Source organism: Natrix helvetica, assembly GCF_964273705.1.
Source record: "Natrix helvetica genome assembly, chromosome: 1".
Taxonomy (NCBI): Eukaryota; Metazoa; Chordata; class Lepidosauria; order Squamata; family Natricidae; genus Natrix; species Natrix helvetica.
Window position 1 is genome coordinate 154632044 of NC_138548.1, and position 67382 is coordinate 154699425.

Here is a 67382-nt window from a genome sequence, read left to right on the forward strand (position 1 = left end):
CATATAGAATTTGCAACATTTAACTATAATGTGGTGGTTGAAGCTTTAAATAAATGATCATCTATAATGTGACTAATAATAGAAGAACAACTTTCACAGTAAGCATGTTCTATTTAATTACTCTTATTTGATTAATAAAAATCAATGTGCATGTGTGCATATATACACACAAATACACATTACACATATATACATGTGTGTGTGTGCGCGCACGCACACGCACACACATATTGCACCGCCTATTCTACAAAGTTATGTGAAAAATGCCTTGATAGTTTGGTCTCAGTTTCTCACTTGCTTACTTCCTTAGGAATGCAGAAAAGCCAAACCTCTGGCTGGCTTAGCCCAATCATATCAACTCTGATTGGCAGTATCTCCTTTTGATTCTTTATATCGGCAATGTCAAGGGTGTGTGCTTGCATTTCTCCCCCCCCCCCCCTCTGGTCATAAAATTCTATGGCTTCTTTAAGGGGGATTTTTAATACCACCAGTGGGGAGGGGGTCATTTTTCTTTAGGGGCTTCCTGAACAAAAGATGGAAACACTGCCAGATATTTTGTGTGTGTCCCCCCCTCCACCAGGTTGCTACAAAGTCAGACAGGCACTGTTGCTAGCTGAAAATAAAAAGTTAAAAAGATTATCAAGTGAAGGTAATTAACATGAAGACACAGCCTGTGGAAATCTTCTGAGCAAAGCCTACAATCAACCAGGGGTGGGTTGCTTGGGGTTTGCAGGGGTTCAGGAGAACCCCTAGCTAAGATTCTGTGCAGTTTGGAGAACCCCCAAATCCCACCCCTGGCTGGGCCTGCCCAACCCTCCCCTCCCAGGAGTCCCCACGCAGCCCGTTTTGGATGCAGATAAGTGCAGGGCACACACGGAGGCTCGAGGAGGGTGAAAAACAGGCCTAACAGAAGTTTGGGAAAGCCGGAAACGAGCATGTTTTTGGCCTCCAGGGGGCCTACTGAGCCTGGGGAGGCCGTTTTTGCCCTCCCAGAGGCTCAAGGAAAGCCTCCAGAGCCCGGGAAGGGCAAAAAAAAACCCAATGGTGCAGGAGGCCGACTAGGCCACGTCCACCATAGCCACGCCCACTCATCAGCCAGGCAGAGAACCCCTTGCTAAACATTTTGAAGCCCACCCCTGTAGTCAACCATATCTTCCAGGGATCTCCAGGCTCAATCTCTAAAGAGTTCTTATGGCTCACTTCTCAGTTCTTGAAGTGAATTGAAAAGCCGGTCATTTCAAATATCTTTTTTTTAAATAAGCCAGCGATCAATATATTTTAATAAAGATTCAATACATTTAATATCCTCAGAGTTTACTTCGGAGAGTAAATAACCTTGTGTTTACCAGCTACACCCTTTCAGAGATAACTTTCCAGAATGCAGTGGGCTCCACCAGAAATAGATCAAGAAATCTATTTTCAACCTTTCTACTTTAAAAAAAAAAAACCAGGGGGATGAAGAAACAGTGTTTACCAAAAAGGAAGCTGTTTTTATATAAGAGTGAAGTTAGACGGAAGGTGTGATAAAATCAGCTCACAAGTTGCCCACTTTTGGTCTAGTTTATCAAATTCATGTATACCACCAGCACAAAAAAAGAACAGGGCTCTGCGATGGTGATAAACTTTCACTGATGTTCACTTCTCATATGTAATCCAGGAGCTTCTGCTGCCAGGACAGAAAGTATCATGTCAACACTGTGGAGCATGTTCATGGATTATTATGCCCATAAAATAAATAAATCATTTTCCCTTTACGAGCCAAAACAAGACACACATCACCCAGCAACCAAAAGTTAATTCTGATGAAATGTGAAGAACCAATGAAGCTACATTCTAGTATTCTTGGATTTGGGCTTTGCAGTACTATTCTGAGTATCATGTGAGGTAGAGCAAAATCAAAAACAATACAAAAACCAAAGACATACAGTAAATGCATTTCCCTGTTCCATTTTTACAACGCGTGTAAATTTAAGCTTTGGAATTTTGTCCACAGTGTTGAGAAATTGTCTTCTTAATACGAAGTGCTGTCAGTCGAGCTGCCCCATTGGTGAACCAGCACTCACGCATGATTCGGCCCATAAGTCTGAGCGCCTTAAAAAAGGACAAACCAAGAATTAAAAAAAAAAATTCCCACTGCAATGTTTTTGGTATGCTATAAATATTGCCAGGGCTCAAGAAAACAATTCAAAAATATTGATCAATGTATATTTATTATTCACATATTCTGGCTTAGAGCGTAATTTTCATTCTGCTGATGGAATGACCATACTAGTCTCATCCTTCCCTCAGCAATCTCCTGTGTACGCAAAAAATTATTCTGGTGAGAGCTGGGATGTATTCTAGTCAAACTCACAGCGTCACTTTGTTGTCACGTGACATATAGTGACTCCCCACCCTTCACTAAAATGGGGTGGGCATGACCAGCGCGTGATTGATGCATCCGGCCCATGGGCCCGCAAGTTTGACAACTCTGCTCTAGAACAACATGCAAAAAAGTCTTCCTGAGAAAGGAGGAAAACCAATGAAAAATAAGAAACATTTATTTATTCAAAAGAATGTAACTTTCATTCCTCCACCTATATCTTTGGATCCATGTCAAGATTCATACATTAAAAAATAAATAGCAGCTTCGCAAGTAGATAAGCTGACGATTAAATGATATAGTGATGGTCATCTACTTGGATGGCTTTAAAAGGACAAATTCATGGAAACACTGTATGCGTTGATACAATTTGTAATTCTTTTTTACTCAAGCTTTTACTCAAGGACGTACCAACCATATCTCTAATTGGCTTTGTAATATCAGTTGCTGAAGGACATGAACAGAAAAGGGCTATGGCCATCATCTCCTGCTTGGAGGCAATTGGTGGCACTCCATCTTTGCTAGGAGCATCCTCCTAGAGAAGTCCCAAGTGCTGAGAGGTGTTCTTTAGCCACATCTGGGGCTCTACAGATTGCCCACCCCTATTTTCCACAACTGGTGTGGGAACAAATGCTGAATCGAGACTTCAATCTGATCCAGTGCTGCTGTCTTTATATTTGTACACACATTCCATACAGAACATCAAAAGGGCTGTCTGAAAGTTTCCCTCAGCCAATATTCCCAGAAATATGGGTAATGTAGAAATGGGGTTACCAGTCTGGCAAAAGGAGGGTATGTCCTTCTTTTTGTCCTCGTGTCCTCTGCCCGGTTCCTTTTATCCTTCTGTTCTCCTCTATCTATCTTAAATTCAAATATTGTCCAGCTTTTTGAGTATCTATCAAGATGTATCTTCTGGATCACCTTCTCTCTGCAGTGCGGCACTTCCCTAATAAGTGCTACCAACAAGTTAATAAATTCTGATGACCTTAATTGTGACCTTAATTGGTTAATTAATACTCTCCTGGAGCTTTCACAGCTGCCTGAAATTGGCAAGACTGTAATCAGTTACACACTGCCTAACCACACTAGCATACTGTCTTCCTTGAAACACCAGCCTTTCTGATGTTGAGGAGAAAAATTCATATACATGTAGGCATAAGTCCCCTTTTTTTTTTGAAGTTTTTCAGTTTTAGTTTCTTAAGGAAAGTTAAAAAGATAGTGTGTCCTCCTATCTCCTCTATTTGTCCTTCTTTCCAATTGTCAGTGTCCACCAATTGCCTGTTCAGCTGCCTGGTGCTTCTAGATCTGGGGTGTTAAACTCGCATCATCACGGCATTATCATGTGGCATATCATGACTTTTCCCCCTTCGCTAAACTGGATGTGGGCGTGGCCAGCGCATGATGCATCTGACCTGGAGGGCATGAGTTTGACAGTCCTGCTCTAGATAGGTTTGCACTTTCTTATCCTAGGATGAAATTTAGGAAGGTGAGCACCCAAATTTAGGAATAAGGCACCCAAATTTAAACCCTGCTTTACACTCTGTCTCTTTTCTGCCGTTAGAGAATATCGAAAATGTACATCTTTTTACATGAAGGTGATGAAGTTACCTCACAGCTTTGCCACTGATTTGGAATATTTGGTCTCAGCTTTTGTTCACAGACTGCCTTTCTCATTTCTTCTATTGAAGGATCAGAAGATACAGCATCGTAATAAGGTAACTGGTACTCCTCCACAATTCCTAAGAAAGTAATGAGGTACAAATAGATTAGTGTCACTTCAAATGTTGTAGGAAACAGGTTTTAGAAATTTTATAACTGTAATAGTCACTAACTTCCTAACACAACTTTCTGTTGCAGACTTGTCCTAACTTGGTGTGTCCAAATATGGTGGGAGTAGAACTTCCTGAATTCGTCAGGGAATTCTGAAATACTGCTGAACACATCTGGAGACACTTGCTTGGGAGAGAATGATTTCTCTATCAACATCTGTTTTTCTTTCAAAACATTATTCAGTACCAAAATACTAACTTTTTGTAGAGATAAACACAATGCAAGCTATAAAACAGAACGTCCCAAAGGTGCTTTTTCAGGCTGCAACTGGATTTTCTTGTTTTTTTTTTCTTTTGAAGACGTTTCGCTTCTCATCCAAGAAGCTTCTTTAGGGGAATCCTTCCATTCTCCACCCACCTGTCACAGCTGAAGAAGCTTCTTGGATGAGAAGTGAAACATTTTCAAAAGAAAAAACAAGAAAGTCCAGTTGCCTCCTGAAAAAAACACTTTTGAGACACCCATGACCTATGATGACTGAGAATCACTACAAACTTTTATAAAACAGAATCTTTAGAGCCATAAGGCTCAAATTAAAAATAACTGGGTACCATTTCGTTTAAATCTGTAGCATTGACAAGATCCTGAATTTAACAGATATTTTCTCTACCAATCCTTCTTATGTAAAAAAAGAAGAAGCTGATGATTAATCAAAGTTTGATATGGTCTGAGAAAAGAAGGATGGGGTACATTTGAATACAACAGTAATAACAGGCTATACTTATAGGTAATATAACATGAAATGGCAAATCTTTTACAGGACTCTATATCTAACCCAACAATGTTATAATTTAATGTTTGGGTGACAGAAAAAGATTCTCACTTTGACTTTGATGGTAGAAATATTTTTAAGAACAAAAAAAAACCCAGAATTTTATACATGTACATTTTAGAATGGTGTTTCTAAATGTAATCCAGTTCATTTTGTTTCTTTTTGTCAGTAATGATTCCTGCAACCACCTAGACTAGCCCCTGCAATTTTCTCAGCAAGATTTTTGGAAGTGGTTTGTTATTACTTTTTTCTGAGAAAATGATTGGCCCAAGATAACACAGCTAGGGGTTTGGGGTGGGGTTGTTGGTTTTTTTTTGCAGTGTACAATTTCAATAAGCATTTCTTATTAAAAGCTTGATGATGTTCAAATATACAGAGAAAAGCTATTTATATAGCTACATACACACTGTATTCTTGTGAATGCTTCAATGATTATGTCCTAAAGGTGCTTTTCCCAAAGGCGACTGGACTTTTTTGGTTTTTCCTTTGAAAAAGTTTCACTTCTTATCCAAGAAGCTTCCTCAGTTCTAAAAAGAAGCTTTTTGAATGTGAAGCAAAACATTTTCAAAGAGGAAAAAAAACCCAAGAAAGTCCAGTTGGAAAAACACCTTTAGGACAACCATGGCCTGGATGATTAAGAATCTCCATAGACAAAAGTTCATAAGTTTCAAAAAGTGTCCACTCCTATTGTCCAAATTCAGAGAAGTAATAGCAATATAAAAGATTATTTCCCTTTAGTATTCAAATCAGTGTTGCCAGAATTTACTTCTCTTTGATTTGAAATCACCTGGAACTGTTATGAATAGGAGTTGCCTTGCTTTCATGAAAATTGAAAACATTTACCTTGAAATAAGTTTTTGATTCTATTTCTATCTCAGTTAATTGAATGTTCATTTTGGCATTTATCCTGTTTACGCTTTTTGATTTGGTTAATATATCAATGATAAATTTTTAAAAACATGTATATAACTCTTTTTATTTTAAAAGCTCTTTAAAACAGGTAGTATATTTTTGTATAATTAAATGTAGTACATCAAGTCCAAGGTGAATCAAAAATTCGGTAAGAAGCAAAAGCTTTGGTTCATTGTAAGTAGCCTTAATAACGGACAAGGGTCATACCTCCATCAAAGCATCTTCTGGATATCTCCCAATACACCAGCCCAAGAGAGTAAATATCTGCACGCTTGAAAGACTCAAAGTTATTTATGTTCATTGTGTCATCAAGTATTTCTGGAGCCATGTACCTTTCAAACACAGAGGCAGTGAAATTCAGAGATTTGTTGATGAAAGGGAAATTGCAAGCAATCATTGCAAGCTAATGAGAATTTAATTAGTATTTCCAATATACAGCAGCATGATTAAATGAAACATAATTCAAATGGACAATACAAGTGATATTTTTGAGTAAGCGAACGTATTTGAGAGGAAAAAATCAGAGTATTATTCATATTTTCCCCCAAATCCCTCTTTAGCAGTTTCCTTATAATCAATTTGAATCAAGCACATAGGAAAGGAACAAATAGTTCCCAAAAGCAACATTGATCATCAATTTACCATAATGCAAAACAAAATATGCACTCCCACATTAGATGCAGATCAACTTGAGACATGTTCAATTTACTTGATTGTCTACATAAAAAGGTTTCAATAAGTTCAATTACTTTCAAATGGACATAGGAAGAATGATTCATTCACCTATTTGTCTCTCTGAAGCTACAATTTGCTTTGATAGGATATACCCAGCAATGAGCAATGTTCTTTCTATAATAAATTAGTGTTCTGTTTTTGCTCCTGAGGTCTGGGGAAAAATAAATCCTATGCAACTCCTCACAATCGTGACTTTTATTTAAGAAAATGCCTTATTTTATTTCAAAAGGTTATAGAGTTTACCAAGACAAAACAATTAGGCTGAGTCATACAAAAATAGTTTCTGAAAGATCACAAGGAGAAGTTATCAGTATTTTGATTCTTTCTTGCCCAGACATATAGGGCTACAGATCATATGATAATTAAAAATGCTCAACAACAAAGTTGAAAAGCAAAATTAGAGAATGATTTACGAGACTACACAAATCTGGGGATCTATCACTAAAATGAAGAGGGGCAATTTGCAAGAGATCATTTGTCCAACACTGTTTCAGTTTTGTGCTCATATCACAATTTTATAAAAACTTTACTTTTTTGATTGATTTACCTCTTGGTTCCTACTCTCGGATTCTGTGGTATGTCAATTGTGTTTAATACCGAGTCATGCTTCACAGCTAGCCCCAAGTCAGCAATAGCACAGCTTTCGTTCCTTTTGACTAGAATATTTTTAGATTTCAAGTCTCTGTGTGAAATAGCTGGTTTTCCTTTGAAGCACAAAATGTACATGGTAACAAGTTCAAATGTTAGATACAATTGGTTTACATCACATAAAATACATATTACATTAGCATTCAGGTCTTAGGATAAATACAATATGTCAACACTAATAAGAGGAATGAAACAAAATATTATTTCTACTTGAGAAAGCAAGATTCCTGATTGAGTGGCTACTTCTATTTATGTTCAAGTGAAAACAGACAGAAATCTCAGCAGCCTTTGCTGCTTATCCTGAAATGGTTAGGACCCTTGCAACGAAATTAGCATATGCAGGCCCAGAATGGATTCTTCAAGCACAGTAACAATATTTTGCACACAAGAGCAACTAGGAGAGGTGAAAAGAGCAGAAAAAGCTGGTTTTTTTCTTTTAAGTGCTGCTTAAAAGTGATTCTTGAGCAGGAGTCATTATTCCAAGAGAAGCCCAGATTACACACCACGTCAAGGTCAAGAAGAACAACGATGGATGCAGACCCAATCACACATCCTCTCTTGGGCAGCCTTGAGAGACATGGGTCTAACTATAGCCAAACTAACAGTTACAAGAACCCTGTTCACTTCCTCAGGGGTTCAAACTCCTGCCAGATAACCATGCAAAACTCGGACCCCGTAACTTCTATTAGATCTGCATCAAAGTTGGAGTTAAATGTAGAACGAATCTGAGCAATTTTACCCACCAGATGCTCAGCATGTCTGGCAGTGATCCTAGACCCCAGAATTACTCACTCCTAAGAGGATCTGAGCAGTGATGGTTGGGCCAAACCAGTAGTGATATGGCGGCCTGGGTCACTGGGGGCCTGCCAAGCCCCCAAACTGGTTCCCTTGTTGCCACCATCACCACCGCCATCTTGTTTTTTAGTTCTGTGCATGCACAGAACAATTTTAATTGAACTGCACATGCGCACGCATGAGTGAACCAGCAGTAAAGCTGGGCAGAAACCACCCCTGGATCCGAGTTAGCCAAAATAGGGTGACTGGTCAGCTATCAGTGGATGCAACATATGTCTTTTGATGCTGGAAGATGTGGTACAGCAAGTGAACAGACCACCACAAATCCAAGTATTACAATAGTAATGGGGTGGGTGGGGGAGCCCAATTCTAACTCTGCTTTGGCTTCAGCCAAAATGTCAGGAAAAATGCTGGCTCAGATGTTAAAATGCACAGACTTCATGCAGTTGGGCAGAAATGGTACAGCAGGTGGAGAGGCCTGTCCTCTCAATTACATCTACTCCAGGGGTGGGTTCCTGCCAGTTCTAACCCTTCTATAGAAGAGGTTCCACAAATCTACCGTGCCATTTAGAACCGGTTCCAGCTCCCTCCCCCCGCCCATCCGTACCATGCTTGCCCTGCCCGTCGCTCTTTGATTGGTTGGCTCACCAATCACCCTGCCTGCCTCTAAGAGTCCTATCTAAACCTTAAAGTCTTAAAGCTGTCAAGTTTGAACATCCCTGGGGTTCTTTTTCTAAAGGGTTAGGGGTGCAAGGGTCTTGTAACTTGACAGCTTTAAGACTTGCGTGCTTCAAATGCCAGAGTTTCTGAGCCAACATTTTGGTTGCTAAGCAAGAACGTTGTTAAGTGAGTTTCACCACATTTTACAAGTTGGCCATGCCCACCCAGTCATATGACTGCCAAGCCACTCCCATTTGGTCACATGGCTGGCAAGCCACTCCCGCCTGGTCACATGGCCAGCAAGCCACTCCCACAAAGCAGGCTACACCTACAGAAGAGGTTCTAAAAAATTTTGAAACCCACCACTGATCTACTCCATGGGATTCCCCACATATATTGTCTGCATCTAGATTTCACTGGAACCTCAGAAAGCTAAGTGTTGTAGGGTTGGGACTAATCACTGTTTTAATAATGACAGGAAACCAGTGGACTTTAGAGGAGGAAAGCAAAAGTCTTCTATCCTGAAAACAGGCAATCTCTCAATGGAAATACACATGATGTCCCCAAGAACCAAGTTCAAGGTGAAAGAGACTTTACTCTCACAATTGTTTATGCAATACTTATACATATATCCAAGTGTTAATTCAAGTAGTGCAAAAGGAAAATGGGATATGGAAAAAGCAAGATAGCAATAGCACTTAGACTTATATACCACTTCACAGTGCTTTACAGCTCTCTCTAAATGGTTTACAGAGTCAGCATATTTTCCCCAACAATCTAGGACCTCATTTTACCGACCTCGAAAGGTGGTATCAACCTTGAGCTGTTGAGACCCGAACTGCCAAACTGCTAGCAGCTGGTGATCAGCAGAAGCACCCTGCAGTACTGCATTCTAACCACTGTTCCGTCCAGTGGTGGGATTCACATTTTTTACTATCAGTTCTGTGGGTGTGGCTTGGGGGATGTGGCATGGCTTGTTGGGCATGGCAGGGGAAGGATATTGTAAATCTCCATTCCCTCCCTACTCCAGGGAAAGGTTATTGCAAAATCCTCATTTCCTCTTGATCAGCTGGGACTTGGGAGGCCGAGAATAGATGAGGGTGGGGACAGTCAGAGGTGGTATTTACCAGTACTCTGAAATGCTCAAAATTTCCGCTAGTGGCTCTCCAGAACAGGTCAGAACCTGCTGAATACTACCTCTTGATGAATACCATGCAGCTCTTAAGATCTTCATGATTACATGGAGTTTTAATAATTAGTCACATACCAATCCCAGATTGTAAGACAGAGAGAGGAGGAGGAGCAAATAATACTCAATCTAATGGAGAAGGCAAGTTCTTGCTTCTCCTAAAGTTGCCAGGTATTATAGCGCTGCTGGAAAAGGAGGATGATTATTATTATTCCTGGTTCAACTGATATGTGGATGTCAATTAAGTTGAGTTAAGCTTGGTTGCCCCATTAAACATATCCCTCTAACTTCTCTTCAAGTTATTCCTAAGTCTTATGACTTCAACACAAAGAAAACTGCACTGAGAAGGGTTATACCTTGGGTTCCAACGATTTCCATGTGCAGATGTGCTAGACCACTGGCAATTGAAAAGGTCAGCTTAATCATTTCATTAGCTGTCACGGTGTTGCTGTTTAAGTAGTCAAACAAAGAGCCTTGCTCATAATATTCAGTTACAAGCCACAGTTGAGTCCAGGTCCCATTGTCTACGGAGAGAGATTATAAACAATTTTTAAAAAGCATATACTGTACGTAGGTTTAATCATTCCAAGATTCATGAGATTTGCAAAACCTGTTGATTTTTGGTAGGAAAGGTTTGGCAATACTAACATGGCTATATAAAACATACTAGAATGGAATTTCACAAATTAAAGTGTCAATCCTCAATGCTGTGGAGTAAGTCTCCTTGAATGCAGAGGCTGGTTTCCAAATACACAGGCCAGAGGATATTTGCTCCTTGGTCAAAATAAATAAACCACAGGAGGTGATTTATTGAAAGAAACCTCTGGAATTCATCCTACCATAGGACTATATCTTAAGAGCACTTTGTTGTCCTCAAATTATGGCATTTGTGTAAAAAAAAAAAACCCCACAAAACAAATATAAGATAACAAGTAGTCTTTGACATGCAACCACGTCCAACTTTATTTAAATTTAACTGAGAATGGGTACTTTGACCTTGATTAAATTCTTTGCCTCTTTTCTGAACCAATAAGCAATGTCCTTCACTATCCGCCCACTGAACATTTGCCATAATACTTCTATTTTCTACATAAGTTATGGCTCCACTAACTTCTGCACATATCTACATTCCCTTCACACTATTTCTTTGAGTAGGCAACACTATGCAGCATGCAGAAAAAAGACTAAGAAGCAGTCATCCGAAGACATTAAAGGTGAGCGATAAGAAAAAGAAACACAGCTCTGTTTACCATTTACTACACTATTCATTATACTTCTCCCTATCTTTCTATCCTTGTTCCAGCAGGTCCATATACCCTTTCACACATTTTATTCTTAACCGATTTATGGGTTAACCCCCACCCCACCCCCGTAGCAATAATTCTCTTGAGCAGATTAAAAGTGAACAGAATAATGTCATGCACAGGAAATAATTTAAATAAAGTTATGCAAAAGCTGCTATTGAGTGAGGACTTAAAATATTCCCAAAGCTACATTGATAGCATCTCTGATTCCTGGAAAAGGAATGAATACCCCCTGCCTGGGATGAGATTGGAGCCAAGTGGAGCTTTTGAGTTGGGTTTTGCACAGATCGGGTTTCCCCCTTGCAGACGGCCAATTTCTCCTTGTCATTTTTATTTCAGTTCGTTTATAATGTTTCGTGTTGAATGCAGAAACTTAGGTCTATAGAAGCCAAAGCTATGCTAGGCTATATCTTCATATTTGTTTGTATGTTCATTTATTAAAATTGCATATTATTTTCTGTTATTATTGGCATCAAATACAATTTATATATTTTTTATTTTATTCATTCGATATATAACCCTCACACTTTACCTTTACTTTTTGTTTTTTCTGTTGACATAGATATGGAGATAGCTAATAAAATGAAAAACCAGAGTACAGATGGTACAAAGATAAATAAAAATTAATCCTGCTGTTCATTAAGAATTAAAAGCATGATGAAAGACAAACTATTCTGGTATGTGCATCATAGGAATTTCCTGGGGGCGGGTGGGGGGATAGGCCAGGTTGTAGTACATATCTTGCTGTTGGGTTCTCCCTAGCTTTGGGAGATGACTCATGGCGGCTTACAGGAATATAAATACCTCATATATAAAATAATAACACTAATAAAAGAGAATAATCACATAATAAAATAGAATAATATAATATAATAACCTTCCACCCCAATCATTGCATTGAATATCAACTAGCATTGGCTGCAAGTTCTAGGGAGTCCTATGTGAAGCGCATTGCAACAGTCACAATCAGGCTGTAACCAAGACATGGATAACTGTCACCAAATCCAAGCAATTCAAGAAGAGTTGCTGAAACCAGCCAACATTTTTCTTGTCGTGACTGCCACTTACAAACCTTGGGATGTTCCATCTGAGGAATAATTTCAGTTTGTGAATCTAGCCTTTGAAAGAGAGTGTAACCAAGGTGGGTTTCTACCGATTCGCACCAGTTTGGGTAGTGGTAATTTGGCCTTGGTCGCAGAACTGGCAGCGACCCAGGCTGGCCACGCCCCCAAACCGGTTCCCTGGTTGTTGCTGCCGTTGCTGGCATGTTATTTAGTAGTCTTTCACGTTCTTCGTGCGTGCGCAGCAAACCGGTACCAGCGAAGCATGCACGAAGCGAACCGGTACCAACGCTGTTAGGAACCCACCACTGGGGTGTAACCCTGTACAAAAACTGGAATTCAGTTTTATAATTGCATCTTTGCCTTACCTAAATTTAATTTCAGCTACCTCCACCCGCCACCCCCCCCCCCCGCTTCAATCTATCACCACGCTTATACAACACTCAAAGATTTCTAGCAGCAGCTTCCCTGAAGCTGCATGATCAGGAACAACAGAGCTTGATATCATCAGCTTAATAATGACGCCTTACTCTAAAACTCAGAATGATTTCCCCCGTCAATTTCATTAGGATTGATGGGGGGAATTGAACAGCACATAAATCAAAATGAAAAACTGGTAGATATTGCAGATCAATGGCCTAGATGTCAAACAGTAGTTTCCTAGCACCACTTTTGGTCAAAACCTGACAGAAGGGCTATAACTATTGTGAAACAGCGCCCCCTAAGGTCCAACCTTGGCAAAGAATTCAGAGAAAATATCATTGAGGCGCACAGGAGAAAGAGGAAGGTTGTAATACAGTACCTACCCACTCCTTGCAGCCAGTTTCTAGTATGCCATTCATCAATGGCCAGAAATGTAATTGAAATGGGTCCAGGTCATAAGTATCACGGCTTCTCAGTTTGTTTTTCAGAAATAGAATGTTTGTGATTTGTTATAACTGTCCAGAGAGATGGGGGGGAAGAGAGCTTCTTCAACAGAAGCCAAAGTTTCCTCTTTTAAGCAGAGTGAAATCCATCCTGCTACCAGGGAAATACTTAGAATACAATAGAATAGCACAGTTGGAAGGGACCTTAGAGGTCTTCTAGTCCAACCCCCTGCCTAGGCAGGAAACTCTACACCATTTCAGACAAATGTTTATCCAACATCTTCTTAAAAACTTCCAGTGTTGGAGCATTCACAACTTCTGGAGGAAAGTTGTTCCACTGATTAATTGTTCTAACTTAATGTTGTCCTTATCCTTTAATATCTGCAAGCTGGAAGAGTTCAAACTAAGAGGCCCAATTAAATGTCATTCTTATGACCTTCCCCAACGCTAAAGCCCAGGTCACGATACAAATGATTTTATCTGTAAATATTTATAGAAAATGCTCTTAGCTAGCCACTGACTATTCTAACTCTCCTTCTCTGTCATCTTGACAAAGAGAACATCTCACAGCATGGGAAAAAAAGTAGTGACCACTTCTATGTAGACACAACAGCTTTAGAGCAATTATTTTTTTGTCTCTACTATGGTGAGTTAAACTTCAGACAGGTCTTAATCTTTGTTTAATCTGTTTCAGAGGTTGTCCTACCTGTTTCATCAACTCCTTAGAAATCGAAGGGAATGAAAAGGAATAGGATACTTAGAGGCTGTAACACAAACACACACAAACATCATATGCACATACACACACTGGTATACACACAGTATATACTGTATATATTTCATATATACTGTATGTGCATGTGCTTCCCAAAGGCCACTGATCATCTTTGCTGTCCATGGGGAGTCGATATGGGAGTATGCTTACTCACAGCACAGCTACAGAATATATCTTTCCTCTATTTTCCAGATCCAAAGCATGATAAACTAAGCCAGTGATTTCGAACCTAAGACCCACATAGCAAAGGTGACATGACCCAGTACTTTGGGTGACACACCAGTATTCACCAGCGCCCAACAACAACTATTTCCAATAGCAAGCCTCATTCTTGTGTGATTTGCAGAAGGCTGGGGTGTGTACTTTTGTGCAGCCTCCAAAAAAGATTGCACAAGACTGGGACATGTTTTCACAGTTTTCAGAGGCTACAGAGACAACAGAAGAGAATTCTCTAAAGTTTGCCACTGCTGAGCTAAGCTTTTCAAAACAGAAGCCTCTGTTCTTCCCCTCTTTCCACAAACCTTAAAAAAAAAAGAATAGAAAAAGAATTCCACTGGTCTAATCCAAACGCAAGACAAATATTGTAAAATTGTTTGGAAGTACGATACCCTTGTTATCAGCAGCGATAAAACCCAAGACATTTTCATGTCTCAGCATGATTGTCTGGTAGATTTCTGCTTCACGAAACCAAGACCTTTCATCTCTGGAGGAAAAGATCTTTACAGCAACATCCTCTCCGCACCATTTTCCACGCCAGACTTCGCCAAATCGGCCTTTTCCAACAATTTCTTGAAGAACAATAGTCCTTGCAATTGTCCTTTGGACGAGGAGTGGTAAACCTAATGAGAAAAATATACAATTAAAGTTTTTAATTATTTTTTTTTTAAAAAAACACCACCAGTCTTCTTTAAAAGGCTTCATGTTATGCTAACACAATCTCATCTCATTCAAATCAGCAACAAGACTGAGTGTTTTTCTACCACAAGCCCTTAAACAAACTCAAAAGCGGGAGGCTTTTCCAGCATGGACAATTGAAGGCACAAGTACATACCCAGAGTGTGACTGTCAGGAGGGGTGCTTTTTCCCATACATTGTAATCATGCCGTTATAGGAACTCACCATCACTGCAACGTACGTAAATCTCAATTTCCAAATAGGACTCCTCTGTATTCCTGAAGGGCAACCCACATTAAATATTTTCCAAACTTTTTTCCCCCTCACTTCATACCTACTGTAATAATGGCATAGTCGGCTGCTGTTGTGTCTCGCCCAGCAACAAATCTATTTTGGCTTTCTACAGCAGCCGTGGAAATCTGTGATCCTCTAGTTGTTGCTGAGTTACAACGCACAGCAACTACAGCCAGCACAGGGATAAACTAACTGCTCATCAGACTGAAAAATGGAATCAGGAAGTGGTTTTTGAAACCTTTGTTTTCCATTTGGGATAGAAATATACTGGACAGTGCAGCAGTGATGGGTCCCTACCATGGGTGAAATCCAGCAGGTTCTGACAGGTTCTGGAGAACCAGGAGCGGAAACTTTGAGTAGTTCAGAGAACCGGCAAATGCCACCTCTGGCTGGGAATGGGGTGGGAATGGAGATTTTGAAGTATCCTTCCCCTGCCACTCCCACCAAGCCACACCACGCCCACCAAGCCACGCCCACAGAACTGGTAGTAAAAAAAATTGCATTTCACTACTGGCTCCTACTGCTTCAGACCGTTCGGCAGAACCGGTAGCTCTGAATGCAAGGCGAGAGAGAACCCGCTCTCTGTTTGCATGAAGGTGGGCCCGTCCGCCCACCCGCCCCCAGGTCATAGTGACCTTTATTGCTGCTTCCGAAGCCCAGCTGATCAGTGGTGGCAGATTGAATTGCCGCTCCTCAGCTGTTTGCAATGCGGAAGTTCCCTTTTTGCTAAATTGTGCACGTGTGAGCGGCGCGCATCTGTCATATGTGTCCGAAGTGGACCGGTTGTTCAGCCAGTAGGAACCCACCCCTGGAGTAGAGGATGGGCTTCTTGGCATATGCATATGCCGGCAGGTGGCAAGGCATTTCACTGAAAAAGTAAAATGCTTATTACGTTACCTTAGATGCAGAGTATAGGTTTGTTTATTAATTAAATTTGTATGCTGCTCATCTTGCTATCCAGAGCATTTAGCCCACCTATCAGTGAATGCTAACAGATACCCTGGTTCCCTGAAAATAAGACCTCCCAGGATAATAAGCCCAACTGGGCTTTTGAGTGCATGTGCTAAAATAAGCCCTCCCCCCAAAATAAGCCCTCACCGAAAATATTGCAACACAGCAGCCACCAAGAGGTGACCATGCTCACTGCCTCCTGCACCTCATAAATAATAACATCTCCCCAAAAATAAGGCCAAGCGCTTATTTCAGGGGTCAAAAGAAAATAAGACCCTGACTTATTTTCAGGGAAACACAGTACATGAACAAAGGAAGGTCTTATTTTTTCCTAAACTGCATCTTTTAGAAATGGAAACATGGCAGAGGCAAACAGACAGATAGACAGGTAATACTAAGGTTTGTTTGACTAACAATAGGCCAAATGAGATTTAGATACAAGGATAGCATGAGAAGTACCTAATCCAACTCTGGCCCTTTGTCCCAGTGATCAAAATAGGCTGTTAGGGGTCAAGAGTGATGCCCTCACCTCAAAGGTATTATAGCCAATGATTGTCTGAAGCACGTTCCATGTGCTGCCTAATGATACCAACTAAGAGTGGCACAACCCTCAATAAGTTCTCTTTAGTAGAGTAGCTGTTTTTCAAGGCAGTCCTTAGATGATTCAGCTTAGAAGAAATGAGAGTTCAGTCACTGACGTCAATTCACATAAAGCACAGTTTTAAGCAAGAGCTCCATCTAAATCTATACTTATTTCAGAACAAAAGTTACTGGCACAAAATATCCAGGAATTGTCATCATGAGTCTGACTTTTGAAGCCAAAAAGATGTCTGGAAGCACTGCAGAAATGTCCGTTATTGTAGACTGATAATGAAGAACCTATTCCATGCTTGGCTCATGGTCAAATGTTACTTGGAATGCCAAAAATGATTTCCCCCTGGCAAATTTCTCTTCTTTCAACAGATATATGCAGAATATTCAGAAGGCAGCTAAAATTTCTAATCCAACTAGTGGCTTTGCTAGATGACAGGACAGACAGTATGATAGATCAGCAACTTTTGGGCACCAGGGACTGGTTGCATGAAAAAAATGTTTTCCATGGACCAGGGTGTGGGGTTTAGCATGCTATCTAGATCTTGTGCATGCACAGATGATGCTTTGCTCACCTGTGAGGCCCAGTTCCTAACAGGCTATGGATGGGGGTTGGGGACCCGTGACAGATAATAGGATAGACAGGAAGATGATAGGACAGACAGAAATTGGGGCACTGTCAGAAATTTTACCACTAGAAAATGTCTATTGTTCCGCAATAATAATGTGTGAAGATTGAAAACAAATAAAATGGCCTGCTACTACAAATCAGATCCAATGAGAAGAGCAGATCAGAAAGAATGCACTAGTTTTGGAAAGTACAACATTCAGAATCAGAGCTAAATGAACAGAAGCTAGCAGATCAGTGTCAATTATAATACAAAAGAAAATATTAACAGAAGTAGAACTCAAAGAACTGCAAAGGTCTACCCAGGGCAAAAAAAAATCAAAGTAACTCAGCTGGAGAAGTTGGGGGATGACAGTAGAGGAAGCCACCATCAGCTGTTGAATAGTTTTCATTCACAAATCAGGCACCCTCTCCTCTGCCTTCTCCTCAGAAAAAACAAAGCCCTCTAACCAAAAACAAAAATAGCTGAAATAAAACAAAAAATAGCTGAGTATCTAGAACAACACACACACACACAAAGTTGTCTGTTGAAATTTGTTCCAAAGAAACAGTTAGCACAAGTATTAAAACATGCCAATACTGTAATCTCAAATATAAACACCAGCTCACTACAAGAAACAAAACTGATGTACAGAATAGATGCAGTCATAACTGAAGATCTTGGAAGCAAAGTCGGCAAACAAGGAAAAAGGTCAGTGCACTACCAAAATGGGAGATCAGGTTGGAAAAATAAGATTAGCATGCTAAAATTAAACCCAAGCAAGCCAGAACAAATAAAATCTGATGAACAAGAAGACCCCCCCCCCCCCCAAAAAAAAACCTGATCAAGAAATATCAACTTAGAAATAAGGAAGATCAAAGAAGCACTGGAAGTAACAAAGTAGCAAATAACAGCCATATCCAAGTAGCTCAGTGGGTTTGAAGCTGGAATTGCACTATGGGCAGGCTCTCCAATTTCAGCCAAATCAGAAACATGTTTTACAAATCCTTCAGTGGAAGAGTGCAAGGAAGCAGCCAACGCCTGACCAAGAAAAACAGTGAAGTTCTGGGTGCAGCTATGGGACAACCCAAAGAAATACAACAAGAATGCAGCTTGGATAAAGGAAGTAGATAAGGAGGAAAAGAAGCTGAAATGAAAGATCTTGTAATACCAGCACACATGGTGGAGAAAAGGGTAAGGAAGATCAAGAATTGGTCAGCAGCAGGTGAAGATGAATTGACATCAGTGGTGGGATTCAAATTTTTTTACCACTGGTTCTGTGGATGTGGCTTGGTGGATGTGGCATGGCTTGGTGGACGTGGCATGGCTTGGTGGACGTGGCTTGGTGGATGTGGCATGGCTTGGTGGGCGTGGCTTGGTGAGCGTGGCAGGGGAAGGATGCTGTAAAATCTCCATTCCCTCCCCACTCCAGGGGAAGCTTACTGCAAAATCCCCATTTCCTCCCGATCAGCTGGGACTTGGGAGGCAGAGAATAGATGGGGTGGGGCCAGTCAGAGGTGGTATTTACTGGTTCTACAAACTACTCAAAATTTCTGCTACCGGTTCCCCAGAACTGGTCAGAACTTGCTGAATACCACCTCTGATTGACATAGGTTTTGGCGGAAATATCTGACTAGTCTACATCCACTCATTGCCAAGCAGTTTAACAGCATACTGCAAAGAGGTGAAATTGAAGATAGGCTAACATCTGGCAAAACCTATCTGGGACAGCATCAGGCGACATCAGGCCAATTACCCACTTACCAACAACTTTCAGCTTGCCATTGTGTCTGATGCAGTCCAGCAGCATTGAAAACAATCTTTTTCCACCTGAGCCAAAAAGAAACTGTCCAAACAGTAGAGAATTCTTTAAAACAAACCAAACAATTCCTAACTGACAAGATGATTTTGGAAAACTCAATTGGTGAATAAAAATGCCAAATCCAGTCTAAATATCAGGCTGACCAGGTTACCAACCATAACAACAATAATTAATTAAACTTGTATGCTGTTCCCCCTCCTATCACTCTGGGCAGATAACAATAAACAATAAGTTGGTTGTTGCTTAACATAGATTTAGATTTACACCATCCAGAAAAGATGCTGTCAGAGTACTTTAAAGTATATTCCCAAATGCACAGAACATTTGAAATTTAAAACTGTGGGAAGGGACAGGACAACAGCAAAACAGATTGAAACAAATGGTGTTAAGGTTCAATTCAGTGATAGCAATTAGATACAGTTTAAGTAAATATGTATTTAACACTTTGCCCTTTATGTCATATTGAAGACCACCCTTCAGCAAAGGTGCTCTTTAGACCATACTCCCTATGTTGTGCATGCCTATTTTATATTGATACTTGTACACTGCATTTCATATACCTCTTGAGAAATAGATGTGCCTCATCCAACCAACGAGAGATTTGCTACAAAAGTCCAGACCATATGCAAGAGTCATGCAATATGCATGAGAGTCTGTGCAGCTCATTCTCTGTAGGGCCAAAAGTTCACCCCAAGACAAGCGTTTTCCTACTAATAAAAAAGTAAGATTTTTAACGTACCGCCTCAGTTCCGAGACTTGGCATTTACGGGCAGTTTTGAAAGATAAAAAAAGCATAGTTCTTCATAAAGGGCAACTTTGGCAACATCTTATAAGATGCATCACAAATAAGGGCTTATTCTTAGTTACCATAGCAGCTGGTGCAATGAAAATTCTCCCACTCAGCTCTGGCAAAGTAAAGAAAGAATCTGTGCTCAAGAGACATTTTCACTGGACTATTATACAGCAAGGTACATACAACTGTTTTTTAGAAGGGGAAGAAAGCCTAAAGATTTTAGAACCCTCTTGCTGTGTTTTTTTCTGGAGCTCAACAATTAATTTAGACATAATTTTGCACTAGGCAACTAATCACTTAAGGTTCGGGGTGAAGTTTAATCTTTCAATCTTTATGCATAATAGTGCATCAGAGAAGTGCTTTCTATACTGCCTGTCCCCGTCTCTCCGTTTTAGGGTTTATTCAAAATTTCCCTTTCCTATAGAAGTAGATGGAGATTGAATTTTAAAAAACAAACAAACTACGAACTGAGGGATCTCTTTATTTAAAAGTGCTGTAGAGTCAGTCCAAGAAGAATTAAAGAAAAGAAGCAGCCTCTCTATGAAAATAAAGCTCTTAAAGAAAGTTAGAGTAGAATCTCTCAGCCATCAACTACATTTTGAAAAAGGAAATTAATCCCCTGGTAGATTTTGAGGGGGGGGGGGGGAGAGAAACAATGCTAGCCTAATTTTGTTTGTGGGTAATATTCCTTCTGTTTCCAACTCCTTTGTAGCTGAATATGTAAATCCATGATGGAGTTATTTTTCATCTACTGGATACTGAAATACATGTGTCCTCTATGAACAGATACCCATTCTATTTCACCCTATTTCCCTAGGATGTGGAGCAAAGTTGTGGAATGTGATTGTTTCAATAATTCTTTGAACCTGTGTGTGATCTTGGGGTACTTCTTTCTGACACAAAAAGAATGAACTCCTAGGTCAGTGATGGCGAAACTATGGCACGCGTGCCACAGGTGGCACGCAGAGCCATTTGTCAGGGCATGCGAGGCGCTGCCCTGTCAGCTGTTCACCTTTTAAAAAGCCATTTTTCGCCCTCCCCATGCTCCAGAGGCTTTATAGGAGCCTGGGGAGGGTGAAAAGAGCCTCCCCCGCTCTCCCAGAGGGCCTCCGGAGGCTTCAGGGACCGTCCGGAGGCTTCCCTGAAGCCTTCGGAACGCTTAAAACGACCCTCCAAGCAAACCGGAAGTGAATTCCGGTTTGCTAGGAGGGTCGCTTTAAGCGTTCCGAAGGCTTCAGGGACCGTCCAGAGGCTTCCCTGATGCCTTCGGAGCGCTTAAAACGACCCTCCGAGCAAACCAGAAGTCACTTCCGGTTTGCTCGGAGGGTGGTTTTAAGCATTCCGAAGGCTTCAGGGACCGTCCGGAGGCTTCCCTGATGTCTTTGGAGTCCTTAAAACGACCCTCTGAGCAAACTGGAAGTCACTTCCGGTTTGCTCGGAGGGTGGTTTTAAACATTCCGAAGGCTTCAGGGACCATCCGGAGGCTTCCCTGACGCCTTTGGAGCGCTTAAAACGACCCTCCGAGCAACCCAGAAGTCACTTCCGGTTTGCTCGGAGGATCCTTTTGAGCGCTCCGAAGGCTTCAGGGAAGCCTCCTGAAGGTCCCTGAAGCCTCCGGAGGGCCTCCGGGGGGGCGGGGGAGGCTCTTTTCGCCCTCCCCAGACTCCTATAAAGCCTCTCGAGCCTGGGGAGGGCAAAAAAAGCATGTAAAAATGGGGGTGGTTGCGCGTTGTGCGCGCATGCACACTGGGGGTTGCGCATTGCATTATGGGTGCGGCACGCCCACACACGACCCCCCTGCACTCCCCCCACTTGTGGCACGTGAGCCAAAAAAGGTTCGCCATCGCTGTCCTAGGTTATAATATGATACAGTGTTTCCCTGAAAATAAGACAGGATCTTATTTTCTTTTGTCAGCTGAAATAAGTGCTTGGCCGTATTTTCAGGGCGGTCTTATTATTTTTGAGGTGCAGGGGGCAGGCGAGCGTGGTCACTTCATGGCTGCTGCTGTGTGCAATATTTTGGGGGAGGGCTTATTTCCGTTGGAGGTCTTATTTTAGCCCATACACTCAAAAGCCTGATTGGGCTTATTATCCGGGGTGGTCTTATTTTCAGGGAAACAGTATAGCAGGGGTGTCAAACTTGATTTCAGTGGGGGCTGCATTAGGATTGTGTTTGACGTCAGGGAGCCAGAGTGGCCGTGGCCAGGGTGGGCATGGCCAACTCAACATCACTCATGTCAGGGGGGCCTGTAGTGGACCAAGCACTCTGCCAGCGAAATCAGGCGCCTGAGCTCCATTTCCACTGCAATGGCCTCCTGCATCCCAATGCCAGTGAAAACGGAGTTAGGGAGGGCAGCATGTGGCCCTCCCAAACTCGATTTTCACTGGCAGAGGTACTGTGGGCCAGTCCTTTGTTGTTTCCAGGGCATCCCCATGGGCCAGATCTAAACATCCCAAGGGCTGGATCCAGCCCCAGGCCTTGAGTTTGACACTCCTTTTATATAGTAATTGTCCTCATGCACAAATGTATCACAGCAATCTCCACCTTAAAGGGGGAGAGAAAACTATACACCTAAGAAAACATACCAGATCCAGAACCCGATGTTGTCATGTCAAAAATTAGATCTTTGAGAGATTTTCCTCGGTTCACTAGATTACACTCAGAGAGAGGTTCTTCAATGTTTGGCCTTCTTTTCTTTCTGTGTCTGCAGAGGTGTCCTTGGCACGTGTAGGCTGCCAGCAGTAAAATAATGGACAACACACACACCGGTATGGTTATAACTACAGTCAGCTCCACAGGTCCTAGCTTTGATTTGTTTGAAGGTTCTTGACCTTGAAAACACACACAGAAAAAAAATGAGAATTGCAATTTTTAACCGTCTTAGAAAAGATTTCAGTGCATATTTTGGAAGGATTTACATTATATTTTGCTGTAAAAAAAACCCTGATCTTGGCTCCACTTAATGGAGCTTAAAATAAATAAGACAAAAAAATTATAAGATAAAGCAAATGAAACTAAAATAAGATGGCATATTTTATTCATTCGCTGTTTCTCAGGCTGTTGGCCAAGTAGACCTCTAGTGTTAGGTACAGGATATATTTGGCTTCCAAATAAGTATACGTGAAAGGATGTTAGCTAGAGTGAAGTGGATAAATGAAGCTTTATTTATTTGAGTTTGAAGCTTTACAATAATATGCAGCCATGTCTGCAAGAACAAGAAAAACATCAAGAGCAAGAGCAATTACCCACTGTGGAGGTGGACTCCCCTTCACAGGACATGTTCAAGAAAAGGCTGGAGAGCCATAGGTAATGCATTGCTTCATTAGGATTTCTGTACTACACAGGGTTAGACATTGTGGATTAAATGGCTTTTTAAGCTCTATTGTTATCTACCTCTTCTCAGATTCTTTCCTTGATTGCTGGTATAACCTGACATATTCCAAAAGTGTAGTCTATTTTCATATACTGAATTAACTCCAGGTTCAAATTGTGGGTAGAGAAGACCCATAACAAGGCTCCTCCAATACCCCCTCAAGAGCACAAGAAACCATGTGATGATAGGTTACTGTCACAAAAAAAGAAAGAAAGAAAAAGGGTGAAGGAGATATAAATTTAAGTGAAAAATCAGCCTTACAAGGAAAGAAGGAAAGATTCAATAGGTTCAGGCTACTGGTTAAATATTTGGACGACAGTACGTAACTCGCTAATATCCAGATTGATGAAAGATGCTCATTTTTATTTTTCTCCATAATGCATAATCCCTCAAGTAAGAACACAGCCTTTTTTAGAATAAAAAATTACGATTGAGATTAGGAGAGCTTGCCTTACAATAAAATAAGAATAAATACAGACATGACCAAGAGGGCATAGGCCACCCTGTAGAATACACAATGGTAAATAACACTGCCCTAAATTTAACTAATTACTTAGTCACATGCAGCCAAGCTCTCCGCTTCTGTAAATAAATCCCACGTGGGTGGAATGTCATCACAGATAAGCTTATCACCAAAACCAGGATTGTGGACCTGCTACTGATATACTAAGCCTCTTCGCACATTATTCCCCTAAAGGAGGCCCTAAGTGTTGAGGGTGGCTGTGGAGGAAGTGAGCCCATGCAAAACAGACACCCCTGTCTGCCAGCTCATTGAGCATGCCCTTCCACAAAAGGGAAACAATATAAAGAGAGAACATAACTACAAAAGCTCCGGCATGACATATGGAACATCTTCATAGATAACCAGGAATGACAAAGACAAGCAATCAATTCTTGGAGGCCCACTTAAGATCACTGTTTCCATCTACATTAGACTTATTGGTTCATTTTCTCTTAGTGTTAGTATGCCAAATAATTACAAAATGGACTTAAGAGATATATTAAAACATGAAGGCCATTGGGATATTTATATGAAAAAGATTTTTTTTTACAGAACCTCTAGGGGCATATATTTGGCAGCAAGTAATGAAAGGTGATGCAAATGTAGCAACATGTATTATTTGATCAGAGGTCAGGGCTTAAATACCATAGTACTTATTGTAGTATTTTTTACAGGTTATCCTGTAGATGTTTTGGCATCGTTTCATTCAGAACTACCAAGAACATCTTTTATAAATACAAATGTCAAAAACGCATCCAAACACAGTTGACAATTTCAAAATTTTGTCTCTTTGCATAAAGCTTGTCAAGTTTCAGTTGTTAACTTTTTATTATGGTTCACCATTTTCAAACCAAGTAACCTGAAAATACTGTCCTGGGTTATTTAAAACTTGGTCTTTGGACAGAGTATTTCCTAACTTTGTTGGGGTGTGCAAAACTCCGACAAAACAAAAATTCCCTGTTTTACTTTTCAAATCTGTTCCAGTTTAAACATTTCCATAATGCTCAAAACTTTGTGTCTGAAGGCCCAGCTTTCCAATTGAAATGGGATGTTTCATAATCCAGATTGGTTCAACCTTTTGCAACCCCTAAACATCTGACTCTCCTGCTTATCAGGATAACTTGGAGATTCAGGTCAAGTAGCATCAGGTTTTGGCACTACTGTTATGTCAGAGGAACACAAAACAGTTACTATAATAATAAAGATGCTATCCATAATGTTATACTAGATCAAGGGGTCAAGTCCTAATAGAAAGATTTTGCAGGATGTATACATAGGCTCATCTGCTCTAGAAGAGTTGGACTAGATTATGTAGGTTTGCCTTATGAAATAAACAGAGCTGGTTGGATTAAAAGTAGCTCTTTGGTCCTCTCCATCTCCCCCCCCCCCCAATTCTGAGAAATTACACAGGGTTCTTAAAAGAACCATAGTGTTTGCATCCTTATGAATTCCCCCACAACACTTCCCTGAAATCAATCTAAAATAGTCTGTTGCCGTAATGGTGAACCTATGGCATGGGTGCCCTATCTGTGGGCACATGAGCCGTTGCCCCAGTTCAGCTCCACTGCACATGTGCACAAGCTTCCCACCAGCCACCTGGTCTTCAGATCTCTGCCACGCATGCCTGGGAGTGGGGCACGTATGGGGGCTGCACGCACATTGCATTTTGGGAGTTCGGGTGTGTGCATTTGGGAGTTCGGGTGTGTGCATTCATACATGCACACATGCTTTGGGCACTCTGTCTGGAAAAGGTTAGCCATCATTGGTCTATTTTAGTCTATTGGTCTATTTTAGGGAAGAAAATGGTAAGTGAGCACCTGTCTACCCTAGATGAGTTCAAATCACCACAACCGGACGGATTACACCCCAGGGTTCTGAAGGTGAGATCTCAGAACCACTGAACTATATCTTTCAGAGATCCTGGAGCACCTGGGAACTGCCAGAGGACTGGAAAAAAGCTGATGTGGTTCTCATCTTCAAAAAAGGAAAAAGAATAGATCCAGGAAACTACAGACCTATCAGCCTGACCTCAATACCAGGAAAGATTCTGGAAAAGACAATCAAGCAACGAATTAGCAAACGTCTAGAAGCAAAGAAAGTAATAGCCAAAAGCCAACATGGGTTTGTCAAAAACAGATCATGCCTGACTAATCTTATTGCATTCTTTGACAAAGTGACAAAATTAGTGGACCAGAGGAATGCCGTTGATATAGTTTACTTGGACTTCATTAAGGCATTTGATAAAATAGACCATAACCTACTACTTGACAAAGTAGAAGAATGTGGGTTAGACAGCATCACCACCAGATGGATTCGTAACTGGCTGACCAACCGCACTCAACGTGTAGTCCTCAATGGAAGTGCATCTACATGGAGAGAAGTATGCAGTGGAGTATCCCAAGGCTCTGTTTTAGGCCCAGTACTCTTCAACATCTTCATCAATGATTTGGATGAGGGAATAAATGGGGAACTCATCAAATTTGCAGATGACACCAAGCTGGCAGGAATAGCCAACACTCCAGAAGATAGGCTTAAGATGCAGAAGGATCTTGACCAGTAGGGGGGTTTCAAATTTTTTTAGAACCTCTTCTGTAGGTGTGGCCTGCTTTGTGGGAGTGGCTTGCCAGCCATATGACTGGGTGGGTGTGGCCAACTTGTAAAATGTGGTGAAGCTCATTTAACAATACTCTTGCTAGCAACCAAAATGTTGGCTCAAAAACTCTGGCATTTGAAGCGTGCAAGTCTTAAAGCTGTCAAGTTACAAGACCCTTGCACCCCTAACCCTTTAGAAAAAAAACCAAGGGGTGTTCAAACTTGACAGCTTTAAGGCTTGTGGACTTCAACTCCCAGAATTCCTCCTCCAGTCATGTTGGCTCAGAAACTCTGGTATTGAAGAGTGCAAGTCTTAAAGCTGTCAGGTTACAAGACCCCTGCACCCCTAACCCTTTAGAAAAAATCCACAGGGGTGTTCAAACGTGACAGCTTTAAGACTTGTGGACTTCAACTCCCATAATTCCTCCTCTTGCTCTTCATCTTGATGATGTGCAGACGGGTGGGGGAGGGGACTGGAACCGGTTCTAAACGCTTCTGTAGATTTGTGGAACCTCTTCTTTAGGAGAGGTTAGAACTGGCAGGAACCCACCCCTGATCTTGACAAACTTGAACATTGGGCACTATCTAATAAAATGAAATTCAATGGTGAAAAGAGTAAGGTTCTACATTTAGGCAAGAAAAACGAAATGCACAGGTACAGTATAGGTGGTACCTTGCTCAATAGTAGTAACTGTGAGAAGGATCTTGGAATTCTAGTGGACAACCATTTAAATATGAGCCAGCAGTGTGCAGCAGCTGCCAAAAAAGCCAACACAGTTCTAGGCTGCATCAACAGAGGGATAGAATCAAGATCACATGAAGTGTTAATACCACTTTATAAGGCCTTGGTAAGGCCACACTTGGAATACCGCATTCAGTTCTGGTCGCCACGATGTAAAAAAGATGTGGAGACTCTAGAAAGAGTGCAGAGAAGAGCAACAAAGATGATTAGGGGACTGGAGACTAAAACATATGAAGAACGGTTGCAGGAACTGGGTATGTCTAGTTTAATGAAAAGAAGGACTAGGGGAGACATGATAGCAGTGTTCCAATATCTCAGGGTTTGCCACAAAGAAGAGGGAGTCAAACTATTCTCCAAGGCACCCGAGGGTAGAAAAAGAAGCAATGGCTGGAAACTAATCAAGGAGAGAAGCAACTTAGAACTGAGAAGAAATTTCCTGACAGAACAATTAATCAGTGGAACAGCTTGCCTCCAGAAGTTGTGAATGCCCCAACACTGGAAGTCTTTAAGAAGATGTTGGATAGCCATTTGTCTGGAACAGTATAGGGTTTCCTGCCTAGGCAGGGGGTTGGACTAGAAGACCTCCAAGGTCCCTTCCAACTCTGCTATTGTATTATATTGTATTATATTGTATTATTAGATGCTTCTATTTAAACCACATATTTTGATAATTATTTGCCTCTGTCTATATTTGAATGGCAGTTACTCCATATTAAATACAAGTACATTGTAAGGTTAGGCATTATTTTTCATGTATAATGGAAAGCACTGCAGCTAATTCATTAACACACATTACTGCAGGAGTTAATGCATAACAGTCTAATGTAAATTAAATGAATAAAACATTCAGATGGCAGAAAATATCCGTTAGCAAACAGCAGTAATTAGATGTGATGTTCACTATTGGTGTAGATATAAATGTGGTATACAGTATGTGTATTTAATTTTCATCTATGTGATGTTGAAAGTACATAAATATAGATAAGATCTTCAGAATGCCTCACAAACTATACGAGCCAATGATTATTTAGCATCTCAGAAATCAAAGTCTAATCCAGGGAGTATTTTTCATCCTTGGAGACTAGCCTTCTGGGCATGCATGATCTCAATGGATGAACTCTCTATTTTAATTACTTAATTTATATATACTGTATATCAACCTCCCAATGTAATTAAGATAATAATATTTTCCTACATAGCATACATTATGATATATATACATCTGGGCCAGGGGTGGATTGCTGCTGGTTTTACTACTGGTTCGCAACCCGCACGCAATCCACACCGCATGCACTTTGCTCTTGTTCAATGTAAATTGTTTTTTGCACATGTACAGAACAATTTACAGTGAACTGCACATGCGCAGTCACTAAAAACCAAAATGACGACAGCCCAGCGGCGGCGGTTCGGGAGTGTGACAGGTCTGGGTCGCTGCCAGTTCTGAACCGGGAGCATCCCACCTCTGATCTGGGCACATCGACATCCAAACTTACAACAAATTCGTGTTTTCCTTTTATTCCCTCTCTTCTTTTTCCTTTATTCTGGAGTTGACAATCAAAATGTTTTGTTTGCTTGCTTATTTTGCTTTTATTAATTGGATCCAAAAAAAACAAAGAGAAGAAAAATAAGTAATATATGGAAATGAAAAAAAAATGAAAAACAAGAAAACTAAAAAAACAGGAAACAAAAACATACTGTTCCATCACTTGAGGCTTTTAAGAAAGACTGGACAACTATTTGTCTGAAATGGTATATAGGGTCTCCTGCTTGAGCAAGGGCTTTGACTAGAAGACCTCCAAGGCCCCTTTCAATTCTGTAATTCTGTTATACTCACAGATACATATTACATATGTATACGTAATAAGTATTGCAATACTGGAAAAGGTAGCCATATTTCACTGTAATCATCCATTGCCAATCTATGTTGATAAATAACTCACTCATAACTTGTTAAACCACTGCAGTCTACTGCCTAGTTGAGACCATATATTTATATTTCCAATGCTCATGTACCAGTTTTTTTTTTTTTAGTTATAAGTAGGGCATGGAAAATCCTCTTTTTTATCCTTTTGTTAATTACCACGTGATAGAAATATAATTCACAAGAATATTTGAGCATGTTAAATCTTGTCACAAAGTTCATATGTCTAGCAATGTCATTCTCAGAAAGAACAATTATAGGACGCAGTATAAACATATGAGTCAAAGAACCATTAATCTTACTGAAAATGAAACTTTATTTAAACCTTTTGTCTATAAATGCTTTGAAGTTCAATAAGGTGAATTATTTATTTGTTTTGCTAAAAATGATGTAATAACGTACAAATTGTTTGATTTTGCTGCTACAAGATAAAGTAGTGGGCATTCATATTATCTTCAAAGGAAATTAAACACATTAACAAAGGACAGATTTGTCAAAAGATATTAAGACCTGTCAGCTACATATTTAAACATGATTGCAACCTAACTAAATTTTGCTAGGGAATAATGAGGCAAAAAGAATATTTTTATACCTATAGTAGCATTTCTAGACCAATGTAGGAACACGTTACTAAGCAAGAGAGTCTTATTTTGACTTAGAATAACTTAATCCACAAATCATGTTATTATAGAACCACAATATAATAATCCACAATTATTTTTCTGTGGTAAATTGCAGAAATAATGTGACTCTCCTGAATGCCAAATTGGAATCATAGATTGAAACCAGTGGTGGGATTCAAATTTTTTTACTACCGGTTCTGTGGCTTGGTGGGCGTGACAGGGGAATACTGCAAAATCTCCATTCCCTCCCCACTCCAGGAGAAGGTTACTGCAAAATCCCCATTTTCTTCTGATCAGCTGGGACTCGGGAGGCAATGCATGCATAGTAATACAAGTCCTCAATTTACAACCTCAATGTAGCCCAAAAGTTATGTTGATAAGTGAGACAATTGTTAAGTGAGTTTTGCAACATTTTTTGACCTTGTTTGCCACAGTTGTTATGTGAATCACTGCGGTTGTACGGTTAGTAGCCCAGTTGTTAAATGAATCTGGTTTCCCCATTGACTTTACTTGTCAGAAAGTCACAAATGACCTCAGGAAACTGCAACTGTGATAAATACATGTCAGTTGTCAAGCGTCCAATTTTTGATCATGTGACCACAGGGATGCTACAATGGTTGTGTGAAAAAAATAAGTCATAAGCCACTTTTTTCAATGCTGTTGTAACTCAACAGTCACTGGACAAATACTTGTAAATCGAAGACTAGTTATGTAAGGCTGCAATTGTGTCTGTTCTAGAAACTTCAGTTGGTACAGAACTAAGGACTGCTTGTTGAATTGAGAGGCCTAATCTCCTATGGTATTCAACTTTTTTTTAAAAAATAGCTTCAAAAACTCATATTTTGAACAGGATTTTAACTGTCACTAATCACTATTTTAATTAATGGCTCTGGTTATACTTCTCATTTAACACAAACCAGTGAGTTCAGTCATCAGTGCCATGATAAATTTAATATAACAAGCAGAATAACTGTTTTATCTTCACACGCAGGACCGGATTTTCCTATAGGCTAACTAGGCTTCAGCCTAGGGCCTCAAGATCAAGAGGGGCCTTTTATTTTTATTTATTATCCGTGTCACATTTTTTATAAAGGTTAGTACCAATTACAACATGTTTCATTTAATATATTGATATATATCACAGTAATGATGTATTTTATTATCTCTCATGTAATTTACAAACTTAAAAATGGGAGGTGAAAGGGCCCCATAAGTGGAATAGCCTAGGGCCTCTTTTCATCTAAATCCGGCCCTGCTCACAGGTTGGACTGGTGACTGCTCCATGTTCCACTTTTTGCTTTTTTCCTCTCACTCAACACACTTGATTCAGCCATTCATTTTAACTGAACTTATTACCAAGAAAGCATGCTTGAGATTTCAGTCTTTCAATCTCCTGAGAGTTTGATCAAGAGATGAATGTCTGTGTCTGGAGACAAAAACAACCACCACAAGGAACTCCTGGAAAGCAGTACATTCTATCCATTAAATGCCAAATCTATTTTTAACTCTACACCATGACAGCCACAGACAGGCCATCAAAAGCTTGAGCAGAAGAAAAGCACAAGCTCACAACAAGGCAACAATATAATCCAGGTCTTAATTTCCCTCTTATTAACTGAAGCCACTGCTGGATACCAGTGGGTGGGTGGAGGGTGGGGGGAATCAAGTTTTGCCTTTTTGAATCCTACCTAGTAGTTCATGATTCAAACCCAGAAACTGTTTATCAATTAATTTTAATACATAATCTGACAACAGCTTGATGGTTTTAGAAGATTTCTTTAAATAGTGACTGTGGTTGGTTAATAAAAGTCATTTTCAGGCAACAGGAGGAGTATTACTTTACTAAGCAGTTGAAAATAGGCTCAATAAAATCAATGCAGAGCAACAGTAAGCCAATTTTAATTAGCAGCAGAAAAAAAACATCTTAGGACATTATTTTTTTAACAAGCATATGTTAAAACAGACCTGAGATTTATAACACTGAACCAACAACGTAAACCTACGTATTCTGTTTGGCTTGCTCCATATTATTTTTTCATTTTGCAGCCTTGATAATTCATTTTGATCATCCATCTCTTCACCAAGCTTTACATTTTTTTTTTTTACATCATACGCTTTTTCAGTCAACTCCACATTCTGCTTCAAGTCAAGCAAGAAGATATTAATTACATCAGTGATCAACACGGGGCTTACTTTGGCATACATCTCAAGAAATCTGCACTAGCTACTTGATATCCATCTGTGAGCATCTAAACAAGTTTTACATTTTTCTCTCAAGGAACTGTACAAGTCAAAGAGTAAAATGTATGAATAAAACTACTAATAAGTCAAATTTATGAATAATGATCTGAGCTGTTTAGTCAGAAGAGCAATATATAAATGCAATTAATAGTAAAATAATAGTGATTGGTTATTAAACATAATACCTAAGAACTTTGACCTGCGCAGTTGAAAGTATTGTATAAGAAGTTTCTTTTTCTCTCTATATATATAGCAACAGGTATAAGGATTTATCAAAGTTTTCCTTCACATGTACAAGGAAGCAAGGATGACTGACATGGGGTAGAACCAATCATGTTCTTTTCTATTTCTTACTTTCTTTGAATGTTGTAAGAAAATAGCTAGCCTCTCTTTTCCATTCCCACTTACTTCCACTTATTGCATCCCACATGAGCAGTTCCTATTTGCCCTGTTACATAAAACAAAGCAAAACACACAGGTGTGCATTCATGTTTTTCTTAATTAGAACACAATTAGTTCTTCTTTGGTTGGTATAGCATAAGGAACTGTTTGCCATCCTTGGTCTATCTTGTGTTAGACAGCTTCATCACAACTATACATTTTTTAAAAACCATCCACAATTTTTTTTGTTTTTATGATTCAGGAAATTATACAGTAAATCTTGTGTGTAAATATAATTAGCTCTGAATTGAAAGCAGCCATCAGAAAAGACCCATGGGATAAAGATCAGTAATAATGTTAACTTGAAGTTAATCAAACTATAATTTAAGCCAAACAACAAAGGCAGAAGAAAACAGATTCAAGAAAATATTGTCTCACCAAAACAATTTTAATATTCTTCGTCCCCTGGAGAAACTGATGGTCTAAAGTGTAGTTTGGGGCATTCTCCTGGCCAATTGCTGTGTGAGAAAGTATTTATATAATACTAGTCTCGCTAACAACCTTCAGATTTATTTCCTTTAAAAAACATATTAAAATGTGATGGTAAATATTTTTGCCAGGATGCCAATAAATGTGAAGGACAGGCTTTATTTTCCCTTCCCTTTTTACACTGTTGACAATAAAGCCTTAGTACCTTGCAAACAGCAATTTAAAAACTCTCTCAGCTGATACTAAGAAAATATAGTGTAGGGGTCATAATTTATAGGTGGAGAGAGATGAGACTATAGGTGGAGAGAGATGATTTTAAAAGTTCCCAGCAAATTATAATTTCATGAAAATATACTCTCCCATTCCCAGTTCACCCCTACAGTATTTACTTCTAGGAACTTTGGTCAATGACTGCAACCAATATGTTTCAAACAACTTACGTTAGGATCCCTGAAAGTCAGTCTGAGAAACACATCAGGAGATGTTACCAGTCTGGCTAAAGAGTACTGGGCAAGGTGGATCATTGGTCTAATTTAATTTTAATACAAACTGTCTACAAATGCTAAGCATGCAGCCCTACCTCCTAATGTTTGTCATGAGATTATTCCCCAGAAGGCTAACAATGCTTGAACAAAGGCCATGGCCTATGTCCCAAAGTTTATCAGAAGGGGATTCTCGACCTAACTTTAGATAAAGATTGTCTCTGCTTTCATTTATACATTATCTCCTCCCTTCTGCAAAACAATTCATTCAGTAATTGTTGTGACCAGACAGCTGCCAGCAGAGCTGACGGCAGACCCAGATAGTGAGGAGGATGGGGAGGAACCTGGGCCACTCCTGGAGTCTGGGGGAGGCTCTGATGAGTGCTCTGTGTCGGAGGCAGAGATGGGACCAGGAATCTCCAACATTTATCAGTTGCCTTCAGAGTCCAAGAGGTGGGGAAGAAGAACAGCTGGAGCCTGTTCCAGATGTGCGCATGCGCAGAGCTGTCAGGCGAAGGGAACAACTAAGGAACTGGGGTCAACTCGGAAGTAAAGGCACAAGTGGACCCTGAATGGCCCCTCCCATAGGGAATAAAGAGGAGCAAAAGGGGAGTAGTGTTTGCAGGAGACAATTACTTCACTTATTATTGTGAAGATTTGCTTATCCGAGTCCGTGCCTCACAGAGACTCCTTGTCAGGTATTTCATTTTACAGCGTTGCAACTGGAAGCTCTCAGCCTGGCAACTATCCAAGGACTGATAAGGTCTGTTGTTACAATTCACCTTGAAAGGCTTATTGCCGGGACCTTTCTGGATGTGAATGCCAGGAATTCACATTAGCCAAATAAAAAGGTTTTTTTTCGGGACAAGGAGACTGTTTCGTCATTCTGTTAAGCCTGGGTCAGAACAATAAGCTATAATACTGTTATGGAATAATGGAGATATTAGTAGATACTCATGGTTTGCTATTGTTCAGACGTGGCAAGATTTTGAAAACAATGATAGTCTTCTTCAGAAAATGGATGTATCCAGGGATAAAACAAAAATGTGTTTTAATGTTATATCCTGTTATACAGTTCATATATTGCAATAATATATGTGCATAATGCATATTGAATACTGTTCGATATAGCCCAGGGCATCCCAATGACAGGGAAAATATACACTCTCTCATCTGGAAAAGCTAAGGGGACTTAAATATGTTGTGGTTATCATTAAGTGAATCACTGTTGTTAAGTGAATCACAAAGTTGTTAAGTGAATCATGTGGTCATTAAGTTAAATTATGTGGAAACCAGCAAAATCCATTGCAAATCATGTTCATGTGACATGGGATCAGTGGTGGGTTTCAAAAATTTTTAGAACCTCTTCTGTAGGTGTGGCCTGCTTTGTGGGAGTGGCTTGCCGGCCATGTGACTGGGTGGGAGTGGCTTGCTGGCAATGTGGCTGGTGGGACTGGCTTACCAGCCGTGTGACTCGGTGGGCGTGGCCAACTTGTAAAATGTGGTGAAACTCACTTAACAAAGCTCTTGCTTAGCAACCAAAATGTTGGCTCAGAAACTCTGGCATTTGAAGCACGCAAGCCTTAAAGTTGTCAAGTTACTTTTGCACTCCTAACCCTTTAGAAAAAATAGTCCAGGGGTGTTCAAACTTGACAGCTTTAAGACTTGTGGACTTCAACTCCCAGAATTCCTCCTCCAGTCATGTTGGCTCAGGAATTCTGGCATTGAAGTGTGCAAGTGTTAAAGCTATCAAGTTACAAGACCCTTTAGAAACAATACTCCAGGGGTGTTCAAACTTGACAGCTTTAAAACTTGTGGACTTCAACTCCCAGAATTCCTCCTTCACTCTTCATCTTGATGATGTGCAGACGTGCGGGGGGAGGGAGCCGGAACCGTTTCTAAACTGCACTGTAGATTTGTGGAACCTCTCCTATAGAAGAGGTTAGAACTGGCAGGAACTCACCCCTACATGGGATGCTGCAACCAGTTCCAAAAGTGAGTCAACTGTCAAGCACTCATAATGCAGTCATGTGACCTGTGGGGTGGGGTGGTACATTTTACGACACGTCATTATAACTCTGAATGGTTATAAAATGACCAGTCGTAAATTGAGACTACCTGTACCATTTCAATCCATGTGTTATTAGTAGAGAAGTTCCAATCTGGTAATTTCTATTTAAACAGCAATATAGGAAATTTAATAACCATTTACATGTTATATCACATGGTAAATGTATATGCAGCTTCTCTAATTTATGTGATTGTTAATGTAAATTGCCAAAAAAATAAACCCTTTATTTCAAATACAAATATGCCCTGTTTTTGTTATTTGACATAAACATTTCTCTGATACAATATATACATAGATAGTCCTGGAGCTATCACTGTAATGGACTCTGCCTATTACGGTTGCATATCATCATGGCCAATAAGCAAAATGGCCTTACTTTATGACTCCGCCCCCTGCTCTCCCTGAGGCAGCTGTTAAACAAATCCTGGGTTGTTAAACTCTGCCTGATTGGCACACACTATATCCCTCCTCCTGATCTTCCTTTGGTGGATTTCCTTCAGGAACCCAGCGGTGTGGAATGAGTGGGTGGAGTACTGCAGTATCCCTGTGGTTGGGCATATGGGTGAATGACTGCGGGGCTACTTCAGCTGCCATAACTTTGAAACTGGGCCATAAGTAGTTTTTTGGGAGTCTGTCATAACTTTGAACAGTTGCTAAGAATACATGTTCTGAATCAAAATTAAAGTAACTACAGTCACTGGCCATAGCATTTACCACATATCTTCTTACTATATTATATTTGTTATCCCATGTCAAGGCTATTTATCATCTTTGATACCCAATGTTCAGCATGCAAGAGATTTAGGCTGACTAACTGGGGAGATTAACTCAATTTAATTCTAATAGTTGTCATGTCCCTAAAATAATGCTTATAATTTTGGACTCAATATCTCCGTGTTCATGTGGCTGGCATGACTAACACTGAAGGTTCACGGAACGCTGTTACCTTCCCACCAAAGGTGGTCCCTATTTTTCTACTTGCATTTTTTACATGCTTTCAAACTGCTAGGTTGACAGAAGCTGGGACAAGTAACAGGAGCTCATTCCGTTATGCGGCGCTAGGGATTTGAACTGCAAACTGCCGACCTTTCTGATCTACAAGCTCAGCATCTTAGCCGCTGAGCCACCGCGTCCCATATTTACATATTTAGGCAATTTATGGAAGTGTGGCACACCATTAATGCTCCCTGATTAAACAGAATTATGTAATAGCTGTACAGCAGAAACAAAATTCAATTCATTAACTTCCTTTAAGAAACAGCTTCTTCCTGTAACCTAAATAAACCTCTAATTATTATAGGCTTGTATATCATGCTTCATTCTGGTTTTTAAAAGATTGATGTTAGACTGAATTTTAGAAATACATTCTTGAGCTACCAAAATAAACATTTTAAAAACTATTGTCGTCAAGCAACATGTAAAACTGAAGCAAGAAGTAAAAAAAATTATTAAACATTAACCACAAAATAAATACAGCATGAAAATAAAACTTCAGGAGATGTTTATGCAATACAAAATGGATAAGGAAATGTTTTATCAGACCTCCTATTGTACAACAGTGCCTCAAAGCTGCCCTTACAAAGGTTTTTGAAAGTTGAACAAAAATCCCTCTAACAGGACAGTGTAGGTGCTTACTTATTTGATAAGGTTTTGGCTGCACTCCAATGTATATGCTCATTAGAATAGGTTCCACTTAGTGTAAGACAATTTAGCCCTAAGTAAAATTACACAGATGAATCTTGTGCACATAATTTTGTCCTTAAGATCTTACTATGTAGTAGTTATGTGGAGAAAGATAATGAAAAAGTATAATGTTCTCTCACATCATATAAACACATGACTTACAATTCTAACAATTCACCTTGACAATATTGGAACATGGTTACATAATTTTTCAGAGGGCAAACATTTGTTCTGAATCCGAATCAAAGTAATTACAAGCAAGAGCTGCGGTGGCGCAGTGGTTAGAATGCAGTACTGCAGGCTACTTCTGCTGTCTGCAATTTGGCAGTTAGAATCTCACGAGGCTCAAGGCTGACTCAGCCTTCCATCTTTCCGAGGTCAGTAAAATGAGGACTCAGATTGTTGGGGGCAATATGCTGACTCTGTAAACTGCTTAGATAAGGCTGTAAAGCACTGTGAAGTGGTATGTAAGTCTAAGTGCTATGGCTATTGCTTCAGACACAGTGTCAGCCCTGAAGCCATATTGGAGCATCTTCAGGGCTGCCACATTGAGGCCGGTTGGAGCTGTGGGAAAGGGAGGGGGCATAGAGATATCTGGGGACTTGTAGTCAAAATAAAATTATTTCTCCTGTGAACCACCAGGTGCTGGGGAGGTGTGGACTGAAGCCAACTGGAGTTGGGATGGTGACTTGATTGGCCCATGTGACAGTTGTGAGGATGGGGGGGAGAATTTTGGGGGTTTGATTTGGGTGGGTAAAACCTTGGGTCTTTCAGAGTCGGATTTTCCCCAGCTGTGCCAATATGACATGCCTAATAAATTTGTGCTTTGAGGAAACCCTGGGCCTCAGAGTTTTGATTGAATTGGGTCTGTTACTTGGAATCCTGACACACTGACCATAGCATTTACTATTTATACTTCAGAACTAGGAATTGGATGGAATATATGCCTATGGTTTCCTGGTCTCTTTTTTTTTATTATTTAATTAGCGCTTCTAGACCGCCCCCTCTCCCAAAAGGGACTCGGGGCGGTGTACAGTCCATATCAAAAACATCATAAATAAAATTTAAACAATTAAAATTATTAAATGGATAAATACATAAATAAGAGGAGGATAAAAATAGACAGAACTGTAATTGCTAAGTAAATAATTTAAAATATACAGAATTTAAAACCCCAGTGTCCTATAAAATTAAGTCCCCTAGAAAACCAGTAGGAAATATATATGCCAGGAGGTAGACGTTAAAAATTATGCCAGGCCAGCCAGTCGGAACAGGTGAGTCTTCAGTTTCTGCCGGAAGGAGCGGAAGTCAGTGGTGGTTCTAATGTCGGGGGGGAGGTCATTCCAGAGGGTTGGGCCCATCACAGAGAAGGCCCTACTCCTTGGTGTCACCCGTTGGCATTGCCTAGTGGACGGCACCAGGAGAAGCCCCTCCCTGTGAGAGCTTCTTAAGACCATGTCTATACTGAGCTCACATGTGATCAAAGCAAGTCTTACAAATGACTCCTCAAACTCAGAACAAAGTTTATAGGGCAGGAGTAAATGGGACAGAGTAAGACTGGCAGACTGCAGACCTGATTGCAGGGTCAAGTTGTAGGCTTCTGTTCCTCCTCTTATTTAAATCTTCTCATTGAACTGAAATTTGAACTATACAGAAATTCATTAAATGAAAACTTGAAGTGAACTAAATTACAGTAGTCCTCCAGTTACAACCACAATTGAGTCTAAAATTTCCATTGCTGAGCAAAACAATTATTAAGTGAATTTTGCCCCATTTTATGATTTTTCTTGCCATACTTGTTAATGAATCATTGCAGTTGTTAAGTAAATAACACGGTTTCTGGTTTCTCCATTGACTTTGCTTATCAGGAGGTTGCAAAAGATGATCACAGTGTCACTCTGGGATACTGCAACCGACATAAATACATGCCTGTTGCAAAGTATCCAAATTTTGATCACCTGACCACGGGAGTTTTACAATGGTCATTTAAGTGCAAAAAATGATCATAAGTCACTTTTTTCAATGTTGTTGCAATTTTAAACAGTCATTAAACAAATGGTTATAAGTCAAGGTTGTAAGTTTATTATTACACCTGTATAATAATACACCTTTATATCAAACATGGGGAATGGTAATGGTATGATGTTCATATTGTAAGACTGATTTATAAGATTTATCTTGACAAGTGGGGTATAAAATACTACATCTGTGTAACTTATGAACATTGATTGATTGATTTATCATCACTATATGTGCTCCATCTCAATTCAAAACTCAAGCCAGCTATGTCTATACAAGAGTGAACAAAAAATCAGAATCTTGTTTCAAATATTTTTAAGAAATATCTGTAGTAAAAGTATAGCATTAATATATATATATATATATATATATATATATATATATATATATATATATATATATATATATATATATATATATATATATATATATATATAATTTTAATGAAATGATATTATCATTTCATTAATAAACAAAAACAAAAACTTGTTTTAGCTTTAACATGCAACCCAACTCTTTATTCAGACTGTCTTCACTGTAGATTTTCTTGTACCAACAAGAAGGACTTACCTGTGGGCAGGTAAATGGTGACATTGTTGCAGAAATCTGTGAAGCAGCATTCTCTCCTGGTTACATTCTTAGAACCATGGCAGAAGATCTGTGCCTTCAGCTGCGGTAGGGAAACACATGCCTTTATTACTTCTTGCCGGCCATTCGTTAGCATGACAGAAGTCCAACATGCTCCCTCCGTTTCACAAGTGAAGTTTGTTTTTTCACACAATTGGCACACACATGTTAAGCCTGAAATGATAATTAAGTCTTTGGTAGACAACAATGCCAAACAATGCACAGAATAATCCCAACCTAGACCATATTACTTTAGGCTACATGGCACTTGGAGAGATTTGTCTGAAAAAGGAAGATCAGGGTGAAATTGTTTAGATTTTTAAACAGATCTAATATACAGGTAGTCCTCGACTTACGACAGTTCATTTAGTAATCATTCAAAGTTATAATGGCACTGAAAAAACTGACATAATCATTTTTCACACCATTTTATGACCTTTGCATTGCAGCATCCCTATGATCATTTGATCAAAATTCAGATGCTTGGCAACTGGTTCCTATTTATGATTGTTGCTGTGTCCCAAGGTTACATGATCACCTTTTGTAACCTTCTGACAACCAGAGTCAATGGGGAAGCCAATTCACTTAACATCCAAGGCAACAAAGGCTGGAAAATGGGGCAAAACTCACTTAACAAATGTCTCACTTAACAACAGAAATTGTAGTCATAAGTCAAGGACTACCTATATTTTAAATAACATGTTTTTATACAGTGCCTTTGAGGGAGACATAATTTACCCTACCATCAAAAATCCTAAATTAAAGCCATGGATCAATTTCTTTTACTACTGGTTCTGTGGGCGTGGCTTGGTGGGCGTGGCAGGGGAAGGATACTGCAAAATCCCCATTCCCTCCCCACTTCTGGGGGAAGGATATTGCAAAATCTTCATTCCCACCCCATTCTGGGGCCAGCCAGAGGTAGCATTTGCCGGTTCTCCCAAAATTCTCTCTCAAAATTTCTGACCAGAACTGGTCAGAACCTGCTGAATTTCACCCCTGCCATGAATCCAAAGCAAGATTTCATCTAGGCCATGGGTATCCAAACTTTTGACTTGCCTGGGCCACATTGAGCGAAAGGGGAATTGTCTTGGGCCTCACATAAAATATGTAGTATAGTTAACATATATAAATCACACAATAATGTTAAAAGTTTACAATCTTGGGGGCCTCATTATAGTACTAGCTGTCCAAAGACACATGCGGCCCGTGGGCCAGACATGCCTGATTTAAACCAAAAGATGGAGATGATGATGAAAGCCACATTGATTTTAAGAGACAATATATGTTAGATATTAGCATATATCGTAGGAAGTCTCCTCTCTGGTCCGCTGCTACAGCGGGAAACAGGTATCGCTCTGATTGGTCGAGAGGCGTACCCGAGTCCTATAAAAGGGGAACCCTCCGGCCACAGAGCAAGCTGGATCACTTCTTCTACAAATAAAGAGCTGTTAAGTCACTTAGTGTCCGCAGTCTGTTCTCTCGTTGCCCAGATCTAACATTGGCGACGAAGGTGGGATCGAGAGACAGATAGGACGAAGAACGCTACCTTAGAATCCCCGGATTCGATCCAGCCAGGAATTCGGCAGAAATACCGGCAGCCATCTCAGGACACCGCAGCGCGGCAATTTCAAACGAGGGAAAATGGCGATGCACACTCCTCCAGCTCCTTTCGACCCAATCGCTGATCATTGGGAATCACACATGCTCAGGTTCGAGTGTTTTCTCGAAGCAAACGAATACACAGGAATACCGGACTCTCGAAAGAAAAATATATTCCTGAGCTACTGCGGCCGAGAAGTTTTCGAGACGGCCAGGGACCTCTCTGAACCAACCCCCATTCAGGCGGTATCATGGACGGCGCTGCAACAAACGCTGCAAACCCATTACGCGCCAAAACCTTCCCGCCACGTTTGTCGCCAAGCATTCAACACGAGGAACCAGAAGGCGGGAGAATCTATCAACCAGTACGTTGCAGCTCTACGAAAAGCAGCCACACATTGTGGATTCAGAGACCTGGACGAGCAAATTCTGGATCGACTCATATGCGGGCTGAGAGACATTTCCCTACAAAAACGGCTGTTGGCCAAAACCAATTTAAGCCTGCAGATTGCACTCGACGAGGCAAGAGCTTCAGAATCAGCAGAAAGATCAGCGGAAACAATTCAACGCGGGTTCAACACAAGCCAGCCAGCGCCAAGACACACCAGAGTCCACTACGAGGACACAATTCCAGACTTCGAAGATCCCGAGCTCGAGGAAAGTCACCTGATGCGGAGCAGTCACGTGAGACCTGGGGGGAGACCCGGATTCCGTTTGCCGCCCTGCGCAAGCTGCGGAGGGAATCACCCCCGGTCTACCTGTAGGTTCAGGAACGTTGTTTGTTCGCACTGCAACAAACTTGGGCACATCGCACGAGTGTGCCGGAGCGAAGTCCCTGCCTCACGGCAGCCACCCATGTACCGCCAACAGAAGCCCAACCCAGGGGCTTGGCGAAATCAAAAAGGGCGCCCAGAGAGAAATCCACAAGTGTTTACCCAGAGAGAAAATTCCCAAAGAGCTGAGCGAGCGTATTCCCAGAGAGATTACTCGCAAAGAGCTGAGAGAGCGTTCTATCAAGACGCTCAACGAGAGTATCTTCAGGATACAGATGCTGAGATAGAGTTGACCCAGAGAGAGGAATTGCGAACGTATCTCACCACAATAAGTCAGGTCCGCACCAAGCGGCCTAAAAAGCTGAAAGTCACAGTTCTCTTGGAGGACTCACCTTGCGAGCTAGAAGTTGACACAGGATCGTCCCTGATGATCATTTCATGGGCATCCATGAAACAGGCTATCCCTAGCCTCAAAAAGAGCCAACTACGTGTTCCAGACATCCTGCTTCGAGACTACCAGGGGAACCAAGTCCCCATCGTGGGCCAAGGCACATTCCAGATCCGTTTCAAGGACATCGTAGCCCAGCTGCCCGTGACCGTCGCCAGCGCACCATTACAGAACCTTCTTGGACTAGATTGGTTTGAAGCATTGGGGTTAGAAGTCACCGGAATCAACGCCGTGGAAAACAGCAGCGCTGAGCAGATATTTAAGGAGTTCGAGGATGTGTTCAGCCCCGGTCTTGGTAAGTATGTGGGTAAACCAATCTCATTTAATTTAGACCCCAAAGTGGCGCCAATCCGACTTAAGCCGAGACGAGTGCCCTTTGCACTCCGCCCCAAAATAGATAAGGAGATAGATAAGTTAGTGGAGCAAGGAATCCTTGAGCTGGTGGATCACGCGCGTTGGGAAACTCCCATTGTGACCCCCGTTAAGTCAGACGGGTCAGTCCGCATCTGCGCGGACTATAAATGCACAATTAATGTCGCACTACAACAAAGCGCATATCCTGTGCCAGTAGTACAGCACTTATTGCACTCGTTGGGGCCAGGAAAGATATTTGCTAAATTAGACATGGCACAAGCTTACCAGCAGTTGCCCGTAGATAGCGCCACAGCGGAGGCCCAAACCATAGTGACGCATAGAGGAGCATTCAAATGCAACCGGCTACAATTCGGTGTGAGCATTGCTCCAGGTTTGTTCCAGAGCGTCATGGAACGACTTTTGCAAGGGATACCGGGAGTCGTCCCCTATTTCGACGACATCTTAGTGTCCGCTGCAAACGAGGAGCAATTAAATAAAAGAGTCAGAACTGTTTTGGCCAGAATCAGAGAGAAGGGTCTCCGCCTTAAAAAAGAAAAATGTGCCTAGCGTAGAATTCCTGGGTTATAGAATCGATGGTCAGGGAATACACCCCACTTCAAAGAAAATTAAGGCGATCCAGGACGCCCCCACACCACGAAATCAGACCGAGTTGCAGGCCTTCCTCGGACTACTTAACTTCTACAGCGTTTTTCTGAGACAGAAGGCGACTGTTGCTGAGCCGCTACATCGACTACTCCAGAGGAACGCACCATGGAGATGGGGACGATCTGAAGCAGCAGCTTTTGCTGGGGTAAAGCGCCTGCTCACCACTGACTCACTGTTAGTCCAATACAGCCAGACACTACCGCTGGTATTGACCTGTGACGCATCACCCTTTGGAGTTGGCGCAGTCCTTAGCCACAGGATGCCAGACGGAAAAGAAGCACCCATCGCCTTCTACTCTAGAACTCTTTCATCGGCCGAGAGGAACTACAGCCAGATGGACAGGGAAGCGTTAGCTGCTGTAGCTGGAGTAAAACGTTTCCATGAATACCTCTACGGCCGCTATTTTGAACTAATTACAGATCACAAACCGCTGTTGGGACTTTTGGGGGGAAACTGCCCCGCTCCGGTCTCCCTTTCTCCACGCATGACCAGGTGGACTGTTTTCCTGGCTGCGTACTCCTACAAGTTAATTCATCGACCGGGCTCCACTCTAGGACACGCGGACGCACTCAGCCGTTGCCCACTACCGGACCTTTTGCCAGACCCCACTCCTGAAGTACCGGTGTTGCTCATTGACTGTTTGGACTCTGGACCGGTTTCTTCCTGCGACGTTGCAAGGTTCTCCTCTAAAGACAGTTTAATAAAGCAAGTTCAAACTTGGGTTTGGAGGGGGTGGCCGAAGGGAAACGTGGGCCCGGAATTCAAAGTGTTTTGGTCGAAACGGGACGAACTCTCAGTGTTACAAGGTTGTTTATTGTGGGGGGATCGAGTTGTTATTCCTTATGCGTTACGTAGAAATGTGTTAGATGCATTACATGTTGGGCACCCGGGGATCGTTAGGATGAAGGCGTTAGCGAGAAGTTACGTTTGGTGGCCAAACATGGATAAAGAGATAGAGGAGTGGGTGGCCACTTGCGATCCATGCCAAGAATCGAGACCAGCACCCCCGGAAGCGCCCGCCACAGAATGGGAAAAGCCTAAAGCACCCTGGTCGAGAATACACATCGACTTCGCAGGGCCAGTTCAAGGTCAGACGTTCCTTATAGTTGTGGATGCATACTCCAAATGGCTAGAAGTAGTCCTAATGACTTCAACCACGGCAGAGGCAGTCATTAGGGTTCTACGGCGACTTTTCGCCACTCATGGCCTGCCCGACCTCCTGGTCTCCGATAACGGGCCCCAGTTCACGGCCATGCAATTCGAAACAAACTTAGCAGGTCAGGGAATCCGGCATGCCCTCGTCGCGCCATTCCATCCGGCATCAAACGGACAGGCGGAGAGAATGGTGCGATCCGCAAAAGAGGCCCTCGCTAGGATGGGTCCAGGTGATTGGCAAACACGCATTGACCATTACCTATTAATCCAACACATTACCCCCAGCGCAACGACGGGTAGGAGCCCCGCTGAGCTACTCATGGGCCGCCGTCTACGGTCTCACCTGGACCGTCTCCACCCAAATTACTCTGCCACAACACCCCCAGACTCCACAAGCAAAATTCGGAGCTTTAGCATAGGGGATTCAGTATACGCCCACAACTATGCAGGGGGAACATTGTGGATACCGGCAAGGGTCATTGGCATCACTGGTCCACGATCGTATCTGTTAGAACTGGAAGATGGGCGGAACTGGAAAAGGCACATCGATCAACTTCGGGGTCGCCTGGCACACTCAGACCTATGAACCGAGGACGAAAGCTACCTACCAACGCAAAGTCAGCCACTCGAGAGCCCCAACACAGAGAACTACGACACCTGCGAGCCCAGGTCAGAACAAGAGGCCGAGCACGAAACGGAACAACCCCCAAGCAACATGAGCAAGCAGACCCCCGAACACCCGAGCAACGAAAGCATGCAAACCCCCGCACTTGAAACTGAGAAAGCAGCCGACCCTGCAACCACTCCTGACCAACCCGAACTGCGACGCTCCACTCGAGTAAGGCAAACTCCAACATACCTTAAGGACTACATAACCAACCGCAATGTTCCGTCTAAGAGGGGAGGGGTGTTAGATATTAGCATATATCGTAGGAAGTCTCCTCTCTGGTCCGCTGCTACAGCGGGAAACAGGTATCGCTCTGATTGGTCGAGAGGCGTACCCGAGTCCTATAAAAGGGGAACCCTCCGGCCACAGAGCAAGCTGGATCACTTCTTCTACAAATAAAGAGCTGTTAAGTCACTTAGTGTCCGCAGTCTGTTCTCTCGTTGCCCAGATCTAACAATATACAATTAAGCAAACTCTCTCAAAGAGTTTGAAAGCTCCATTTGCATCGGATCTGCTCCCAATGCAGGTTTGTTCTTATGCAAAGGACTTTAGAGAGCTGATGGAAGCCAAACTATATATTATTATAAAAATTTAGCAGGCAATTATGGCAATAAGCCTCCATAACATTTTCCAATCAGCACTGAAGATCCTATCCATAGTCTTAACATGGGAAAAGGGAGGAAAGCAAAAACGAAGCAAAACATTTGGGGGGGGGGCAAGAAAGTCCAGTTGTCTTTGAAAAGCATCTTTGGGATAACTATGATCTGGATGATTGAGAATCTCCCTAGACATTTAACCTACCTGCTGCAATTTCCCAATCTTGATCTCAACAATCATTGTTGAGAAAATGATCTACAGTATGTCTATAAATTGCAGAAAGATCAGTCTGGTGTGCTAAAGTAGCATTCAGCCTGCCCATGGGTACATACATTTTTGAAATATTTTTGAGGATTTCCCTTTAACAAAATATAGCACACCAGTAGTATACTTATGTGAAATACAATTAAAAGTACTGCAGTAAAATTCAAGCATCACTGAACTACAGTCATCTTAAATTGAAGCAGTGACGTGCGGTGACGTTTATGACTGGTGAGGCTGGTGACATCATCAAACCACGTGGTTGCTCCGATCGCAGGGGCGCAGCCCAAACGGAGAAATTTCTTCAGCTCCAGCCTCAATCAGCGCAGCCGCGGTCCCCTTCATCTTGCCTCAGGAAGGAGGGGAATGGGACCACGTGTGCAGGGGAAGGGGATTGCGGCTCTGCTAATCTGAGGCTGTGCGCTGAGGAGCCGCCTGCACACGTGGTCCCATTCCCCTTGCAAGGATCCCGGGCTCGCCCAATGCAAAAAATGCCTGGGTACCGTGTTTCCCCGAAAATACAACCTGTCCTGCGCTCACTGACCTAGCGTTATCCCGAAAGCGCCAAGTTACAGGAGCCGGGGGTGGGGGGAGCGCTCACGTTGCTTGCCGCCTTCGGTATACCGCTAGGTTGGGGAGTGGCGTTCTGTCCGGCCAGAGGGGAGAGTTGCCGGGAAACTCTCCAGCCGGGAAAAGCGCCATTCACTGATCTCAGCAGCCGCCCCGCAAATCCCCTCTCCAGCCGGGAAAAGCGCCATTCACTGACCTCAGCAGCCGCCCCGCAAATCCCCTCTCCAGCCGGGAAAAGCGCCATTCACTGACCTCAGCAGCCGCCCCGCAAATCCCCTCTCCAGCCGGGAAAAGCGCCATTCACTGACCTCAGCAGCCGCCCCGCAAATCCCCTCTCCAGCCGGGAAAAGCGCCATTCACCAAGCCCTTGCGCAGCTGTCCCAGGCGACCGCTGCTGGCTGCTGCTGCCCGCCGCCGCCCCGCTCCGCTCCGTGCATAACTTCCAAACTCCAAAACTTCCAGCATCGGCCGCTCTAGGAGTGCTCTCTATGGTGGGCTGGCTGCTGGACAGAGAGTTTTCCGGACAGTCTTCCAGCAGCCGGCCCACCATAGAGAGCACTCCTAGAGCGGGCGATGCTGGAAGTTTTGGAGTTTGGAAGTTATGCACGGAGCGGAGCGGCGGGGCAGCGGGCGGCGGCGGGCAGCAGCAGCCAGGGGCGGTCGCCTGGGAGAGCTGCGCAAGGGCTTGGTGAATGGCGCTTTTCCCGGCTGGAGAGGGGATTTGCCGGGCGGCTGCTCAGGTCAGTGAATGGCGCTTTTCCCGGCTAGAGAGGGGATTTTCCGGGCGGCTGCTCGTGAGCATAGTTACCTCATGGCTACTTCGCCCCTGAGGCTGTGCCCGGCTCTTCGGGAGCCAGTTCACAAGAGAGCAGCCGCCCGGCAACTCTCCCCTCTGGCCGGACAGAACGCCACTCCCCAACCTAGCGGTATATTGAAGGCGGCAAGCAACGTGAGCGCTCCCCCCACCCCCGGCTCCTGTAACTTGGTGCTTTCGGGATAACGCTAGGTCAGTGAGCGCAGGACAGGTTGTATTTTCGGGGAAACATGGTACCTAGGCATTTTTTGCATTGGGCGAGCCTGTGATCCTTGCAAGGGAAATGGGACCACGTGTGCAGGAGGCTCCTCAGCACACAGCCTCAGATTAGCAGAGCCGCGATCCCCTTCCCCTGCACACGTGGTCCCATTCCCCTCCTTCCTGAGGCAAGATGAAGGGGACCGCGGCTGCGCTGATTGAGGCTGGAGCTGAGGAGCCTCCTGCACACGTGGTCCCATTCCCCTTGCAAGGATCCTGGGCTCGCCCGATGTAAAAAATGGCGAGATCGGCACACTTGGGGCTGCTGCTGAGATGTCCAGGGAGGCTAAACCAAGCCGCGCGCCTCTCCCAGCCACTTTCACGGCTTCCTGGAGTAATTCTTTTTTATTTTCATGACGAGAGTGGTGAGGCTCCGCCTCCCCTGCCTCCCCTGACTGCACATCACTGAATTGAAGCCTTAGAAATAACTCACCCAACTTGTTTTATCTATTTGTTCATTGAAGATTTATACACTAGCTAATTCCATATTTGTGGCTGGTTAACCAGCTTATAAAAACTCCATTGCTGAATGATATATGTTGAGAGACTTCCTAATATTTGCACTGGACTATTATTCAGATTTTTTTTACAAATATGGAAAGAAAAATAGAAAAAAGAAAAGGAAGAAAAAAGCACAAGAAAGAAAAAGAGGAAAGAAGCAGAAGTTATGTGTGAACATTTCTCTGTATTTCTGCCAAATGCTATATTGCCAGCATTACATTTTGCATTATGTAGTAGTTGTATTAAAATACAGGATACATGTCTTAAATTTTACCAAAACAATCATACCTGCATATGCACATCTGAAGATACTACTTCTACCTGCTGAAAATGTGTAATTTATTTTTGTCAGCAAACAGATTCAAAAGTGCTTTGGGAAAAAGAACAAAATTATTTGATCTGTCTTTTTTAATTGGACTATTTCAAGCTCAGTCATTTTCAATATATTGCCTATTGCTGTAGGTGCTGTTTACATTTAAAAACCATTTTTAATGTACAGACCTATTTTCCTAAAAGCATATAATTTATTGCAGTTATTTAGTACCACGAAGTTTAAGTATTTCTTGTGTCAAAAGCTCTCTGAACTATTACTTATGCGGTGCTACAGAGATATTTTTTCTCGGTTAGTCATGATTAATAAATAAAATTACTTATAGTCTTGTAAACAGCAAGAGAAAGCTTTAGAACAAGAAGACATTGCATTTATCATAAATAGGATTGACTACAAATTGTACCAAGGCCCAAGTGATTCTTTCCAGAATTCCTGCCAGTATCATGTCCTTTGCTGATACTTTAAAAATGTGTTGGGAGATAACTTTCATAGACATCTTAATTGAACTTTTTCGCCTGTAAAATCTTTGGATTGTAGTCATGGAAGTCATAATTTTGTTCCAAGCATTAATGAGGAAGAAGCTTGGGGCATAATTCAGATCCTGCACGTTATTTGTTTTACCACAAACCCAAGGTCTATCTGACTTAAAAGTGTTCATGTTTTTCAAAAGAATAAATTTCGTAATTATCTTCATTCCGGTTGTAGTAGAAAGCAACAAACTTGATGTAAATATCTAATTCAATACCTTAGTGCAATGTTATTTGATGCAAATGTTTGAACTCTTTTTGTTTTGTAGCCCAGAGCTCCTCCTCCTCAATATGCCTAATTCTTGGTAGCCTGAGAAAACAATGATTCCCTGAAAAATGCAGCATTAAATGACTATTGCTCTTTTCCAGGCATTGTTAACTTATTTTTTGTCTTCTTCCACTGTCTTGTGATTACTCCTTTGGAGCTATGTTGTTTCTCTCTCTAGTCAATGTCATTTAAGGAGTAGCCATTTCCTATCTCCTTCTCAAGTAGATTACAGCTACAAAGCAACTTCTGCTTTTCTCTCCTGCCAGTTACACACTTCCCCATTGTCCACTGAGGTTGTAATCTGTTAGCATCTTTCAGGAATGAGAGGACTGCAAAACAGTGTGGGTGCTTCGTAGCTCAGAAATTGTGCATGAATTGTCTAAGAGCCACTGACTGGTGATCCTCAAGCTACAGTTTGGTCACCCTGCCTACCTCATATAAATAAAATCACAAGACTTTAGTAGGACTAGAGAATATTGAAATAGTTGTGTACTTTGCACTGGAAAAAAAAACTAGACTTACCAACTGTGCTAAGCCACATGGTGTAAAGAATATGAGTTATCCATTATATGTTTGGGATAGTAAAGCATTATATGAAATCACTTCTGCCAATAGGTTTAATGTGATACGCAAACTATGACCCTGCCTTTGACCAGGTCACATAACTGGAATGCAGGAGCAGCTAAGAGGGAAAGCAAGCCAACAATTGGTCACCTCAAGGATCTTTCTCATTTGCAAAACTGAATTGGTGCCCTGGTTGACATGAAGGCAAAGTTACCTGTTTTGTGTTTAATATTAAACTAAGAAGTAGGGGCTTGGTTTGACCACATGCTAATGAGAAAATATTCCCAAATGTGTTTTAGCATGTCTTGCTAAAAGATTTTTTGCTTCTTGAAACAAGCCACAGTCCAGCAATGAAATTTGTGCTAGCATTTACAGATGAGCAGAGCTATGTTCCACTCCAAAAATAACATAATATAGATGCATCATAAGAGACAGAATTGTAGCAATTCTTAAGCTAAAAAGTGATCTTAATTAAAAAAAAAATCTTTGTTTTTGCCCAGAAAACTTGCTGATAAGCTTAATGGACTTTGAAACAACATTTCAACATAACTCAACTATGAGCACGTACTTGTTTACTGAATATTTCTATAGTATATTTTACTGCTTGGAAAACATTTATAGTCACTTAACTTTTTCCATGAAGAAGTGACTCATACACTCATATTATTTGCCATTCAATAGCCCTTCAGCATAATTTCTATCCTATGCCTAAAAGGTCAATTGAATTACAAAAACATGATTCCACAAATTACTTCAAATTCTACATTCCTTGAAAATACTGTGATGCTCTTTATCATAAATTGAATGGAACACTGTGTACTCCTAGTTACAAATTTATATCGTTTCTACAATTGGTTTGCAAGTAGTGTGACACTTTGCTAGGTTGTGAAGCTCGACAAATCCTACAACTTACTGTTAAAATTACTTCCTTATTTTCCTTTTTTTTGTATTAGAGTAATCCCAAAGTAGTGGCACCTAGCCAACTTTAGCTGATCTCGAAAAGCTAAGAATAGTCATTGTTGGTTGGTATTTGCTTGGGATATGACTAAGAAATCCCAAGATTGTAGACTGGTTGAAAAAAAAATCTCAAAAGAAGACTAAGGTAATGTTGATTGACAATTGCATGGCATATTCATGCAGGAATCAATTCAACTCCATTGAGCTTTTCTAGCGATGATTAAAAATGGATGAATGATGATTAAGCTTTGTTTACTTTTAAAGCCTATATTTCTCACAGGTGGTCTGTTTGAGCAATGAGGAAAGCGGGTAGGACTACCATTTTGTCTGTCTTTTTCTGCATCTCTTTTCTTCTATTTTCTTTCCCGGCTGGACTTTACAAAAAATATGCTTTGCATAGAAATTTATCAGTGAGGCCAAGGGAGCCTTCAAATTATTCTACTGTACTTCTTTCATCAATCTATTTATCTGTTTGTCTATCTATCTCAACCTGAATCAATCCACTGAAGGATGAAGTTTTCTTAATTTAAGACTATAATCTACTACACTAGTTTAGTGTGGGTTACTAGAAAGTATTTTTCCAATTATCACTCTGGCGCTAAAAGCAAAGGACTGGCCAAAAGTCATCCAGCCAACAGCTTCCAAGTCAGGGGTGGGTTGCTGCTGGCATTATTGCCAGTTCTTAACCCGTGTGAAATGTGCATATATGACAGACATGTGCTGTGCGTGCATGCACTCTTCAATGTAAATTGTTCTGTGCACATGTGTTTCAGTGACTGTTACAGTCACTGAAATCCAAAATGGCGGCAGCCAAGCAGCAGAGAGGGAACCGGTTTCAGGGGCGTGGCCGGCCTGGGTTGCTGCTGGTTCTGTGACCCAGGCCTGTATTCCACTACCACGAACGGGGCTGAACTGGCAACAACCCACTTCTGTTCCAATTTCATACAGGCTAAGAACCTGAATCTTCCTCCTTTTTATTAAATGCTTAGTAATATTTATCAGAAAAGAAACAAATTGTTACAGAACCACAGACAAAAGTTCTGATTTGAAACATATATAAAATATTTAGCACAACCACATTTAATAACGCCCATCCCCTTGGTGGATTTTTTTAAATCACAGACTTTCATTCTCCCTGAAACTAACTGTGTCACTAACCGATATTTATTTTAGCATATGGTAGTATCTAAAGATGAGTTTGCTCTTTTGCCCTAGAAATGTGTTTTCCTTTTAGCAATTAAAAGAGCAATTTTGCCATATGACAAGTTTATATGACAGTGATGGAAAAGTTCAGTACGTTCCTACTCTATTTAGTTAACGTTTTGCATATGCGATATGAGAGCTTGAGAATATGAATTGCTAGTTGGCTGATTATGCAGCAGTGTGGCAAAGAGATTGCCATGTTCCTCATGACCTACTTGGGAGTTTCCCCATTCACCTCTGGTCACAAAATGGAAGAGGAACAAAATCGCCTGTAGTTTCACCCAGCAGAGTATTTCTACCATCCCATATTCCTATCATGCTACAAAAAATCAACATAAAACCCAGATTAACAACTGAATTCAATGTTAGGATAAATCACCAAAAGTGTCCATCTTTATTATAGAACCTAATTGAAACTAGGGAAAAGAAATTAAAGGCTTAACAGAAATAGCTCAGACTTTAGGGGCAAAACCAAGGGGAGGCAGCAGTAGAGGAAGCCAGCATAAGCTGTTGCATTGTTTTCATTCCTAAACCAGGCATCCTCTCCTCTGCCTTCTTCTGAGAAAGAATAAAGCTCTCAAACCAAACAACAACAATAACCCAAAAACAAAAAAACAAGAGGAATCAAAACAAAGAATGGCATAAGGAACAGCTCAAAAGCAACTGAATAAGATTGCCTAAATTGAAGGTTATTCTGAAGAAATAGCTGGAAGAAATTTTGAAAGATTACTGTACTGTAATATCAAATGTAAGCACCAGCTCATTGCAAGAAATGAACCAACTGATGTGCAGCACAATTTGTTGATGTAACTTGTTGATCAACAAACAAGGAAAAAAGCCAAACACTACCAAAATGGAAGACCAGGTTGGAAAATAAGATCAGCATGCTAAGATCAGAGGCAAACAAGCTAGAACAAATGAAGCTGAAGAACAAGAAGTTGAAAGCATATATGATCACAAAATATTACCTAGAGACAAGGAAAATTAAAGAAGAACTAGAAATAATAAAGCAGCAAATAACAGAATATCAGTAGATACAAAGCTCAAACTGCACATAGAATCTCCATTTCTGTTGAATCAGAAATATTTCAACCAATCCATCAACAGAGAGAGCGCAATGAATAAGTCAGTACCCGACAAAGAAGAAACAGTACAATTCTGGGCACGGCTTTGGCACAACCCAAGAAACACAACACAAATGTACTTTGGATAAAGAAAGTAGAGAAGAGGAGGGAAAGAAGCTGAATTGTAAGTACTTGAAATAACTATAAATGGTGGAGAAAAGGGTAATGAAGATCAAGAATTGGTCAGTATCAAGTGTAGATGCACTTCATGGTGTTTGGTTGAAACATCTGACTGGTCTAGCAATTGCCGTCAAGTAATTTCACAACATACTGCAAGGAGGTGAAATTGAAGATTGGTTGACATCTGGCAAAACCTACCTGATAATGAAAGATCCAAAAAAGGGGGCAACACCAGGAATTACAAGTCAATTATCTGTTTATCAACAACTTTCAAATTGCTAACTGGCATTGTAGCTGATGTAATCCAAAAGCATCTAGTTGAAAGCATGCTCTCTCCATCTGAATAAAAAGAAAACCACCCAAACAGCAGAAGAACAAAAGATCAGCTCCTAATTGACAACATGATTTTGGAAAATTGTGAGAAAAGATCAACCTGAAATAGCTAGAATTGATTACAAGAAGGCATTCAACTTGCTGGTACATGACTAGAAAATCAAGTGTTTATAAATAACAGGAATCAGAAACTTTGTACAAAGATTAATGGCACAATAGAAGACATAGTTGCTGGTCAATGATGAGAAATTAATATCAAGAGATGAATCATTCAAATAAATTTACTGTCACCACTACTGCTTTTCATTGCATTTATTCCTCTGTCATCAACACCAAAGAAGTCAGGCCATAGCTATCAAACATCAAAACATCAAAAATATCTGTCAGGCTACCATGACAGATATTGCATGGACAATCTGAAGCTGTATGGAAAAACACCAGCTCAATGGAACCACTGCTCAATACTGCCCATATATATATATAGCCAAGATATTGCAACAGAGTGCCACCCTGACCATACACAAGAGAAAAATAGTGAAAGCTACATGCTCTATGGAAATAATATCAAGAATCTGGATGAAGAAAATCACTGCAAATACCTGAGCAACATGCTGGCAACATCAAGCATACTGATGTGAAGAAAAGGGTTATAGGTGAATACATCAAGAGAGTGAAGAAATCTTAAAGTCCAAAACACTCAGTGGAGGAAATACCATCAAGGCAATAAACACCTGTGCAATTCCAGTCATTAGATGCACAGCTGAAATAGTGAACTGGACTCAGGCTGAAGCAGAAGACCTGGATAGGAAGACAAGAAAAATAGTGACAAGGAATCATGCCCTTCATCCATCCAGCAATGTTGACAGACACTATTACCAAAGAGCATAAGAGAGCATCAAATCAAATGTTACAAGTACACCAAGCAGTTGAATAGAAAAAAGGGCATTGGAAGAATGTCTGAAAGACAATGAAGAGGATGCACTGGAAGTAGTATACCATGAAGGCTTAGTGAAACCCCCAAAAGACCAAGTTGGTTTATAAGAAAAACTAAATAAAGAATATGAAAGAAATATGGCAAGGCCAAGTATTACAGGGACAGTACATTAAAAAAACACTTGCAGGCAAAGAAGATAACAACAAGACTTGGCAATGGCTAAGAGCAGGAAAATTGAAGAACATATTCTCTAGGGAATAAATTACAGAGTAAATGCTTGGATGATTGCCAAAAGATGTGTTCCTGGAAATACTTTTGTGTACCAAGATACTAAAAATTGGATTACCAACATTTATCAGCTATTAATTAACCTTTAAACTGACTTTTTATTAACAAAAGACATTTCTAACCATGCACACTTCATGGTAATAAACATGGTTAATTTCCAGATATTTTTTTTAAAATTCTTATTTGTATTCTGCATGATTCAGTCAAACAGATACATGTTTTGTATAAATTACATCACTTTTATATAGCAATTTATTTATTAAACGTATCAGAAGTTGAAAGATTATTTGTTATAAAATCTAGTTGACTTAGTTCCCCTCCCTCCCTCCCTCTCTCTTTCTGTGTGTTCATGTGTATTTTTGTGTGTATGTATACACACACACATATATATTATAATAACCAAATAACTAAAGCTTCAAGTAAATATGTATATGTGTATGTATATGTACATAGCATACATATTGCTAATATTAACTGTTGCTTGTAGTTGGTATATCTTCATTGCTGTTGCTCACAGTATACTTAATATATTAACCAAATATACTAAAGCATCTCAACAACTGTGAGCAACAGCAATGAAGTTATACCAAACATAAGCAACAGTTACTATTACAAAACAATTAATACTGACAAAAATAAGATGGGAGAAATGTGAATTGTATCTTCCACAATAGCTATAGACAAACATTTAGACGAACTGTCCAATTACCAATTATTGAACCCCTGGTCTTATATTTCTGGAATATAGACTTGTGAGTCATACGCATTTAGAAGCAAGCTTGTTTTCTAGCCTTTATATAACTACTGTCATTTAAAAAATTTGGAAACTTAACATTGAGAACAGAGACCAAGTAATATCCCCAAAGGATAGTTTACTACCAGGGCAGCAACTTTACACACCTCAGTCTATTTTGAGCTTTCTACCCCTCACCCAAACACGTATCAAATTAAATATCTGCAAACATACTCCTCCCAAAGAAGTCAGGAATTGTCCATCTCGGATTCCTCACTGTGGATGTTGTGTACATTAATATTAGCAGGAATTTATACTCATTCACTGTGTACAGTATGTGACATGCATTCACAAGTTTGATTAAAGAAACATTAGTTATATACCATATTTATTATCATGATAAAACCTGAAATCATGGAAGCTGTGAATTATGAAAGGTTATAGTCCCATATATTGAAAGAATTTGCAAGCAGAACCTTATGGTGTTAATCAGGGTTCAGGATGTGCAAAACACCGAACATTTAAGAAATCTCTGATCTGTGTCATTTGTCTCCTTTCAAACAAAATCTGATCAAAGATGTTCACCATCTCCTCCAATCCTAAAAAATATTTCAGTACTAAATTTACCTTGCCGTTTGTATAGACCAGGGGTGTCAAACTCAAGGCCCGTGGGCCGGATTTGGCCCATGGGGTGCTTAGATCTGGGCCGCAGGGCTGCCCCGGAAACAGTGAAGAACCGGTCCTCGGTGCCTGCCAGCAAAAAAGGAGCTCAGGAGGCCATGCACAGCCCTCCCAGGCTCCATTTTCAGTCACAACAGCCTCCTGCAGCCCTCTGCAGTTTTGCAGAGGGCTGCAGGAGGCTGTCAGGGCCGAAAACTGACCTCGGGAGCCCATTTTCACTGGCAGAGCCTTCAGGGCACCACAGGCGCCTCTGACACGCATGACGTCAAACTGGCTATGCCCACTCTGGCCACACCCACCCCGACCCCTCGAGTTAAAATACAACCCTGATGAGTCCCTCAATGAAATCAAGCTTGACACCCCTGGTATAGACTATAGGAACCCATTTCCTCGAGCACATAATATATGTTATCTTGCCATAAGCTTTTAATTACTATTATATTTTGGATAAAATATGCAGCCTTGATTTATAATGTTATTATTACCATTATTAAATATATGTACATACACCATGCACACTGGGCTGATCCAATTCAAAAACTCATTAAAAATTGATGGCTAGAGCTATAGAATTTATAATTGTTCAGAAGAACCAGGAAATCTTACAAAAACTAAAGGTAAGAATAATCCCAAACTTACTGGAGAACATGACATTAGACAAAGAAGCGGATGCATCCACCAACCAACCTATTCTTTTTGCAGACTTTCTGAAAATAATACTTGATTACATTTATTCCATGAATTAGGACTGAATAATCTTTCTGCTATCTATCTGTAAAGAAAAAAACATTTGATGAGGGCATAGTTAGCCCTCGGAACAAGATGCCAAACAGGGGCCAAAATGATTTGCTTAGGTTGGCAAAATAGCTTAAAGGCCAAATGTGATTATAATTGCAGCAAAGCAATTAGGGACTGTTTTTTGGTTAAGTAAACAGTAGCCAAGGGACAACCTGAGCAAACCTAGAACTGTCAGGAACAGAAGTTTAACTCTTTCCTTTCCTATCACAGACTTTTAAAAGACTTATTTGCGTTTTCTGGGGGGAATGCGTTGGCTGATCCCAATGCAGGATTCCTACTGACACGTATTCCAAAGGATTCAGATTGTTTCCATAGGGATTATGTCTCAAACTCAAATAATCTCAGTCTTCCCTCCCCTCCCCCAAACTTCAACCTATTCCAGCATCTTCTCTTTACACTATAGAATTCTTCCCCAGAACATTATGAAGTGCATAACCGTAGTTTCAAAATCACCACCATCTCCTCCAATCCTAAAAAAAATGCCCCCCAAAATGCTGGTCATTTCATTACATCCAACATTCCATGTCCCCACATCAATACACATACTACTTATCATTCCATTCCAAATCTATTTCTTCCCAAGCTGGAAAAAAAACCCCAGAAACTTCTTTTTTAGGCATTTTCTGCCAACATCCCCACTGCATGCTTTCTTACATATAATGACTACCAATTATGCCATTGTGTTTCTTTGTTCAGAAGCTAGATATGCAGCACCCCGCTGCCCCAAGTGATCTCAAAAATGGTATGATACATCTCTAAAGTGTTTGAAATCAAGCCCTAACCAAAAAGAAACACTTCTACCTTTTTACATTATCTACTCACTTGCTGCGCAGCACTAACTTTCTTGTCAGTGAAATGGATGTCTCAACTTTGTTAGGCTTTAATTCCTCCCCCCCCCCAAGTATTTTGAAAGCAATAATAAAACTGGACCCCAATAAATATATGGATACAATGATGAAATCATTCTAGTGAGATAGCTGACTGAACAGAAAGTCAAGTTGAAAGGGGCATTTAACTGAAACCAAGTCTATTTTGAAATGATTAGAAACAAGTCCCCCCCTCCCCCAGTTTGGCTGCAATTTGAGAGTCCTCCCAAAAATCATTTTGTTTCTGAGAAGACATTCTAGGACTGCACTCTTGGATTAAATAACCCAACATGAAAAGGGGGTTTACAGTTTGCATATTTGTGCTCAGAAACAGATCCAGAGATTTATTTTGGGTTTGCTCTCACAGGTGAGCGAGTTACGGAGTGCCACTCCATGTGTGGCTTTTGGTAAATCCCAATCCCTTTCCAATAAAACACCTCTCCCCATTCTCTCTCCTCTGGCCAAATTGGAATAAAATTAAGAGGACCCACAGCTGTCATTTAAGCCAGTAGCCTATATTGTAAGCATTTTTTACAATTTAAGATTAAACCCTGGAATAGTCGAGAGGTAACCAGATGATCCGTATCTCTAAGAAGGTGCAGCGTCTGTATACGGGTATTGTTTGACATACCTGCAAATCATGTCAGAGCGCCAAAAAAAGAGAGACTTGGATCGGGTAAATAAATGTCCCTTCTGCCAAGGGAGACGCGTTTTGAAACGAAGGACTTGCCCTTTAAAGATACGGGAGGCGTTTAGCTGTCCTTTGCCCTCGCAGCCACACCGTCCAACTGAGATTATATTATCATAAATTCGCCAGGATTAAAATGAGCGCGGCTCTTCTGTTCTCTCCTACAGCAATTTTTTTTTAAAAGAGGCACTTTAACTTTCTTTCTCTGTGTGTGTTATTTATACTGTCCCAAAGCGGGATCGCTGCATGATTGCGTGAAGCTTAACTTACCAGGTTATTTATAAGCAAACGGAGTCCCTCGAACTTGGAAAGCACGTTTTAAACCCACGCTGAGGTTTTGTTTACCTCGGGCACAAACGGGGCTGAAAAAGCTCAGGAAACCCGCCGGCCCGAGTGGACCCAGAAAACGCTATTTGGATAAACTTTGTAAGGCTTTGAGACGGAAAGCAAATAATTTTCAATCGGGCCGAAAAGACGATTGCAATCCGAGAGAACACTCCGCTGCCCCGATCGCCGTTCCCAAGACCCAAGGGGAAGGGTTGGGGGGGAAGCAAGCACCGCCGGCCCAAGCAGGCTCCTGGCGCTCCCTTTTACCTGTGCAGAGAGAGGCGCAGGCTGTCAGGACAAGCGCCGCAGCAGCGCCCAGTCCGGAGCGGAGCGCTCGCCTCATGACGGCACATGGGAGAAGTTCTGGCAGGTGGGAAGGAGCGAGCCGGAGGGGGGGTGTGGGGCTTACAGGGCCGTCCGGAGAGGCGAGCTTCCCGGAGGCTGGTCTCCCACACCCCACGCCCTCCCCTCCAGCAGGGCGACGAGCTCTTTGCCACCAGCGACTCTCGGCGCTGCTGGAAGAAAGAGGCGGGCATGGAGTTTGTCTGCCCCCCCCTCCCGACTCCGCCTTGCCCGGTCACACCCCCTTGCCCTGCGGAGGGCTTGCCCGGTGAAGAAGACGCCTGGAGGGTCGGTGCCAGCAGGCAGGCAGGCAGGCGGGGCGCAGAGGGAGGCAAGCGCCGCTGCAGGTAGCTCGAGCCGGCGCGCCTTGTCACAAGCGGCTCTCCAGCCACCTGGAAGGAAAGAGCGAGTCGAAGGGTGGGTTGTTGTATTTCGCGAGCAAAGGGGCCGCTGGTGGCTGCAGGGCTGTTTCTGGCGGGTAGTTCTAAGCGAGGCGGCAAGAGCGCGCCAAAATCAGTGCCCTGTCAACCCCTCGGTTGCCCCCTCCCCCGCCTCTCTCGTGCGCACTTCTTGTTCTGGAGTCTCCTTTTTTTTTTTTTTTACATAAAAGCATAAAAGATATACAGCAGTGGCGAAATTCATTTTTTTAAAACTACCGATTCTGTGGGCGTGGCAGGGAAAGGATACTGCAACATCTCCATTCCCACTCCTGAGGGAAGGATATTGCAAAATTCCCACCCCATTCTGGGGCCAGCCAGAGGTGGCATTTGCCGGTTCTCCGAACTACTCAAAATTTCCGCTACCGGTTCTCTCCAGAACCTGTCAGAATCTGCTGAATTTCACCCCTGATATACAGGTAGGCTTACTACTTCAACAGAGCCCAACTTTTACATGGCTCAATGAGGCGTTTTAGGTGAGTTTTGCCCAGTGGTGGGGTTCAAATAATTTAACAGCTGGTTCTCTGCCCTAATCATTTCTTCCAACAACCAGTTCACCAAAGGGCTCAGAAAGTTAACAACCGGTTCTTTGGAAGTGGTGCGAACTGGCTGAATCCCACCACTGGTTTTGCCCCATTTGACGGTTTTCCTTGCTGCATTACTTAAGTGAATCCTGATGATTGTTCAGTCGATAACACAAGTTGTTAAGTGAATCTGGCTTCCCCCACTGACTTTCCTTGTTGGAAGGATCGCATGACCCTGCAACACGGCCACTGTCATAAGTGTGAGTCAGTTGCTGAACAGTGGAATTTCGATCACCTGACCCTGGGGATGCTGCAACGGTCTTATGTGCAAAAAATGGTCGTAAGTCACTTTTCTCAGTGTCATCGTAACTTCAAATGGTCACTAAAGGAACTGTTGTAAGTTGAAGACTATGTGTATACATGGCGGTGGCCAAGGTAGTGGGACTAATTCTATTTATTTATTTCTATCCTGCCTTCGTTAGTTTTTACAAATAATTCAAGGTGGCGAATGTACCTAATACTCCATCCTCCTGTTTTCCCTACAACAACGGCCCCGTGAGGTGGGGTTGGGCTGAAAAAGAATGAATGAATGGCCCATGGCTTTCGTGCCAGCCAGGGTGTTTAGGTCTAAAGTCTGCGTGTCATTCTCCACTTCATATAAACCTGAAGTGTTGCTGCTTCACCAAGTATCTGAGATTAAATGTGAGATAGTTATTTAACAGTGTTTCTTGGCAGTGTTTCTTGCCTTCCCCCACTTTCATGTAGGGGCTGGATATCTCTATCTCTATATTTATATCTAATATATCTGTTTCTATTTCTATATATTGATATCTATCTATGTCTATATTTATTTCTATATCTCTACATATACATAGTACATATACCTTTTTTATTATAAAGGGCAGACTTCTTATTATAAAGGACAGCTCTCCGTTAGATTTAGTTTTCATTTTTTTCATTGTTTTGCTCTTCCTTTGTAAAGCAAAGTTATAAACATAAGCACTTTTTTTAAGCCTTACGGACTTATTTCACATTTATCCCCTTTTTAGGTTAGTCCCTTAGTTTTTCCAAGAAAATATAGTCAATGTGGAAATATATTGGGAAGATATACATCAAAGGTGGTATTCAGCAGGTTCTGACCAGTTATGGAGAACCGGTAGTGGAAATTTTGAGTAGTTCGGAGAACCGGTAATTACCACCTCTGACTGGCCCCGCCCCCATCTGTTCTCTGCCTCTTGAGCCCCAGTTGATCAGGAGGAAATGGGGATTTTGCAGTCTTCTTTCACTGGAGTGGGGTGGGAATGGAGATTTTACAGTATCCTTCCCCTGCCACACCCACCAAGCCATGCCACGCCTACCAAGCCACACCCACAGAACCGGTAATGAAAATTTTTGAATCCCACCACTGATATACATGGCTGTTTATAACATAACATTACTTTATATGCTTACATATTTGTTTCTTAAATTAACTTATGTAATGGACTTAAAGTTTCATGTAACATGTGCCCCATAAATTAATTTTTTGGAATGGATCAGCTGTAACATGCAGGAATCCCCCTCATATTTTACTTATTATTTATCTTTGTGAGAATATCCCATTTATGGGCCCTTGGAATTAGAGTTTTTGTAGTCAGAAAAATATTTGCCATAAAAGAGACCTGGGCATTATACAGCCCTCCAGGCCACAGCCAGCCTTTTGACTGTCCCTATCCATCCAAGGGACAGGGATTGTGTAAAGTCAATTGGAAATTACAAATCAAATGTAAATAAGTGTATGCCATGTACGTAATACAACCACATTGCTTTTATTTTGAATGTGCTATTTTTTTTTCAATTTACACATATGCTTGTGTATGCTCTTTCACAGCCCTATTGGTTCAGCCCTCCACAACAGTTCCAGTTTCCCATATGGCCTCCTGCCATAGAAAATCCATGAATTATTATTTCTATGTGGCATGTGTAAGTATAGGTAGTCCTCAACTTACAACCACAATTGAGCTCAAAATTTATGTTGCTAAGCAAGACATTTATTGTGAGTTTTGCCCCATTTTACGACTTTTCTTTCCACTGTTGTTAAGTGAATCACCCCACCGTACCAGAATAACTGATTTTCATTGTATAATGTCTTATGTCCTGAAATCAACTGCTGCAAAAACAGCTTGGAACCTCAAATAAGTTTTTAAACACTGCTGTAATAAAATGGAAAAGTTTTCACTAAAGCCATAGGCCTTGGAGGGGGGAAAAATGCCCCTTACCATCTCAGCTAGTAAACAGGAAATGCTTGCGATATTCATATAGGGATAATCTTCGACTTACAACAGTTCATTTAGTGACTGTTCAAAGTTACGTCATGGAAAATAAGTGACTTCACATCAGTGGTGGGTTGCAGACAGTACGCCCTGATACGGGCATACCGGAGCCTGCCTGGAGCACCAGATACCATTTCCCATATTGACACAAAAAACCTGTTTGATATTTAATTATTATTATAATATACTATTAAGATGATTAAGAATAGTATAACTTTTCTTAAAGTTCTCTATATAATCATTTTAAGCTAGTTTTTCTTGGTGACTAAGGCTTTTCAGGATTGTAAATATCTTGAATATTGAACATGGACATTTATTATTTATTTATTTATTTATTTATTTATTTATTTATTTATTTATTTATTTATTTATTTGCGCTTATAGACCGCCCCCTCTCCCGAAAGGGACTCGGGGCGGTATACAGTCCATATCAAAATACATCGTAAATGACTATAAAATTTAAACAATTAAAATTATTAAGTGGATAGATACATAAATAAGAGGAGGATAAAAAGATATACAGAACTGTACTGCTAAGTAAATAATTTAAAATGTACAGAATTTAAAACCCCAATATCCTATAAAATTAAGTTTAAAAGAACAATCCCCCTAAAAAACCAGTAAGAAATATGTATGCCAGGAGGTAGACGTTAAAATTATGCCAGGCCAGCCAGTCGGAACAGGTGTGTCTTCAATTTCTGTCGGAAGGAGCGGAAGTCAGTGGTGGTTCTAATGTCGGGGGGGAGGTCATTCCAGAGGGTTGGGCCCATCACAGAGAAGGCCCTACTCCTTGGTGTCGCCCTTTGGCATTGCCTAGTGGACGGCACCAGGAGAAGTCCCTCCCTGTGTGAGCGAAGTAAAGTTCATTAAACTAGGCATTGCCTAGTGGACGGCACCAGGAGAAGTCCCTCCCTGTGAGAGCGAATTGGCCGCAGGGATGTGTGTGGGAGGATGCGATCCCGCAGGTAGCTAGGCCCTATGCCATGGAGCGCTTTAAAGATGGTGGTCAGAACCTTGAAACGCACCCGAAAGACCACAGGTAGCCAGTGCAGCTCGCGCAGGAGCGGTGTTACGTGGGAGTACCTGGTACTCCCCATGACTGCCCGCGCGGCTGCGTTCTGGACTAGCTGCAGTCTTCGGGCGCATCCCAAGGGAAGCCCCATGTAGAGAGCATTACAGTAGTCCAGGCGAGACGTCACCAGTGCATGAGTGACCATGCGTAGGGCATCCCGGTCCAGAAGGGGGTGCAATTGGCGCACCAGGCGAACCTGGTGGAACGCCCCCCTTGCCACGGCTGCCACATGGTCATCCATTGACAGCCGGGCATCTAGGAGGACGCCCAAATTGCACGCCCGTTCCACAGGGGGCAGTTGTTCGCCCCCTATGGCCAACGTTGGAGTCAGCTGACTGAACCGAGGTGCCGGTAGCCACAGCCACTCAGTCTTGGAGGGGTTGAGTTTGAGTTTGTTGTCCCCCATCCAGACCCCGACGGCTTCCAAACACCGGGACATCACTTCGACAGCCTCGCCTCCGACTCCCATCCCCTCCAGCCGGCGCAATAGGATACCATGGTCGATGGTATCAAAAGCCGCTGAGAGGTCTAATAGGACCAGGATAGAGGAACAACCTCTATCTCTGGCCCTCCAGAGATCATCAACCAGCGCGACCAAGGCTGTCTCTGTGCTGTGCCCGGGTCGGAAGCCGGACTGGCGTGGGTCTAGATATTCGGATTCGTCAAGGTGTCGTGGAAACTGCTGTGCCACCACATTCTCAACAACCTTCGCTAAAAAGGGAAGGTTGGAGACTGGACGATAATTAGCCAGCTCCAATGGGTCCAGTGAAGTCCTCTTGAGTAAGGGCCTCACCACCGCCTCTTTCAAGGCAGTTGGCAAGGATCCCTCACCCAATGAGGCGTTCACCAGGCCCAGAAGCCAGCCTCGTGTCACCTCCCAGGATGCCAGTACCAGCCAGGAGGGACACGGGTCCATTGAACATGTGGTGGGTTGCAGCCGTCCACGCAACCTGTCCAAATCCTTGGGGGCAACAGAGTCAAACTCCTCCCAGAATGGTCTCACAAGACTCACTGCTGACGGCTCATCCGGCCCACTGGAGGGGGCCCATCCGCTCCGGATCTGAGCGACTTTGTCCTGCAGATATTCCCCAAACTCCTCTGCTCTACCCTGCAACGGTGCCCCCCGCGTCCCCTGTGACAGGAGAGAGCGGGTCACCCTAAACAGGGCGGCAGGGCGGTTATCCGCGGATGCAATAAGAGCGTCACAATGTCTACGTTTGGCCGCTCTCAATGCCACAAGGTAGGTCCGTAAATAGGCTCGTACCTGTGTTCGATCAGACTCAGAGCGTGAGGATCTCCACCTGCTCTCTAGACGTCTCCTATGGCGCTTCATCACCCTTAGCTCCTCGGTATACCAAGGAGCTCGGGTGGATCGCTGCCGCAGGAGAGGTCGCAAAGGCGCAACCCGGTCCAAGGCCCCAGCCGCCGCCATATTCCAGGCGGTCACTAGGTCCTCCGACCGAGCGCGGGTCAGGGCTACAGGTAGTGGCCCAAGCTCCATCTGGAACCTATCCGGTTCCATCAGGTGCTTGGGGCGGTACCAGCTTGGGCAGGCTGGCTCCGCCTCCTCACGGTGGGGGGTAGCAGCAGGGAAGTCGAGCCGGAGACATGAGTGATCTGACCATGACAGGGGAGTAATAACTAAATCCCCTATTCCCAGATCACTCGTCCACTGTTCAGATACAAAAATAAGGTCCAGTGTGTGACCGCCCTCGTGTGTGGGGCCCTGAATTAATTGGGTCAGGCCCATGGCTGTCATGGAAGCCATGAACTCCCAAGCCACCTCAGATGCTGCTCCCGTTGACGGCAGGTTGAAGTCCCCCATGACCAAAAGCCTGGGGATCTCAACCGCCGTCTCTGAGATCAGCTCGAGGAGCTCGGGCAGGGCTGCTGATGTATAGCGAGGAGCCAAGTATACAATCAGCAGGCCCAACTGCCTCCCTGGGCCCCATTTCACACCTAGGGACTCACAACCGGGTGTCTGAGGAACAGTGAACTCTCTCGGTTCTAGACCATCCCGTATAACTACCGCCACCCCACCACCCTTACCCAGGGCCCGAGGCTGATGGAATGCAGGGAAACCCGGTGGGCACATTTCCACGAGGGGTAAACCGCCCTCGTGGCCCAACCAGGTCTCCGTTATCCCTGCAAGGTCCAGCTCCCCCTCGGAGATCAACTCGCTAATGAGAGGGGCCTTGTTGGTTACGGACCTTGCATTGCAAAGCATCAGCCGCAGGCCCTGGCTCTGTAGTTCCTGACCACCTAGTCTGCGGGGGTTGGTACAAATGACCGGGCGTAGCCAACAGCCACGGTCTCCCAACCGACCTTGTGCTCTTCTCTTGTCCTCGCATCCCCCCCTCCCCGCGACCGATGTAATAAAACAACCCTCTGCTGGAATAATTTGTTCCCTCTCCCCCCCACCCCGCTCACTTCCCTCCTGGACTCACCTGTTCATCTGGCGCTGGCTTCCCTCCCGGCCTGGTTAACCCACCCCCCCTCCCTGGAGCCCCCTAAGAACAATGTAAAACATTTGGATAAAAATCCCCTCAGCTTCCGTTTCTTCCACCTCTCGGGGTTCGCCAACCCGTCATCAAAGCAGGCCCTTGAAAGAGCCAAGGGCCATACCTGCGAGAGAGGGGCCTCCTGCAGGCGGAGCAGGTCTAACCTTGAATAAATTGATAAAATGTTAAAACCCAATTGGGTAAGGGTGCTAGTGATAAAAGTTAATAGCCGGAGGGCTAAGGTCTTAATAGGGAGCTGGAGGCTTTAGTATCCAGATAGTGCCTGGCGAGAAGGCGGGGGGGGAATGTTCAAATATTCCCAAATAGTGAAGCAAGGCAGAGATGTCATAAAATGGGAGACAGTCCAAGGTGGTTAAAGATGAATACAGTTGCAGATGTGGGTTCCTTAGTGGGTGGGTGGGGGCTTTCTAGGCCCAGCTGTTCTTAATCTAGGCAGTCACTCAGGCCCATCCATAGCCCTGAAACGGGCCTCCAGTGGCCTCTGAAGTTCCAGGCCACCCCCAGCCGTTGTTTTAGATCTTCTCTTCACTTCTGGTTCCCAACACACTCACCTTGGCCCCCCATCCAGCGCCTCAGTGTTCTCCGCAGTTTGGGGTAAAGCTCTCAAAATTATCAGAACATTCTCCAGGTTCCCGGGAGCATGGGAGCAGCCAGGATACGGCCAGATGTCATAAAGGAGTCCCTGGCTGCGGCTCTTTCCACACGTCCGATGCCGCAGCCATCTCCCTTTGCTGTTCCCGGCTGCCTCCCTGTTCTGCTCACCTCTCCGGTGCCTCCAGTGCCTCGTTGTCTTCTCTGGTGTCATAGAGTGGCTCTGGTACCTCCGGTGCCTCCTTGTTCTCTCTGGTGCTCTCTGGTGCCATTGTCCTATTTTTTTTTCCATTTTTTGCCGCAACGCAGTTTAAAATCCGTGCCGCGCTGCGCGCGCCGCCACCATTGCTTCACAGCTTCCTCCTCAGCCGCTTACAACCACTCCGCTCCTTCTTCCCTCCGGTCTTCTCCGACCACCCTGGTGGGCTAAAACGAGCCCAAAACAAGCCAGGGTGGTCGGGCTGTCCAATTCTCGGCCCTCCGATGCCATGAGGGCCGGCAGCAACCTCCTACCCAGTCGGGAGCTCCATGGTAGGCTTAGGAGCTCAGAAAGGCGACCGCCATCGCCGGA

The 67382-nt window shown here is 42.2% G+C and overlaps 1 protein-coding gene across 4 annotated transcripts; it reads right to left on the reverse strand.

Moving 5' to 3' along the window:
* Positions 1–1439: 1439 nt before the first annotated feature.
* On the reverse strand, positions 1440–59505 carry ACVR1C (activin A receptor type 1C). Of its 4 annotated transcripts, none has more exons than XM_081948723.1 (9): positions 59279–59505; positions 39550–39780; positions 22446–22691; positions 14515–14745; positions 10257–10424; positions 7156–7312; positions 6081–6205; positions 3971–4101; positions 1440–2091 (listed from the first exon to the last, which is right to left on the reverse strand). In XM_081948723.1, the coding sequence occupies exons 1-9, from the start codon at positions 59352–59354 to the stop codon at positions 1969–1971; spliced, it is 1488 nt and encodes a 495-aa protein (XP_081804849.1). In that variant the 5' UTR covers positions 59355–59505; the 3' UTR covers positions 1440–1968. The 4 variants fall into 4 exon arrangements, with proteins under 4 accessions (XP_081804849.1, XP_081804850.1, XP_081804851.1 ...); XM_081948724.1 differs by lacking the exon at positions 59279–59505 and adding an exon at positions 58955–59140; XM_081948725.1 differs by lacking the exon at positions 59279–59505 and adding an exon at positions 58628–58646.
* Positions 59506–67382: the final 7877 nt, after the last annotated feature.

Coding starts and splice junctions, on each gene's coding strand:
- ACVR1C (XM_081948723.1), bottom strand. CDS start 59,354: ATGAGGCGAGCGCTCCGCTCCGGACTGGGCGCTGCTGCGGCGCTTGTC. Junction 10,425..14,514: donor TATCGCTGCTGATAACAAGG/GTATCGTACTTC, acceptor CTCTCTCCGTAG/ACAATGGGACCTGGACTCAA. Junction 7,313..10,256: donor GGAAATCGTTGGAACCCAAG/GTATAACCCTTC, acceptor TGTGCTTCAAAG/GAAAACCAGCTATTTCACAC.